Below are 52,936 nucleotides of genomic sequence, written 5' to 3' on the forward strand. Positions count from 1 at the left end.
CCCCTGTCCTTAGACATAGAAATCTGGAGAGGATTGGAAGAACATGTGACCAGCAGTGACACAGGAGAAGTGAAAGTGGTTTTAGAATCACGAGGACGCTGGGACATAAATCAAAGGACACGGGACGCTGGGACATGTGTCTAAGGACAGAGGACGCTGGATCATATGTGTAAGGACAGAGGACCCTGGGACATGTGTCTAAGGACAGAGGATGCTGGGACATGTGTGTTAGGACAGAGGACGCTGGGACATGTGTTAGAGGACAGAGGACGCTGGGACATATGTGTAAGGACAGAGGACGCTGGGACATGTGTCAAAGGACAGAGGACGCTGGGACATATGTCAAAGGACAGAGGACGCCGGGACATGTGTCTAAGGACAGAGGACTCTGGGACATGTGTCTAAGGACAGAGGACGCTGGGACATGTGTCTAAGGACAGAGGAACGCTGGGACATGTGTCTAAGGACAGAGGACTCTGGGACATGTGTCTAAGGACAGAGGACGCTGGGACATGTGTCTAAGGACAGAGGACGCTGGGACATGTGTCTAAGGACAGAGGACTCTGGGACATGTGTCTAAGGACAGAGGACTCTGGGACATGTGTCTAAGGACAGAGGACGCTGGGACATGTGTCTAAGGACAGAGGACGCTGGGACATGTGTCTAAGGACAGAGGACGCTGGGACATGTGTCTAAGGACAGAGGACTCTGGGACATGTGTCTAAGGACAGAGGACTCTGGGACATGTGTCTAAGGACAGAGGACGCTGGGACATGTGTCTAAGGACAGAGGACGCTGGGACATGTGTCTAAGGACAGAGGACTCTGGGACATGTGTCTAAGGACAGAGGACTCTGGGACATGTGTCTAAGGACAGAGGACGCTGGGACATGTGTCTAAGGACAGAGGACTCTGGGACATGTGTCTAAGGACAGAGGACGCTGGGACATGTGTCTAAGGACAGAGGACTCTGGGACATGTGTCTAAGGACAGAGGACGCTGGGACATGTGTCTAAGGACAGAGGACTCTGGGACATGTGTCTAAGGACAGAGGACTCTGGGACATGTGTCTAAGGACAGAGGACGCTGGGACATGTGTCTAAGGACAGAGGACGCTGGGACATGTGTCTAAGGACAGAGGACTCTGGGACATGTGTCTAAGGACAGAGGACTCTGGGACATGTGTCTAAGGACAGAGGACTCTGGGACATGTGTCTAAGGACAGAGGACGCCGGGACATGTGTCTAAGGACAGAGGACTCTGGGACATGTGTCTAAGGACAGAGGACGCTGGGACATGTGTCTAAGGACAGAGGACTCTGGGACATGTGTCTAAGGACAGAGGACTCTGGGACATGTGTCTAAGGACAGAGGACGCTGGGACATGTGTCTAAGGACAGAGGACGCTGGGACATGTGTCTAAGGACAGAGGACTCTGGGACATGTGTCTAAGGACAGAGGACTCTGGGACATGTGTCTAAGGACAGAGGACTCTGGGACATGTGTCTAAGGACAGAGGACTCTGGGACATGTGTCTAAGGACAGAGGACGCTGGTGTTTAAAAAAGTCACTTCTTTGAGTGGTTTTCTAAAAGGTTTTACTAGAATCATCTTGTCTAAGTGCAGATGATGGGAGGGCATCTGACACACACAGGATCCGGACCAGGTCTAGGTCCCGGGACCCTGGTGGGACTGGTTTAGACCGGTCCACATCTCCACACGCTCCTGGAACACTGGGACTGTTCTGGGATCAGCGCCAGAGACTCCGGATCAGCAGAACTCACACTGAGACTGAGACTGTGTAAGACAATAATGTAACACTGACACGTGTGTTACATTACACACATGAGTGAGCGAATTATGACATGAATACAATGAATGTGATTCGTGTAAGTAATTAATCTAATTAATTTGATTAATTAATGGGTGTACAGGTGTATGACGGGTGTATTATGAGTGTTTTTTTTTTATTTTTTGAAACTTCCTATGATCTGTCCTTTCCTCCTGTATCTATTGCGTTGTAACAACGACATTTCCTCTTGAGTGGACATTAAAGGATTATCTTATCTTATTACAGGTGTATTACGAGTGTATTACAGGTGTATTACGAGTGTATTACAGGTGTATTAAGAGTGTATTACAGGTGTATTACGAGTGTATTACAGGTGTATTACGAGTGTATTACAGGTGTATTAAGAGTGTATTACGGGTAAGAGTGTATTACAGGTGTATTACGAGTGTATTATGAGTGTTTTTTTTTCTTTTTTGAAACTTCCTATAATCTGTCCTTTCCTCCTGTATCTATTGCGTTGTAACAACGACATTTCCTCTTGAGTGGACATTAAAGGATTATCTTATCTTATTACAGGTGTATTACGAGTGTATTACAGGTGTATTACGAGTGTATTACGGGTGTATTAAGAGTGTATTACAGGTGTATTAAGAGTGTATTACAGGTGTATTACGAGTGTATTACGGGTAAGAGTGTATTACAGGTGTATTACGAGTGTATTACGAGTGTATTGCGGGTGTATTACGGGTGTATTCCGGGTGTATTACGGGTGTATTACGGCTGTATTACGGGTGTATTGCGGGTGTATTACGGGTATATTGCAGTTGTATTACGGGTGTATTACGGGTGTATTGCGGGTGTATTACGGGTGTATTGCGGGTGTATTACGGGTGTATTGCAGGTGTATTACGGGTGTATTGCGGGTGTATTACGGGTATATTGCAGGTGTATTACGGGTGTATTGCGGGTGTATTACGGGTGTATTACAGGTATATTGCAGTTGTATTACGGGTGTATTACGGGTGTATTGCGGGTGTATTACGGGTGTATTGCGGGTGTATTACGGGTGTATTGCAGGTGTATTACGGGTGTATTGCGGGTATATTACGGGTATATTGCAGGTGTATTACGGGTGTATTACAGGTATATTGCAGTTGTATTACGGGTGTATTACGGGTGTATTGCGGGTGTATTACAAGTATATTGCAGTTGTATTACGGGTGTATTACAGGTGTATTGCGGGTGTATTACGGGTGTATTGCAGGTGTATTACGGGTGTATTGCGGGTGTATTGCGGGTGTATTACGGGTGTATTGCAGGTGTATTACGGGTGTATTGCGGGTGTATTACGGGTGTATTGCGGGTGTATTGCGGGTGTATTACGGGTGTATTACGGGTGTATTGCGGGTGTATTGCGGGTGTATTACGGGTGTATTGCAGGTGTATTACGGGTGTATTGCGGGTGTATTACGGGTGTATTGCAGGTGTATTACGGGTGTATTGCAGGTGTATTACGGGTGTATTGAGGGTGTATTACGGGTGTATTGCGGGTGTATTGCGGGTGTATTACGGGTATATTGCAGGTGTATTACGGGTGTATTGCGGGTGTATTGCGGGTGTATTACGGGTGTATTGCAGGTGTATTACGGGTGTATTGCGGGTGTATTACGGGTGTATTGCAGGTGTATTACGGGTGTATTGCAGGTGTATTACGGGTGTATTGAGGGTGTATTACGGGTGTATTGCGGGTGTATTGCGGGTGTATTACGGGTATATTGCAGGTGTATTACGGGTGTATTGCAGGTGTATTACGGGTGTATTGCGGGTGTATTGCGGGTGTATTACGGGTGTATTACGGGTGTATTGCAGTTGTATTACGGGTGTATTGCGGGTGTATTACGGGTATATTGCAGTTGTATTACGGGTGTATTGCTGGTGTATTGCGGGTGTATTGCGGGTGTATTGCGGGTGTATTGCGGGTGTATTGCGGGTGTATTACGGGTATATTGCAGTTGTATTACGGGTGTATTGCTGGTGTATTGCGGGTGTATTACAGGTATATTGCAGTTGTATTACGGGTGTATTACAGGTGTATTACGGGTGTATTGCGGGTGTATTGCGGGTATATTAAGGGTGTATTATGGGTGTATTGCGGGTGTATTACGGGTGTATTGCAGGTGTATTACGGGTTTATTAAGGGTGTATTACGGGTATATTAAGGGTGTATTATGGGTGTATTGCGGGTGTATTACGGGTGTATTGCAGGTGTATTACGGGTGTATTGCAGGTGTATTACGGGTGTATTGCGGGTGTATTGCGGGTGTATTACGGGTGTATTACGGGTGTATTGCGGGTGTATTACGGGTGTATTACGGGTGTATTGCGGGTGTATTGCAGGTGTATTACGGGTGTATTACGGGTGTATTACGGGTGTATTGCGGGTGTATTACGGGTGTATTACGGGTGTATTGCGGGTGTATTACGGGTATATTGCAGGTGTATTACGGGTGTATTACGGGTGTATTACGGGTGTATTGCGGGTGTATTGCAGGTGTATTACGGGTGTATTACGGGTGTATTACGGGTGTATTGCGGGTGTATTACGGGTGTATTACGGGTGTATTGCGGGTGTATTACGGGTATATTGCAGGTGTATTACGGGTGTATTAAGGGTGTATTACGGGTATATTAAGGGTGTATTAAGGGTGTATTACGGGTATATTGCAGGTGTATTACGGGTGTATTAAGGGTGTATTACGGGTATATTAAGGGTGTATTAAGGGTGTATTACGGGTATATTGCAGGTGTATTACGGGTGTATTAAGGGTGTATTAAGGGTGGTCCGGTGGAAGCGTTTGACAGGCGATAAATCAAACAAAGGAGGAGCTAAGGGAACGCCCAGAGGCAGTCTTTGTCCTGCAGTTTGCCCCTGGCAGCTGTGGCGAGCGATGAACATGAACATCTCCATGTCTGTTTGTATCATCTCAGTTTGAATGATGCTTTTCGTGAGTTTTACCGTCGCCGTGGAGGAAACTGCTCCTGTTGTTGTTGTGACATCATCGACAAAGGCCATGACCTCGAGGAGTTGGACCAGATCCGACCAGGTTTAATATGAGACGTTTGACCTCAAATGGACTCAAACCAAACGAAGGTTTACAACATTCAAACAAACACGCTCGTGTTCGTGGCTCCGCCCACATCCGGACAAAACCAATGGAATCGCCTCAAACGTCATGTCCAGCGGCGTTTGAGGAAGAAGCAGAGAATCAAACCTAATTCCTTCTGGTTGGGTCCGGTTTTGCGGCTGTTTTTTGACACAAATCCCAGCGTAGTCTGACTTCCCTGTGAGGGTGGGGCTCGCGTTTGGGCGTCGGCCGTCACAGTTTGTCAGATTCTCCACGATTCAAGCCTCTTACACTAAGCCTCCCTCGACTTATGGGTGAGAAATGCAGCGCGTTTAGCTTCTTTTACCAGCGAAAAGAGGGAGGAGAGAGGGGGAGAGGAGAGGGGGGAGGAGAGAGGAGAGGGGGGAGGAGAGGGGGGAGGAGAGAGGAGAGGGGGGAGGAGAGAGGAGAGGGGGGAGGAGAGGGGGGAGGAGAGAGGAGAGGGGGGAGGAGAGGGGGGAGGAAAGGGGGGAGGGGGAGGGGGGTGATTGTCGTTAAAAATGCAGAGCTTTCACGTTCTCCCTGTGTGAGTTTAGGGAGACACGAGAAGAGGAGGGAAAAGACAAGAAGAGCGGGGGAGGAAGATGAGAGAGAGAGAGAGAGAGAGAGAGAGAGAGAGAGAGAGAGAGAGAGAGAGAGAGAGAGAGAGAGAGAGAGAGAGAGAGAGAGAGGGAGAGGAAATGAGATAAAAGGGTGAGGAAAGAGAGAAGGAGAGGGAGAGGAGGGAGAGGCAGTGATAAAAGGGGGAGAAAGATGGGGAGGAATAAAAAGAGGAAGAGAGATGGAGAAAAGGGAGATGAACGTGTCAGCGGCGCTTTTTATAGAAATAATCCTGAGTTTGTGGGATTATGAGGAAAAGTGAAGCTGCGAAAGTCAGAACCTGAAGAAGAAGAAGAAGAAGAAGAAGAAGAAGAAGAAGAAGAAGAAGAAGAAGAAGAAGAAGAATCACACGATAATGAGGAGGTTCCTCTGACTTTTGTATTTCAGATGTTTCACAGACAGAAAACCAATGTGAGGTGAAATGTGGCTCGGAGCAGATGAAATGTGGCTCGGAGCAGGTGAAATGTGGCTCGGAGCAGGTGAAATGTGGCTCGGAGCAGGTGAAATGTGGCTCGGAGCAGGTGAAATGTGGCTCGGAGCAGGTGAAATGTGGCTCGGAGCAGGTGAAATGTGGCTCGGAGCAGTTATATCTTTGGTTTCACACTCACACGTCCGTCATCACAGGGAGAACCTCAGGGCTGCATTTTAGGCCCATTGTTCATCACAGAAGAGGAGCTGATTAACACTGAATGACCAGGGTTGAACCTTAGACCTGCTGTAGACCTGCTGTAGTCCTACTGTAGCCCTGCTGTAGTCCTACTGTAGCCCTGCTGTAGACCTGCTGTAGTCCTGCTGTAGTCCTACTGTAGCCCTGCTGTAGTCCTACTGTAGCCCTGCTGTAGCCCTGCTGTAGTCCTGCTGTAGTCCTACTGTAGTCCTGCTGTAGTCCTACTGTAGTCCTGCTGTAGTCCTACTGTAGCCCTGCTGTAGCCCTGCTGTAGTCCTGCTGTAGTCCTACTGTAGCCCTGCTGTAGTCCTGCTGTAGTCCTACTGTAGTCCTACTGTAGTCCTGCTGTAGTCCTGCTGTAGCCCTGCTGTAGTCCTGCTGTAGTCCTGCTGTAGTCCTACTGTAGCCCTGTTGTAGCCCTGCTGTAGTCCTACTGTAGCCCTGCTGTAGCCCTACTGTAGTCCTGCTGTAGTCCTACTGTAGCCCTGCTGTAGTTCTACTGTAGTCCTACTGTAGTCCTACTGTAGGCCTGCTGTAGTCCTGGAGCCTGGTCTGGAGCACGTGACACGAGGAGCCGAGCACAGATGGACTCACAGTCAGAGACTTTCACCATCTGCTCCTGCTCCAACACAAACGTCCCGCTCAAACGTCCCGCTCTAACGTCCCGCTCAAACGTCCCGCTCAAACGTCCTGCTCTAACGTCCCGCTCTAACGTCCCGCTCAAACGTCCCGCTCAAACGTCCCGCTCTAACGTCCCGCTCAAACGTCCCGCTCAAACGTCCTGCTCTAACGTCCCGCTCTAACGTCCCGCTCTAACGTCCCGCTCTAACGTCCCACACAAACGTCCCGCTCAAACGTCCCGCTCTAATGTCCCGCTCAAACGTCCTGCTCTAACGTCCCGCTCTAACGTCCCGCTCTAACGTCCCGCTCTAACGTCCCACACAAACGTCCCGCTCAAACGTCCCGCTCTAATGTCCCGCTCAAACGTCCTGCTCTAACGTCCCGCTCAAACGTCCCGCTCAAACGTCCTGCTCTAACGTCCCGCTCTAACGTCCCGCTCTAACGTCCCGCTCTAACGTCCCACACAAACGTCCCGCTCAAACGTCCCGCTCTAATGTCCCGCTCAAACGTCCTGCTCTAACGTCCCGCTCTAACGTCCCGCTCTAACGTCCCGCTCTAACGTCCCGCTCAAACGTCCCGCTCGAACGTCCCCACACAAACGTCCCGCTCTAAGGTCCCGCTCAAACGTCCCGCTCAAACGTCCCGCTCTAACGTCCCGCTCAAACGTCCCGCTCAAACGTCCCGCTCTAACGTCCCGCTCTAACGTCCCGCTCAAACGTCCCGCTCTAACGTCCCGCTCTAACGTCCCGCACAAACGTCCCACACAAACGTCCCGCTCTAACGTCCCGCTCTAACGTCCCGCTCAAACTTCCCACACAAACGTCCCGCTCAAACGTCCCACACAAACGTCCCGCTCAAACGTTCCGCACAAATGTCCCACACAAACGTCCCGCTCTAACGTCCCGCTCTAACGTCCCGCTCAAACGTCCCACACAAACGTCCCGCTCTAACGTGAACCTGGAATTCATAAGCTCCGAACGCTCCGGATGGTGTCATGTCCTGGTCTTTGTGGTCCTGGTCTTCGTGGTCCTGGTCTTCGTGGTCCTGGTCTTCGTGGTCCTGGTCTTTGTGGTCCTGGTCTTCGTGGTCCTGGTCTTTGTGGTCCTGGTCTTCGTGGTCCTGGTCTTCGTGGTCCTGGTCTTCGTGGTCCGGCTCGGCTCTGACCAGGTTCCTGGCTCGGATCTTGGACACGGGGCCCGAGGACAGTCCTTCAGAACAGGATCAGGAGTGAAAGGAATGCTGGAGCTTCTGTTTGTCTCCTGACGTCTCACACACGGACAAACTTCACCTGACGCTTCACCTGACGCTTCACCTGACGCTTTACCTGACGCTTCTTTCCTGGACTCTTCACCTGACGCTTCACCTGACGCTTCACCTGACGCTTCTTTCCTGGACTCTTCACCTGACGCTTCACCTGACTCTTCACCTGACGCTTCACCTGACGCTTCACCTGACTCTTCACCTGACGCTTCACCTGATGCTTCACCTGACTCTTCACCTGACGCTTCACCTGACGCTTCACCTGACGCTTCCTTCCTGGACTCTTCACCTGACGCTTCACCTGACGCTTCACCTGACGCTTCACCTGACGCTTCACCTGACGCTTCCTTCCTGGACTCTTCACCTGACTCTTCACCTGACGCTTCTTTCCTGGACTCTTCACCTGACGCTTCACCTGACTCTTCACCTGACGCTTCACCTGACGCTTCACCTGACGCTTCCTTCCTGGACTCTTCACCTGACGCTTCACCTGACGCTTCACCTGACTCTTCACCTGACTCTTCACCTGACTCTTCACCTGACTCTTCACCTGACGCTTCACCTGACTCTTCACCTGACGCTTCACCTGACGCTTCACCTGACGCTTCCTTCCTGGACTCTTCACCTGACTCTTCACCTGACGCTTCACCTGACGCTTCACCTGACGCTTCACCTGACGCTTCACCTGACGCTTCCTTCCTGGACTCTTCACCTGACTCTTCACCTGACGCTTCTTTCCTGGACTCTTCACCTGACGCTTCACCTGACTCTTCACCTGACGCTTCACCTGACGCTTCACCTGACGCTTCCTTCCTGGACTCTTCACCTGACTCTTCACCTGACGCTTCACCTGACGCTTCACCTGACGCTTCACCTGTCAGAGTCTGAGCGTCTCTTTCATCTCAGACTCTTTCCTCAGGTGAAATAGAAAAACCTTTGAAGTGGGATCTGCATTTTAATCATGTTAAACGTCTCTTCGCTGCACGGCTTTATTACGACACACACTTCAGCTCTTACTGGACACACACTGGACACACACTGGACACACACTGGACACACACTGGACACACACTGGACACACACTTTGACTCTCTGAAGGCAGCAGAGGACAGCAGAGGACAGCAGGGGACAGCTGAGGACAGCAGGGGGCAGCAGAGGACAGCAGGGGGCAGCAGAGGACAGCAGAGGACAGCAGGGGGCAGCTGAGGACAGCAGGGGGCAGCAGAGGACAGCAGGGGGCAGCAGAGGACAGCAGAGGACAGCAGAGGACAGCAGGGGGCAGCAGAGGACAGCAGAGGACAGCAGGGGGCAGCAGAGGACAGCAGAGGACAGCAGAGGACAGCAGGGGGCAGCTGAGGACAGCAGAGGACAGCAGAGGACAGCAGGGGACAGCAGGGGACAGCAGGGGGCAGCAGAGGACAGCAGGGGACAGCAGAGGGTAAAAGAGCTCTTGTCACCAGGACCGTGTACTGCTGCTGCTACTCAGAGTAACGAAGTACGACAGTAAAAGTAAATATATAACTTATGTAACTAAATTGAGACCTTTTAATCTGAAAATCTGGTTTGAAATACATTTACTTTTTACCTCTATAAGTAAAAGTACATTTGTTTGTACTTTTACTTCAACATGTTGTGTTTCTGCCGCCGCCGCTGCTACTGGGCCACTAGAGGGCGCTGTTACTGCAGGTTTAAAGCACCGACTCTGGATCCAGGAAGATTCAACATCTGTCATGTGGAATATTTTAGACCTGGTTTAGAACCTGGTTTAGTCCTGGTTTAGTCCTGGTTTAGTCCTGGTTTAGTCCTGGTTTAGAACTTGGTTTAGTCCTGGTTTAGTCCTGGTTTATTCCTGGTTTAGTCCTGGTTTAGTCCTGGTTTAGACCTGGTTTAGAACTTGGTTTAGTCCTGGTTTAGTCCTGGTTTAGACCTGGTTTAGACCTGTTTTAGTCCTGGTTTAGTCCTGGTTTAGACCTGGTTTAGTCCTGGTTTAGTCCTGGTTTAGACCTGGTTTAGTCCTGGTTTAGAACTTGGTTTAGTCCTGGTTTAGTCCTGGTTTAGACCTGGTTTAGTCCTGGTTTAGTCCTGGTTTGGACCTGGTTTAGTCCTGGTTTAGTCCTGGTTTAGACCTGGTTTAGTCCTGGTTGAGACCTGGTTTAGTCCTGGTTTAGACCTGGTTTAGTCCTGGTTTAGTCCTGGTTTAGACCTGGTTTAGTCCTGGTTTAGAACTTGGTTTAGTCCTGGTTTAGTCCTGGTTTAGAACTTGGTTTAGTCCTGGTTTAGTCCTGGTTTAGACCTGGTTTAGACCTGGTTTAGTCCTGGTTTAGTCCTGGTTTGGACCTGGTTTAGTCCTGGTTTAGTCCTGGTTTAGACCTGGTTTAGTCCTGGTTTAGACCTGGTTTAGTCCTGGTTTAGTCCTGGTTTAGACCTGGTTTAGTCCTGGTTGAGACCTGGTTTAGTCCTGGTTTAGTCCTGGTTTAGACCTGGTTTAGTCCTGGTTTGGACCTGGTTTAGTCCTGGTTTGGACCTGGTGTAGTCCTGGTTTGGACCTGGTTTAGTCCTGGTTTCGACCTGGTTTCGACCTGGTTTAGTCCTGGTTTAGTCCTGGTTTAGACCTGGTTTAGTCCTGGTTTGGACCTGGTTTAGTCCTGGTTTGGACCTGGTGTAGTCCTGGTTTGGACCTGGTTTAGTCCTGGTTTCGACCTGGTTTAGTCCTGGTTTAGACCTGGTTTAGTCCTGGTTTAGTCCTGGTTTAGACCTGGTTTAGTCCTGGTTTTGACCTGGTTTAGTCCTGGTTTAGACCTGGTTTAGTCCTGGTTTCGACCTGGTTTAGTCCTGGTTTAGACCTGGTTTAGTCCTGGTTTAGTCCTGGTTCAGACCTGGTTTAGACCTGGTTTAGACCTGGTTTAGTCCTGGTTTAGACCTGGTTTAGACCTGGTTTAGTCCTGGTTTAGACCTGGTTTAGTCCTGGTTTAGTCCTGGTTTAGACCTGGTTTAGACCTGGTTTAGACCTGGTTTAGACCTGGTTTAGTCCTGGTTTAGACCTGGTTTAGACCTGGTTTAGTCCTGGTTTAGTCCTGGTTTAGACCTGGTTTAGACCTGGTTTAGACCTGGTTTAGTCCTGGTTTCGACCTGGTTTAGTCCTGGTTTAGACCTGGTTTAGTCCTGGTTTGGACCTGGTTCAGTCCTGGTTTAGTCCTGGTTTAGACCTGGTTTAGTCCTGGTTTAGTCCTGGTTTAGTCCTGGTTTAGACCTGGTTTAGACCTGGTTTAGTCCTGGTTTAGACCTGGTTTAGACCTGGTTTAGTCCTGGTTTAGACCTGGTTTAGTCCTGGTTTAGTCCTGGTTTAGACCTGGTTTAGTCCTGGTTTAGACCTGGTTTAGTCCTGGTTTAGTCCTGGTTTAGACCTGGTTTAGACCTGGTTTAGACCTGGTTTAGACCTGGTTTAGTCCTGGTTTAGACCTGGTTTAGACCTGGTTTAGTCCTGGTTTAGTCCTGGTTTAGACCTGGTTTAGACCTGGTTTAGACCTGGTTTAGTCCTGGTTTCGACCTGGTTTAGTCCTGGTTTAGACCTGGTTTAGTCCTGGTTTGGACCTGGTTCAGTCCTGGTTTAGTCCTGGTTTAGACCTGGTTTAGTCCTGGTTTAGTCCTGGTTTAGTCCTGGTTTAGACCTGGTTTAGACCTGGTTTAGTCCTGGTTTAGACCTGGTTTAGACCTGGTTTAGTCCTGGTTTAGTCCTGGTTTAGTCCTGGTTTAGATCTGGTTTAGACCTGGTTTAGACCTGGTTTAGACCTGGTTTAGTCCTGGTTTAGTCCTGGTTTAGTCCTGGTTTAGTCCTGGTTTAGTCCTGGTTTAGATCTGGTTTAGACCTGGTTTAGACCTGGTTTAGACCTGGTTTAGTCCTGGTTTAGACCTGGTTTAGACCTGGTTTAGTCCTGGTTTAGTCCTGGTTTAGACCTGGTTTAGTCCTGGTTTAGACCTGGTTTAGTCCTGGTTTAGACCTGGTTTAGTCCTGGTTTAGTCCTGGTTTAGACCTGGTTTAGTCCTGGTTTAGTGACTGAGCAGGTGCAGAATGATAAACGCTATGGACGAGTTTCTGAAGATGAAACGAGAGAAGTTGATTTCATAAAGGTTCAGACGCCTCCGACCCACGATGTCCCACGATGTCCCACGATGTCCCACGATGTCTCCAGCCTCCGTCCAAATGTCCCATGATGTCTCCAGCCTCTGTCCAAACGTCTCACGATGTCTCCAGCCTCTGTCCAAATGTCCCACGATGTCTCCAGCCTCTGTCCAAATGTCCCACGATGTCTCCAGCCTTTGTCCAAACGTCACACGATGTGTCCAGCCTCTGTCCAAACGTCTCAAGATGTCTCCAGCCTCTTTCCAAACGTCCCACGATGTCTCCAGCCTCTGTCCAAACGTCACACGATGTCTCCAGCCTCTGTCCAAACGTCTCACAATGTCTCCAGCCTCTGTCCAAACGTCCCACGATGTCTCCAACTTCTGTCCCAACGTCCCACAATGTCTCCAGCCTCTGTCAAAATGTCCCACGATGTCTCCAGCCTTTGTTCAAACGTCACACGATGTCTCCAGCCTCTGTCCAAACGTCTCACGATGTCTCCAGCCTCTGTCCAAATGTCTCACGATGTCTCCAACTGCTGTCCAAACGTCCCACGATGTCTCCAGCTTCTGTCCAAACGTCTCACGATGTCTCCAGCCGACATGTTTTCTTCTGTTCTTCTAAACAACTGTGTGCTTTTCTGCAGGTGATCAGCTCCGCCCCCAAGATCTGATCCAAGCTCCGCCCCCAAGATCTGATCCAAGCTCCGCCCCCAAGATCTGATCCAAGCTCCGCCCCCAAGATCTGATCCAAGCTCCGCCCCCAAGATCTGATCCAAGCTCCTCCCCCGGATCTACTCCAGGCTCCTCCCCAGGCTCCTCCCCGGGATCTTCTCCAGGATCTGGTCTGGATGGATCAGACCAAAGGTCAGGCGGAGGCGGGTCTGAACGTGACCCTAACGCTCCGCCTCCTCATGCACGGGAAGGTGAACCTCAAATATGTGAATATTTGTGCATTATTTTCATTTTGTCAAAATCTTAGCTCCACATTTTTGCAACAGATTATAATTCCTGCATGGACCAATCAGAAGGAGCTGAGTTTAAAGACAAAGCTCTGGATTTACGGGTCACTCTGGGTTCTGACCTCACCTATGGTCATGAGCTTTAATGACCCAAATGACAAGATCCTCCCCCGGGTGGCTGGGCACTCCCTTAGAGACAGGGGGAGGAGCTCAGTCACAGGGCGGGAGCTCGGAGTAGAGCCGCTGCTCCTCCAGCCTCCTGGGCTCCGGAACAGATGTCGGGGCCTCGAAAGACCCAGGACACGCTGGAGGGACTATGGTTCTCGGCCTGGGAACGCCTAGGAGGAAGTTGTGGGGAGGGGGAGGTCTGGGAGTCCCTGCTTAGACTGCTGCCCCCGCGACCCGGCCCCCGCGAACCCGCGACCCCGTGAACCCGCGACATGGCCCCCGCAACCCCGCGACCTGGCCCCCGCAACCCGGCCCCCGCAACCCGGCCCCCGCGCGACCCGGCCCCCGCGACCCGGCCCCCGCGACCCGGCGACCTGGCCCCCATGACCCGGCGAACTCGCGACCCCGCGACATGGCCCCCGCGACCCCGCGACCTGGCCACCGCAACCCGGCCCCCGCGCGACCCGGCCCCCGCGACCCGGCGACCCCGCGACATGGCCCCCGCGACCCTGCGACCTGGCCCCCGCAACCTGGCCCCCGCACGACCCGGCGACCTGGCCCCCGCGACCTGGCCCCGCAACCCGGCCCCCGCGCGACCCGGCCCCCGCGACATGGCCCCCGCGACATGGCCCCCGCGACCTGGCCCCCGCAACCTGGCCCCCGCGCGACCCGGCCCCTGCGCGACCCGGCGACCTGGCCCCCCGCGCGACCCGCGACATGGCCCCCGCAACCCCCCGACCTGGCCCCCGCAACCCGGCCCCCGCGCGACCCGGCGACCTGGCCCCCACGACCCGGTGAACCCGCAACCCCGCGACCCGTCCCCCGCAACCTGGCCCCCGCGACCCCGCGACCCGGAGAAGTGAAAGAAGATTAATCAGAACAATTAAAAGAAAGTTGTTGGATAGGATGTTCACATGTTCATAGGATGTTCACATGTTCATAGGATGTTCACATGTTCATAGGATGTTCACATGTTCATAGGATGTACACATGTTCATAGGATGTTCACATGTTCATAGGATGCTCACATGTTCATAGGATGCACACATGTTCATAGGATGTTCACATGTTCATAGGATGTTCACATGTTCATAGGATGCACATATGTTCATAGGATGCACACATGTTCATAGGATGCACACATATTCATAGGATGCACACATGTTCATAGGATGTTCACATGTTCATAGGATGCACACATGTTCATAGGATGCACACATGTTCATAGGATGCACACATGTTCATAGGATGTTCACATGTTCATAGGATGTTCACATGTTCATAGGATGTTCACATGTTCATAGGATGCACACATGTTCATAGGATGCACACATGTTCATATTATGCACACATGTTCATAGGATGCACACATGTTCATAGGATGCACACATGTTCATAGGATGTTCACATGTTCATAGGATGTTCACATGTTCATAGGATGCACACATGTTCATAGGATGCACACATGTTCATAGGATGTTCACATGTTCATAGGATGTTCACATGTTCATAGGATGCACACATGTTCATAGGATGTTCACATGTTCATAGGATGCACACATGTTCATAGGATGCACACATGTTCATATTATGCACACATGTTCATAGGATGTTCACATGTTCATAGGATGCACACATGTTCATAGGATGTTCACATGTTCATAGGATGTTCACATGTTCATAGGATGTTCACATGTTCATAGGATGTTCACATGTTCATAGGATGTTCATAGGATGCACACATGTTCATAGGATGTTCATATTATGCACACATGTTCATAGGATGCACACATGTTCATAGGATGCACACATGTTCATAGGATGTTCACATGTTCATAGGATGTTCACATGTTCATAGGATGTTCACATGTTCATAGGATGTTCACATGTTCATAGGATGTTCATAGGATGCACACATGTTCATAGGATGTTCATAGGATGCACACATGTTCATAGGATGTTCATAGGATGCACACATGTTCATAGGATGCACACATGTTCATAGGATGCACACATGTTCATAGGATGTTCACATGTTCATAGGATGCACACATGTTCATAGGATGTTCACATGTTCATAGGATGCTCACATGTTCATAGGATGTTCACATGTTCATAGGATGCACACATGTTCATAGGATGCACACATGTTCATAGGATGCACACATGTTCGTAGGATGCACACATGTTCATATGATGTTCACATGTTCATAGGATGCACACATGTTCATAGGATGCACACATGTTCATAGGATGCACACATGTTCATAGGATGCACACATGTTCATATTATGCACACATGGTCATAGGATGCACACATGTTCATATTATGCACACATGTTCATAGGATGTACACATGTTCATAGGATGCACACATGTTCATAGGATGCACACATGTTCATAGGATGTGCACATGTTCATAGGATGCACACATGTTCATAGGATGTTCACATGTTCATAGGATGTTCACATGTTCATAGGATGTTCACATGTTCATAGGATGTTCACATGTTCATAGGATGTACATATGTTCATAGGATGTTCACATGTTCATAGGATGTACACATGTTCATAGGATGCACACATGTTCATAGGATGTTCACATGTTCATAGGATGCACACATGTTCATAGGATGTACATATGTTCATAGGATGTTCACATGTTCATAGGATGTACACATGTTTATAGGATGCACACATGTTCATAGGATGTTCACATGTTCATAGGATGTTCACATGTTCATAGGATGTTCACATGTTCATAGGATGCACACATGTTCATAGGATGCACACATGTTCATAGGATGTTCACATGTTCATAGGATGCACACATGTTCATAGGATGTACACATGTTCATAGGATGTTCACATGTTCATAGGGTGATCACATGTTCATAGGATGTTCATAGGATGCACACATGTTCATAGGATGCACACATGTTCATAGGATGCACACATGTTCATAGGATGCACACATGTTCATATTATGCACACATGTTCATAGGATGCACACATGTTCATAGGATGCACACATGTTCATAGGATGTTCACATGTTCATAGGATGTTCACATGTTCATAGGATGCACACATGTTCATAGGATGCACACATGTTCATAGGATGCACACATGTTCATATTATGCACACATGTTCATAGGATGTTCACATGTTCATAGGATGCACACATGTTCATAAGATGCACACATGTTCATATTATGCACACATGTTCATAGGATGTTCACATGTTCATAGGATGCACACATGTTCATAGGATGTTCACATGTTCATAGGATGCACACATGTTCATAGGATGTTCACATGTTAATAGGATGTTCACATGTTCATAGGATATTCACATGTTCATAGGATGTTCACATGTTCATAGGATGTTCATAGGATGCACACATGTTCATAGGATGCACACATGTTCATAGGATGCACACATGTTCATAGGATGTTCACATGTTCATAGGATGCACACATGTTCATAGGATGTTCACATGTTCATAGGATGTTCACATGTTCATAGGATGTTCACATGTTCATAGGATGCACACATGTTCATAGGATGCACACATGTTCATAGGATGCACACATGTTCATAGGATGCACACATGTTCATATGATGTTCACATGTTCATAGGATGCACACATGTTCATAGGATGCACACATGTTCATAGGATGCACACATGTTCATATTATGCACACATGTTCATAGGATGCACACATGTTCATAGGATGCACACATGTTCATAGGATGTTCACATGTTCATAGGATGTTCACATGTTCATAGGATGCACACATGTTCATATTATGCACACATGTTCATAGGATGTTCACATGTTCATAGGATGTTCACATGTTCATAGGATGCACACATGTTCATAGGATGCACACATGTTCATAGGATGCACACATGTTCATAGGATGCACACATGTTCATATTATGCACACATGTTCATAGGATGTTCACATGTTCATAGGATGTTCACATGTTCATAGGATGCACACATGTTCATAGGATGCACACATGTTCATAGGATGTTCACATGTTCATAGGATGTATACATGTTCATAGGATGCACACATGTTCATAGGATGTTCACATGTTCATAGGATGCACACATGTTCATAGGATGCACACATGTTCATAGGATGTTCACATGTTCATAGGATGTATACATGTTCATAGGATGCACACATGTTCATAGGATGTTCACATGTTCATAGGATGTATAGATGTTCATAGGATGCACACATGTTCATAGGATGTTCACATGTTCATAGGATGCACACATGTTCATAGGATGCACACATGTTCATAGGATGTTCACATGTTCATAGGATGTATACATGTTCATAGGATGCACACATGTTCATAGGATGTTCACATGTTCATAGGATGCACACATGTTCATAGGATGCACACATGTTCATAGGATGTTCACATGTTCATAGGATGTTCACATGTTCATAGGATGCACACATGTTCATAGGATGCACACATGTTCATAGGATGCACACATGTTCATAGGATGTTCACATGTTCATAGGATGTTCACATGTTCATAGGATGCACACATGTTCATAGGATGCACACATGTTCATAGGATGCACACATGTTCATAGGATGTTCACATGTTCATAGGATGTTCACATGTTCATAGGATGCACACATGTTCATAGGATGCACACATGTTCATAGGATGCACACATGTTCATAGGATGTTCACATGTTCATAGGATGCACACATGTTCATAGGATGTTCACATGTTCATAGGATGTTCACATGTTCATAGGATGCACACATGTTCACAGGATGCACACATGTTCATAGGATGCACACATGTTCGTAGGATGCACACATGTTCATAGGATGCACACATGTTCATATGATGGTCACATGTTCATATTATGCACACATGTTCATAGGATGCACACATGTTCATAGGATGCACACATGTTCATAGGATGCACACATGTTCATAGGATGCACACATGTTCATATTATGCACACATGTTCATAGGATGCACACATGTTCATAGGATGCACACATGTTCATAGGATGTTCACATGTTCATAGGATGTTCACATGTTCATAGGATGCACACATGTTCATAGGATGCACACATGTTCATAGGATGCACACATGTTCATAGGATGTTCACATGTTCATAGGATGCACACATGTTCATTGGATGTTCACATGTTCATAGGATGTTCACATGTTCATAGGATGCACACATGTTCACAGGATGCACACATGTTCATAGGATGCACACATGTTCGTAGGATGCACACATGTTCATATGATGGTCACATGTTCATAGGATGCACACATGTTCATAGGATGCACACATGTTCATAGGATGCACACATGTTCATAGGATGCACACATGTTCATAGGATGCACACATGTTCATATTATGCACACATGTTCATAGGATGCACACATGTTCATAGGATGCACACATGTTCATAGGATGTACACATGTTCATAGGATGCACACATGTTCATAGGATGCACACATGTTCATAGGATGCACACATGTTCATAGGATGTACACATGTTCATAGGATGCACACATGTTCATAGGATGTTCACATGTTCATAGGATGTACACATGTTCATAGGATGCACACATGTTCATAGGATGTGCACATGTTCATAGGATGCACACATGTTCATAGGATGTTCACATGTTCATAGGATGTTCACATGTTCATAGGATGTTCACATGTTCATAGGATGTACACATGTTCATAGGATGCACACATGTTCATAGGATGTTCACATGTTCATAGGATGCACACATGTTCATAGGATGTACATATGTTCATAGGATGTTCACATGTTCATAGGATGTACACATGTTTATAGGATGCACACATGTTCATAGGATGTTCACATGTTCATAGGATGTTCACATGTTCATAGGATGTTCACATGTTCATAGGATGCACACATGTTCATAGGATGCACACATGTTCATAGGATGTTCACATGTTCATAGGATGCACACATGTTCATAGGATGTACACATGTTCATAGGATGTTCACATGTTCATAGGGTGATCACATGTTCATAGGATGTTCATAGGATGCACACATGTTCATAGGATGCACACATGTTCATAGGATGCACACATGTTCATAGGATGCACACATGTTCATATTATGCACACATGTTCATAGGATGCACACATGTTCATAGGATGTACACATGTTCATAGGATGCACACATGTTCATAGGATGTGCACATGTTCATAGGATGCACACATGTTCATAGGATGCACACATGTTCATAGGATGTTCACATGTTCATAGGATGCACACATGTTCATAGGATGCACACATGTTCATAGGATGTTCACATGTTCATAGGATGTATACATGTTCATAGGATGTTCACATGTTCATAGGATGTACACATGTTCATAGGATGCACACATGTTCATAGGATGTGCACATGTTCATAGGATGCACACATGTTCATAGGATGCACACATGTTCATAGGATGCACACATGTTCATAGGATGCACACATGTTCATAGGATGCACACATGTTCATATTATGCACACATGTTCATAGGATGCACACATGTTCATAGGATGCACACATGTTCATAGGATGTTCACATGTTCATAGGATGTTCACATGTTCATAGGATGCACACATGTTCACAGGATGCACACATGTTCATAGGATGCACACATGTTCGTAGGATGCACACATGTTCATAGGATGCACACATGTTCATATGATGGTCACATGTTCATATTATGCACACATGTTCATAGGATGCACACATGTTCATAGGATGCACACATGTTCATAGGATGCACACATGTTCATAGGATGCACACATGTTCATATTATGCACACATGTTCATAGGATGCACACATGTTCATAGGATGCACACATGTTCATAGGATGTTCACATGTTCATAGGATGTTCACATGTTCATAGGATGCACACATGTTCATAGGATGCACACATGTTCATAGGATGCACACATGTTCATAGGATGTTCACATGTTCATAGGATGCACACATGTTCATTGGATGTTCACATGTTCATAGGGTGATCACATGTTCATAGGATGTTCATAGGATGTTCACATGTTCATAGGATGTTCACATGTTCATAGGATGCACACATGTTCACAGGATGCACACATGTTCATAGGATGCACACATGTTCGTAGGATGCACACATGTTCATATGATGGTCACATGTTCATAGGATGCACACATGTTCATAGGATGCACACATGTTCATAGGATGCACACATGTTCATAGGATGCACACATGTTCATAGGATGCACACATGTTCATATTATGCACACATGTTCATAGGATGCACACATGTTCATAGGATGCACACATGTTCATAGGATGTACACATGTTCATAGGATGCACACATGTTCATAGGATGCACACATGTTCATAGGATGCACACATGTTCATAGGATGTACACATGTTCATAGGATGCACACATGTTCATAGGATGTTCACATGTTCATAGGATGTACACATGTTCATAGGATGCACACATGTTCATAGGATGTGCACATGTTCATAGGATGCACACATGTTCATAGGATGTTCACATGTTCATAGGATGTTCACATGTTCATAGGATGTTCACATGTTCATAGGATGCACACATGTTCATAGGATGCACACATGTTCATATTATGCACACATGTTCATAGGATGTTCACATGTTCATAGGATGCACACATGTTCATAGGATGTTCACATGTTCATAGGATGCACACATGTTCATAGGATGCACACATGTTCATAGGATGTTCACATGTTAATAGGATGTTCACATGTTCATAGGATGTTCACATGTTCATAGGATGTTCACATGTTCATAGGATGTTCATAGGATGCACACATGTTCCTAGGATGCACACATGTTCATAGGATGCACACATGTTCATAGGATGTTCACATGTTCATAGGATGCACACATGTTCATAGGATGTTCACATGTTCATAGGATGTTCACATGTTCATAGGATGTTCACATGTTCATAGGATGCACACATGTTCATAGGATGCACACATGTTCATAGGATGCACACATGTTCATAGGATGCACACATGTTCATATGATGTTCACATGTTCATAGGATGCACACATGTTCATAGGATGCACACATGTTCATAGGATGCACACATGTTCATATTATGCACACATGTTCATAGGATGCACACATGTTCATAGGATGCACACATGTTCATAGGATGTTCACATGTTCATAGGATGTTCACATGTTCATAGGATGCACACATGTTCATAGGATGCACACATGTTCATAGGATGCACACATGTTCATAGGATGCACACATGTTCATAGGATGCACACATGTTCATAGGATGCACACATGTTCATATTATGCACACATGTTCATAGGATGCACACATGTTCATAGGATGTTCACATGTTCATAGGATGCACACATGTTCATAGGATGTTCACATGTTCATAGGATGTATACATGTTCATAGGATGCACACATGTTCATAGGATGTTCACATGTTCATAGGATGTATACTTGTTCATAGGATGCACACATGTTCATAGGATGTTCACATGTTCATAGGATGCACACATGTTCATAGGATGCACACATGTTCATAGGATGTTCACATGTTCATAGGATGTATACATGTTCATAGGATGTTCACATGTTCATAGGATGTTCACATGTTCATAGGATGCACACATGTTCATAGGATGTTCACATGTTCATAGGATGCACACATGTTCATAGGATGCACACATGTTCATAGGATGTTCACATGTTCATAGGATGTTCACATGTTCATAGGATGTTCACATGTTCATAGGATGTAGGATGTTGTCCACAGGGGGCGACAGAGAGCAGATGAACACATTAAAGTACTCGTAAAATAACTTCAACGTAATAATGAATTAATAATACATAAGCCACTCCCACCTGTCTACAAGCCCCGCCTACTTTTGCATAAGCCCCGCCTGTCTGTGAAAAAGCCCCGCCCACTCTTGCTTCAGCTTTGGTGCTGTTCGTCCCCATGACCCAGGACACGCCCACTGGTCAGTTTCACTCTTTTTCTGCTTCATCCACAGGAAGTGGGCAGCATCATCGGAAAGGTAAAGATATTATATTATATTATATTATATTATATTATACTACATTATATTATATTATATTATACTATATTATATTATATTATATTATATTGTATTATATTATACTATATTATATTATATTATTTATATACATTATATAGTGTAGTGTATTATATTATATTATATTATATTATATTATATTATATTATATTGCATGCTGGGATAGCACTGCAGGTGCATGCTGGGATAGCACTGCAGGTGCATGCTGGGATAGCACCGCAGGTGCATGCTGGGATAGCACGAGCACGAGCTCGACACAAACGCTCTTTTGTCATTTCAGAAGGGGGAAAGTGTGAAGAAGATGCGCGAGGAGGTGAGTGCGACAGGCAGAGCGTGACCTTTGACCCTCTGTGGAGTCTAGCGTGTGGTTTGTGTCAGAGCGTGACCTTTGACCCTCTGTGGAGTCTAACGTGACGTTTGTGTCAGAGCGTGACCTTTGACCCTCTGTGGAATCTAACGTGGTGTTTGTGTCAGAGCGTGACCTTTGACCCTCTGTGGAGTCTAACGTGTGGTTTGTGTCAGAATGTGACCTTTGACCCTCTGTGGAATCTAACGTATGGTTTGTGTCAGAGCGTGACCTTTGGCCCTCTGTGGAGTCTAACGTGACGTTTGTGTCAGAGCGTGACCTTTGACCCTCTGTGGAATCTAACGTGGTGTTTGTGTCAGAGCGTGACCTTTGACCCTCTGTGGAGTCTAACGTATGGTTTGTGTCAGAATGTGACCTTTGACCCTCTGTGGAGTCTAACGTATGGTTTGTGTCAGAGCGTGACCTTTGGCCCTCTGTGGAGTCTAACGTGACGTTTGTGTCAGAATGTGACCTTTGGCCCTCTGTGGAGTCTAACGTGACGTTTGTGTCAGAGCGTGACCTTTGACCCTCTGTGGAGTCTAACGTATGGTTTGTGTCAGAGCGTGACCTTTGACCCTCTGTGGAGTCTAACGTGACGTTTGTGTCAGAATGTGACCTTTGGCCCTCTGTGGAGTCTAACGTGACGTTTGTGTCAGAGCGTGACCTTTGACCCTCTGTGGAGTCTAACGTATGGTTTGTGTCAGAGCGTGACCTTTGGCCCTCTGTGGAGTCTAACGTGACGTTTGTGTCAGAATGTGACCTTTGACCCTCTGTGGAGTCTAACGTGTCAGAGCGTGACCTTTGACCCTCTGTGGAGTCTAACGTGACGTTTGTGTCAGAGCGTGACCTTTGACCCTCTGTGGAGTCTAACGTGTGGTTTGTGTCAGAATGTGACCTTTGACCCTCTGTGGAATCTAACGTGTGGTTTGTGTCAGAGCGTGACCTTTTGCCCTCTGTGGAGTCTAACGTGACGTTTGTGTCAGAGCGTGACCTTTGACCCTCTGTGGAGTCTATCGTGACGTTTGTGTCAGAGCGTGACCTTTGACCCTCTGTGGAGTCTAGCGTGTGGTTTGTGTCAGAGTGTGACCTTTGACCCTCTGTGGAGTCTAGCGTGTGGTTTGTGTCGGAGCGTGACCTTTGACCCTCTGTGGAGTCTAGCGTGTGGTTTGTGTCAGAGCGTGACCTTTGACCCTCTGTTTGTGTCAGAGCGGAGCTCGGATAAACATCTCAGAGGGAAACTGTCCCGAGAGAATCGTCACCATCACCGGCCCCACGGACACAATCTTCAAGGCCTTCGCCATGATCGCCCACAAGTTTGAGGAGGTACGAGTCTGACCAACACTGACACCTGCACGAGTGTGACACCTGCGCGAGTGTGACACCTGCGCGAGTGTGACACCTGCGCGAGTGTGACACCTGCGCGAGTCTGACACCTGCGCGAGTCTGACACCTGCGCGAGTGTGACACCTGCGCGAGTGTGACACCTGCACGAGTGTGACACCTGCGCGAGTGTGACACCTGCGCGAGTGTGACACCTGCGCGAGTCTGACACCTGCGCGAGTCTGACACCTGCACGAGTCTGACACCTGCGCGAGTGTGACACCTGCGCGAGTGTGACACCTGCACGAGTGTGACACCTGCGCGAGTGTGACACCTGCGCGAGTGTGACACCTGCGCGAGTCTGACACCTGCGCGAGTCTGACACCTGCGCGAGTGTGACACCTGCGCGAGTGTGACACCTGCGCGAGTGTGACACCTGCGCGAGTGTGACACCTGCGCGAGTCTGACACCTGCGCGAGTCTGACACCTGCGCGAGTCTGACACCTGCGCGAGTCTGACACCTGCGCGAGTGTGACACCTGCGCGAGTGTGACACCTGCACGAGTCTGACACCTGCACGAGTCTGACACCTGCACGAGTCTGACACCTGCACGAGTCTGACACCTGCGGGAGGCGACACCTGCGGGAGGTGACACCTGCGGGAGGTGACACCTGCGCGAGTGTGACACCTGCGCGAGTGTGACACCTGCGCAAGTGTGACACCTGCGCGAGTCTGACACCTGCACGAGTGTGACACCTGCGGAAGGTGACACCTGCGGGAGTGTGACACCTGCGCGAGTGTGACACCTGCGGGAGGTGACACCTGCGGGAGGTGACACCTGCGGGAGGTGACACCTGCGGGAGGTGACACCTGCGGGAGGTGACACCTGCGCGAGTCTGACACCTGCGCGAGTGTGACACCTGCGCGAGTGTGACACCTGCGGGAGGTGACACCTGCGGGAGGTGACACCTGCGGGAGGTGACACCTGCGGGAGGTGACACCTGCGGGAGGTGACACCTGCGCGAGTCTGACACCTGCGCGAGTCTGACACCTGCGCGAGTGTGACACCTGCGCGAGTGTGACACCTGCGCGAGTGTGACACCTGCGCGAGCGTGACACCTGCGCGAGCGTGACACCTGCGCGAGCGTGACACCTGCGCGAGTGTGACACCTGCGCGAGTGTGACACCTGCGCGAGTCTGACACCTGCGCGAGTGTGACACCTGCGGGAGGTGACACCTGCGCGAGTGTGACACCTGCGCGAGTGTGACACCTGCGCAAGTGTGACACCTGCGCGAGTCTGACACCTGCACGAGTGTGACACCTGCGGAAGGTGACACCTGCGGGAGTGTGACACCTGCGCGAGTGTGACACCTGCGGGAGGTGACACCTGCGGGAGGTGACACCTGCGGGAGGTGACACCTGCGGGAGGTGACACCTGCGGGAGGCGACACCTGCGGGAGTCTGACACCTGCGGGAGTCTGACACCTGCGGGAGGTGACACCTGCGGGAGGTGACACCTGCGCGAGTGTGACACCTGCGCGAGTGTGACACCTGCGCGAGTGTGACACCTGCGCGAGTGTGACACCTGCGCGAGTCTGACACCTGCACGAGTGTGACACCTGCGGAAGGTGACACCTGCGGGAGTGTGACACCTGCGCGAGTGTGACACCTGCGGGAGGTGACACCTGCGGGAGGTGACACCTGCGGGAGGTGACACCTGCGGGAGGTGACACCTGCGGGAGGTGACACCTGCGCGAGTCTGACACCTGCGCGAGTCTGACACCTGCGCGAGTGTGACACCTGCGCGAGTGTGACACCTGCGCGAGTGTGACACCTGCGCGAGTGTGACACCTGCGGGAGGTGACACCTGCGGGAGGTGACACCTGCGCGAGTGTGACACCTGCACGAGTGTGACACCTGCGCGAGTCTGACACCTGCGCGAGTCTGACACCTGCACGAGTGTGACACCTGCGGAAGGTGACACCTGCGGGAGTGTGACACCTGCGCGAGTGTGACACCTGCGGGACGTGACACCTGCGGGAGGCGACACCTGCGGGAAGTGACACCTGCGGGAGGCGACACCTGCGGGAGGCGACACCTGCGGGAGGCGACACCTGCGGGAGGCGACACCTGCGGGAGGTGACACCTGCGGGAGGTGACACCTGCGGGAGGTGACACCTGCGGGAGGCGACACCTGCGGGAGGCGACATCTGCGGGAGGTGACACTCTCCTTTCACAAACCCAAAGCAGACGTTTCACACACTTCTCTCTGTTGTTCTGCTTGTGTTCCAGGACATCCTGAACTCGATGAGTAACAGCCCCGCCCCCAGTAAACCCCCCGTGACCCTGAGGCTGGTGGTCCCGGCCAGTCAGTGCGGCTCTCTGATCGGGAAAGGAGGCTCCAAGATCAAGGACATGAGAGAGGTAGAGAGGGGGAGAGGGAGGAGAGGGGGGAGAGGGGAGAGGGAGGAGAGGAGAGAAAGAGGGGGAGAGAGGGGAGAGGGGGGAGAGAGAGGAGAGGGGAGAGGGGAGAGAGAGAGGAGAGGGGGGAGAGAGAGGAAAGGGGAGAGAGAGGGGGAGAGAGGGGGGAGAGAGAGGAGAGAGGGGAGAGAGAGAGGAGAGGGGGGAGAGAGAGGAAAGGGGAGAGAGAGGGGAGATAGGGGAGAGAGGTAAAGAGGGGGGAGGGAGAAGAGGGGGGAGACATAAATAGGGGGAGAGGGGGGAGAAAGAGACTAAAATGATGCTGTCAGAAAAGTAATTGAAACATGGCAGAAACGTGCGTCTGGTGCAGCTCCAGGAAACACCTCCATGTGACTCGTTCTGAAGCTCAAAGCCTCGTTTATCTCCGTCACAGACTTTATGAAAACATGAAACGCTTTACGAGAGCAAACATCAGACGGAGAGAGAGAAGGAGACGTCTGGATCCCACAGGAGAAACGAGAACAACTCAAACTCAGAGACATGATTTTAAGCTGACATATTATTTATATATCACAATTGTACATATTCAAGATGGACCTATGTTATTACAGGTCGTAGTAGAAGTATTTATACATGTGTGTAGTGAAGTCCAAAGGTGCAGTAGTAGTAGTAGTATTTATATATGTGTGTAGTGAAGTCCACAGGTGCAGTAGTAGTAGTAGTATTTATATATATGTGTAGTCCACAGGTGCAGTAGTAGTAGAAGTATTTATAAATGTGTGTAGTCCACAGGTGCAGTAGTAGTAGTAGTATTTATATATATGTGTAGTCCACAGGTGCAGTAGTAGTAGAAGTATTTATATATGTGTGTAGTCCACAGGTGCAGTAGTAGTAGAAGTATTTATATATGTGTGTAGTCCACAGGTGCAGTAGTAGTAGTAGTATTTATATATGTGTGTAGTCCACAGGTGCAGTAGTAGTAGTAGTATTTATATATGTGTGTAGTCCACAGGTGCAGTAGTAGTAGTAGTATTTATATATGTGTGTAGTCCACAGGTGCAGAAGTAGTAGTAGTATTTATATATGTGTGTAGTCCACAGGTGCAGTAGTAGTAGTAGTATTTATATATGTGTGTAGTCCACAGGTGCAGTAGTAGTAGAAGTATTTATATATGTGTGTAGTCCACAGGTGCAGTAGTAGTAGAAGTATTTATATATGTGTGTAGTCCACAGGTGCAGTAGTAGTAGTAGTATTTATATATGTGTGTAGTCCACAGGTGCAGTAGTAGTAGTAGTATTTATATATGTGTGTAGTCCACAGGTGCAGTAGTAGTAGTAGTATTTATATATGTGTGTAGTCCACAGGTGCAGTAGTAGTAGAAGTATTTATATATGTGTGTAGTCCACAGGTGCAGTAGTAGTAGTAGTATTTATATATATGTGTAGTCCACAGGTGCAGTAGTAGTAGTAGTATTTATATATATGTGTAGTCCACAGGTGCAGTAGTAGTAGTAGTATTTATATATATGTGTAGTCCACAGGTGCAGTAGTAGTAGTAGTATTTATATATGTGTGTAGTCCACAGGTGCAGTAGTAGTAGAAGTATTTATATATGTGTGTAGTCCACAGGTGCAGTAGTAGTAGAAGTATTTATATATATGTGTAGTCCACAGGTGCAGTAGTAGTAGTAGTATTTATATATATGTGTAGTCCACAGGTGCAGTAGTAGTAGTAGTATTTATATATATGTGTAGTCCACAGGTGCAGTAGTAGTAGTAGTATTTATATATGTGTGTAGTCCACAGGTGCAATAGTAGAAGTATTTATATATGTGTGTAGTCCACAGGTGCAGTAGTAGTAGAAGTATTTATATATGTGTGTAGTCCACAGGTGCAGTAGTAGTAGAAGTATTTATATATGTGTGTAGTCCACAGGTGCAGTAGTAGTAGTAGTATTTATATATGTGTGTAGTCCACAGGTGCAGTAGTAGTAGAAGTATTTATATATGTGTGTAGTCCACAGGTGCAGTAGTAGTAGAAGTATTTATATATGTGTGTAGTCCACAGGTGCAGTAGTAGTAGAAGTATTTATATATGTGTGTAGTCCACAGGTGCAGTAGTAGTAGTAGTATTTATATATGTGTGTAGTCCACAGGTGCAGTAGTAGTAGAAGTATTTATATATGTGTGTAGTCCACAGGTGCAGTAGTAGTAGAAGTATTTATATATGTGTGTAGTCCACAGGTGCAGTAGTAGTAGAAGTATTTATATATGTGTGTAGGCCACAGGTGCAGTAGTAGTAGACGTATTTATATATGTGTGTAGTCCACAGGTGCAGTAGTAGTAGAAGTATTTATAAATGTGTGTAGTCCACAGGTGCAGTAGTAGTAGAAGTATTTATATATGTGTGTAGTCCACAGGTGCAGTAGTAGTAGTAGTATTTATAAATGTGTGTAGTCCACAGGTGCAGTAGGAGTAGAAGTATTTATATATGTGTGTAGTCCACAGGTGCAGTGGTAGTAGTAGTAGTAGTATTTATATATATGTGTAGTCCACAGGTGCAGTAGTAGTAGTAGTATTTATATATATGTGTAGTCCACAGGTGCAGTAGTAGTAGAAGTATTTATATATGTGTGTAGTCCACAGGTGCAGTAGTAGTAGTAGTATTTATATATGTGTGTAGTCCACAGGTGCAGTAGTAGTAGAAGTATTTATATATGTGTGTAGTCCACAGGTGCAGTAGTAGTAGAAGTATTTATATATGTGTGTAGTCCACAGGTGCAGTAGTAGTAGAAGTATTTATATATGTGTGTAGGCCACAGGTGCAGTAGTAGTAGACGTATTTATATATGTGTGTAGTCCACAGGTGCAGTAGTAGTAGAAGTATTTATAAATGTGTGTAGTCCACAGGTGCAGTAGTAGTAGAAGTATTTATATATGTGTGTAGTCCACAGGTGCAGTAGTAGTAGTAGTATTTATAAATGTGTGTAGTCCACAGGTGCAGTAGGAGTAGAAGTATTTATATATGTGTGTAGTCCACAGGTGCAGTGGTAGTAGTAGTAGTAGTATTTATATATATGTGTAGTCCACAGGTGCAGTAGTAGTAGTAGTATTTATATATATGTGTAGTCCACAGGTGCAGTAGTAGTAGTAGTATTTATATATGTGTGTAGTCCACAGGTGCAGTAGAAGTAGTAGTATTTATATATGTGTGTAGTCCACAGGTGCAGTAGTAGTAGTAGTATTTATATATGTGTGTAGTCCACAGGTGCAGTAGTAGTAGAAGTATTTATATATGTGTGTAGTCCACAGGTGCAGTAGTAGTAGTAGTATTTATATATGTGTGTAGTCCACAGGTGCAGTAGTAGTAGTAGTATTTATATATATGTGTAGTCCACAGGTGCAGTAGTAGTAGTAGTATTTATATATATGTGTAGTCCACAGGTGCAGTAGTAGTAGTAGTATTTATATATATGTGTAGTCCACAGGTGCAGTAGTAGTAGTAGTATTTATATATGTGTGTAGTCCACAGGTGCAGTAGTAGAAGTATTTATATATGTGTGTAGTCCACAGGTGCAGTAGTAGTAGAAGTATTTATATATGTGTGTAGTCCACAGGTGCAGTAGTAGTAGAAGTATTTATATATGTGTGTAGTCCACAGGTGCAGTAGTAGTAGAAGTATTTATATATGTGTGTAGGCCACAGGTGCAGTAGTAGTAGAAGTATTTATATATGTGTGTAGTCCACAGGTGCAGTAGTAGTAGAAGTATTTATAAATGTGTGTAGTCCACAGGTGCAGTAGTAGTAGAAGTATTTATATATGTGTGTAGTCCACAGGTGCAGTAGTAGTAGTAGTATTTATAAATGTGTGTAGTCCACAGGTGCAGTAGTAGTAGAAGTATTTATATATGTGTGTAGTCCACAGGTGCAGTGGTAGTAGTAGTAGTAGTATTTATATATATGTGTAGTCCACAGGTGCAGTAGTAGTAGTAGTATTTATATATATGTGTAGTCCACAGGTGCAGTAGTAGTAGTAGTATTTATATATATGTGTAGTCCACAGGTGCAGTAGTAGTAGTAGTATTTATATATATGTGTAGTCCACAGGTGCAGTAGTAGGAGAAGTATTTATATATATGTGTGTAGTCCACAGGTGCAGTAGTAGTAGTAGTATTTATATATGTGTGTAGTCCACAGGTGCAGTAGTAGTAGTAGTATTTATATATGTGTGTAGTCCACAGGTGCAGTAGTAGTAGTAGTATTTATATATGTGTGTAGTCCACAGGTGCAGTAGTAGTAGTAGTATTTATATATATGTGTAGTCCACAGGTGCAGTAGTAGTAGTAGTATTTATATATATGTGTAGTCCACAGGTGCAGTAGTAGTAGTAGTATTTATATATATGTGTAGTCCACAGGTGCAGTAGTAGTAGTAGTATTTATATATGTGTGTAGTCCACAGGTGCAGTAGTAGTAGAAGTATTTATATATGTGTGTAGTCCACAGGTGCAGTAGTAGTAGAAGTATTTATATATGTGTGTAGTCCACAGGTGCAGTAGTAGTAGAAGTATTTATATATGTGTGTAGTCCACAGGTGCAGTAGTATTAGTAGTATTTATATATATGTGTAGTCCACAGGTGCAGTAGTAGTAGTAGTATTTATATATGTGTGTAGTCCACAGGTGCAGTAGTAGTAGAAGTATTTATATATGTGTGTAGTCCACAGGTGCAGTAGTAGTAGAAGTATTTATATATGTGTGTAGTCCACAGGTGCAGTAGTAGTAGTAGTATTTATATATGTGTGTAGTCCACAGGTGCAGTAGTAGTAGTAGTATTTATATATGTGTGTAGTCCACAGGTGCAGTAGTAGAAGTAGTATTTATATATGTGTGTAGTCCACAGGTGCAGTAGTAGTAGTAGTATTTATATATGTGTGTAGTCCACAGGTGCAGTAGTAGTAGTAGTATTTATATATATGTGTAGTCCACAGGTGCAGTAGTAGTAGTAGTATTTATATATGTGTGTAGTCCACAGGTGCAGTAGTAGTAGAAGTATTTATATATGTGTGTAGTCCACAGGTGCAGTAGTAGTAGAAGTATTTATATATGTGTGTAGTCCACAGGTGCAGTAGTAGTAGAAGTATTTATATATGTGTGTAGTCCACAGGTGCAGTAGTAGTAGTAGTATTTATATATATGTGTAGTCCACAGGTGCAGTAGTAGTAGTAGTATTTATATATGTGTGTAGTCCACAGGTGCAGTAGTAGTAGAAGTATTTATATATGTGTGTAGTCCACAGGTGCAGTAGTAGTAGAAGTATTTATATATGTGTGTAGTCCACAGGTGCAGTAGTAGTAGTAGTATTTATATATGTGTGTAGTCCACAGGTGCAGTAGTAGTAGTAGTATTTATATATGTGTGTAGTCCACAGGTGCAGTAGTAGAAGTAGTATTTATATATGTGTGTAGTCCACAGGTGCAGTAGTAGTAGAAGTATTTATATATGTGTGTAGTCCACAGGTGCAGTAGTAGTAGTAGTATTTATATATGTGTGTAGTCCACAGGTGCAGTAGTAGTAGTAGTATTTATATATGTGTGTAGTCCACAGGTGCAGTAGTAGAAGTAGTATTTATATATGTGTGTAGTCCACAGGTGCGCAGGTGCAGGTCGCCGGGGACATGTTACCAAACTCCACAGAACGCGCCGTGACCATCTCTGGGACTCCTGAGGCCTGTATCCAGTGTGTGCGCCAGATCTGCGTCGTCATGCTCGAGGTAATGACTCCTGGGCTCCAGGAGGAGGCGCTCGTCATGGTCGAGGTAATGACTCCGGGGCTCCAGGAGGAGGCGCTCGTCATGCTCGAGGTAATGACTCCTGGGCTCCAGGAGGAGGCGCTCGTCATGCTCGAGGTAATGACTCCGGGGCTCCAGGAGGAGGCGCTCGTCATGCTCGAGGTAATGACTCCTGGGCTCCAGGAGGAGGCGCTCGTCATGCTCGAGGTAATGACTCCTGGGCTCCAGGAGGAGGCGCTCCAGAGCCAGATGATTGGACGAGAGGAAGAACACAGACTCAGGCCAAAACAAGACGCAGAAAGAAACACAAAAGAATCATTTGTCACCAAACAATCAAATCCACAAAAACGCACTTGAAAACACCAAAATGCTTATATGTGAAGCCTTAGCAACACAAAGCTAGCGTAGCAAGTTAGCAACACAAAGCTAGCAAAGCGCTTTAGCAACAGCTGTTTCCTGTTTATGGCCGTACCGCACTCGCTTTGTCAAGAGCCACAATCTGATATTTCCAGGTCATTAAGCATCTAACGTTAGCATTAGCATTAGCATGACATAAAGAGAGGTTCAAATGCGGCGTAGAGGCTTTAGCCACGCCCCTCACATGCAGAGAAGTCAAAGAAATTAGGTAAAACTGTTCCTGTGCATGTTAGATTTAGCCCTCACACACGCTAGCTTTGGCCACGCCCCTCACACAAACTAGCTTTACCCACGCCCCTCACACACACTAGCTTTAGCCACGCCCCTCACACACACTAGCTTTACCCACGCCCCTCACACACACTAGCTTTAGCAGCGCCCCTCACACACACTAGCTTTAGCCATGCCCCTCACACACGCTAGCTTTAGCCACGCCCCTCACACACACTAGCTCTAGCCACGCCCCTCACACACACACTAGCTCTAGCCACGCCCCTCACACACACTAGCTCTAGCCACGCCCCTCACACACACACTAGCTCTAGCCACGCCCCTCACACACACTAGCTTTAGCCACGCCCCTCACACACACTAGCTCTAGCCACGCCCCTCACACACACACTAGCTCTAGCCACGCCCCTCACACACACTAGCTTTAGCAGCGCCCCTCACAGAGACTAGCTTTAGCAGCGCCCCTCACAAACACTAGCTTTAGCAGCGCCCCTCACACACACTAGCTTTAGCCACGCCCCTCACACACACTAGCTTTAGCCACGCCCCTCACACACACTAGCTTTAGCAGCGCCCCTCACACACACTAGCTTTAGCAGCGCCCCTCACACACACTAGCTTTAGCAGCGCCCCTCACACACACTAGCTCTAGCCACGCCCCTCACACACACACTAGCTCTAGCCACGCCCCTCACACACACTAGCTTTAGCAGCCCCCCTCACACACACTAGCTTTGGCCACGCCCCTCACACATACTAGCTTTAGCCACGTCCCTCACACACACTAGCTTTAGCAGCGCCCCTCACACACACTAGCTCTAGCCACGCCCCTCACACAGACTAGCTTTAGCAGCGCCCCTCACACACACTAGCTTTAGCAGCGCCCCTCACACACACTAGCTTTAGCAGCGCCCCTCACACACACTAGCTTTAGCCACGCCCCTCACACACACTAGCTTTAGCAGCGCCCCTCACACACACTAGCTTTAGCAGCGCCCCTCACACACACTAGCTTTAGCTACGCCCCTCACACACACTAGCTTTAGCAGCGCCCCTCACACACACTAGCTCTAGCCACGCCCCTCACACACACACTAGCTCTAGCCACGCCCCTCACACACACTAGCTTTAGCAGCGCCCCTCACACACACTAGCTTTAGCAGCGCCCCTCACACAAATTAGCTTTAGCCACGCCCCTCACACACACTAGCTTTAGCCACGCCCCTCACACACACTAGCTTTAGCAGCGCCCCTCACACACACTAGCTTTAGCAGCGCCCCTCACACACACTAGCTCTAGCTACGCCCCTCACACACACTAGCTTTAGCAGCGCCCCTCACACACACTAGCTCTAGCCACGCCCCTCACACACACACTAGCTCTAGCCACGCCCCTCACACACACTAGCTTTAGCAGCGCCCCTCACACACACTAGCTTTAGCCACGCCCCTCACACATACTAGCTTTAGCCACGTCCCTCACACACACTAGCTTTAGCAGCGCCCCTCACACACACTAGCTCTAGCCACGCCCCTCACACACACTAGCTTTAGCCACGCCCCTCACACACACTAGCTTTAGCAGCGCCCCTCACACACACTAGCTTTAGCAGCGCCCCTCACACACACTAGCTTTAGCCACGCCCCTCACACACACTAGCTTTAGCCACGCCCCTCACACACGCTAGCTTTAGCCACGCCCCTCACACACGCTAGCTTTAGCCACGCCCCTCACACACACTGGCTTTAGCCACGCCCCTCACACACACTAGCTTTAGCCACGCCCCTCACACACACTAGCTTTAGCCACGCCCCTCACACACACTAGCTTTAGCCACGCCCCTCACACACACTAGCTCTAGCCACGCCCTTCACACACACTAGCTTTAGCAGCGCCCCTCACACACACTAGCTCTAGCCACGCCCCTCACACACACTAGCTCTAGCCACGCCCCTCACACACACTAGCTTTAGCCACGCCCCTCACACACACTAGCTCTAGCCACGCCCCTCACACACACTAGCTTTAGCCACGCCCCTCACACACACTAGCTCTAGCCACGCCCCTCACACACACTAGCTCTAGCCACGCCCCTCACACACACACACATAGAAGTGCTAAACGTCTTTTTGTGACTTGCTCAGATCGACCTCGGGAGTAAAACGTACAAATACAAAACAATTCTGATTTTCTCTAAACGTTCTGAACCTAAACCAGCCCAAGAGCTCCGGTCGAAACGTGGTTAAACCAGAACGTGGGAGCGTCCACGGGAAATGAGTCCTTTTCTTCTTCTTATAATTTCCTGGAGTCTAATTGAACCGCCCTCCCACCGTCACACGTCCAGTTCTGACTATTTTCATTTCTATGTTATTCTTTTTACTCCGTGGTGCTAATGATAGAAACACTGGAGGATTATGAAGGAAGAAAGAAAAGCAACGTGGTTCAGTTTGAAGCACGCTGAGCCTTTTAGCACCAATGTTTATTCCATTTTAGTTTAATTTAGTAACATCACATGATCTCTCTGGGTGGAGTCTGCATGTTCTCCCCGTGTTACCGTGGGTTCTCTCCGGGTTCTCCGGCTCCTCCCACCATCCAATCACATGATGTGTTTGGTAAAAATTGGTAAATTGGTGACTCTAAATTGGCCGTAGTGAATGACTGTGAGAGTGAACTGTCTGTAATGTCTATGTCTCTGTGTTGGACTGCGACAAGTTGGCCACTGTCCAGGATGTACCCCGCCTAAGGCCCGAAGTCACTGGGATAGGCTCCAGTCACCCGCGACCCCGAAAGGGAACAAGCAGTAGAAAATGGATGCATATTTGGTACAGAGGAAGATCTAATAGGACCTTTATTTTTGATCACACAATCGCTCTGACATAGTTTCAGTAAGATTCTGCAACAGTAAGGGATCATCTCAAAATGGGTTGAAGCTGAAAAGACTTAATATTTTCGCTGCCGCGAGCGCTGTGCTCAAGGCGAGCGCTGCGCCGTGGCGCGCCGTGGCGCGCCGTGGCCCGCGAGGGGCAGCGGGGCGGGCGTCGCCGTCGCCATCGCGGCTGGTGCAGAAAAGTTGGAAAAGCTTTTTTGCGGCAAGACGCGGCGCAGCAAATGATCAAGAGATTATGCTCTAGTCACGTGCTGCGCACTGACCAGAAGAAGGAAACAAAACAAACCCGCATGAGGTTTTGGCCAATCACAGAAGACGTGAGATTCTCACTGAGACAAAAGGGCGTGTCCTGCTCCTGTCACTCTGACATGTCTAAGGTCTAAACTCAGGCAATTGACAATTACAGGTTTTGACAAGAAACATGAGTTTCTCACTCTCTCATCCTCTTGAGACCATCTCAATGTGGTCATCTCACAGTTTGGGTTGAATGGGACGTGTCGTAGGGCCCCTAGGGCCCCTAGGGCCCGTGGACCATGTGGATTGAGTAAACAAACATACGCGACAGGTGACATTATTTGCAGAGTTCATAACTTCTAAATATAAACTTACCAAAGGATGTTCAGGGATGTTCACTAGAGGTGAGCAGGTCTATCAAGCTACTATTGTTTTATCAACGCGTAACATTTGATGTGAAGCCAAACATGAGGGGGGGAGGGGCCAGAACATGAGGGGGGGAGGGGCCAGAACATGAGGGGGGAGGGGCCAGAACATGAGGGGGGAGGGGCCAGAACATGAGGGGGGGAGGGGCCAGAACATGAGGGGGGGAGGGGCCAGAGAGAGACGAAAAAAATTACGTCTTTTCAGCTTCAACCCATTTTGAGATGATCCCTAACATCCCTACAGAGTGTCATTGTTCATCACACAGATCGTCAGTGTGTCATTGTTCTTCACACAGATCGTCAGTGTGTCATTGTTCCTCACACAGATCGTCAGTGTGTCATTGTTCTTCACACAGATCGTCAGTGTGTCATTGTTCCTCACACAGATCTTCAGAGTGTCATTGTTCATCACACAGATCGTCAGTGTGTCATTGTTCTTCACACAGATCGTCAGTGTGTCATTGTTCCTCACACAGATCGTCAGTGTGTCATTGTTCTTCACACAGATCGTCAGTGTGTCATTGTTCCTCACACAGATCTTCAGAGTGTCATTGTTCCTCACACAGATCTTCAGAGTGTCATTGTTCTTCACACATATCTTCAGAGTGTCATTGTTTCTCACACAGATCTTCAGCGTGTCATTGTTCCTCACACAGATCTTCAGAGTGTCATTGTTCCTCACACAGATCTTCAGAGTGTCATTGTTCCTCACACAGATCTTCAGAGTGTCATTGTTCCTCACACAGATCTTCAGAGTGTCATTGTTCCTCACACAGATCTTCAGCGTGTCATTGTTCCTCACACAGATCTTCAGCGTGTCATTGTTCCTCACACAGATCATCAGCGTGTCATTGTTCCTCACACAGATCTTCAGAGTGTCATTGTTCCTCACACAGATCTTCAGCGTGTCATTGTTCCTCACACAGATCTTCAGAGTGTCATTGTTCCTCACACAGATCTTCAGTGTGTCATTGTTCTTCACACAGATCGTCAGTGTGTCATTGTTCTTCACACAGATCGTCAGTGTGTCATTGTTCCTCACACAGATCTTCAGAGTGTCATTGTTCATCACACAGATCGTCAGTGTGTCATTGTTCTTCACACAGATCGTCAGTGTGTCATTGTTCCTCACACAGATCGTCAGTGTGTCATTGTTCTTCACACAGATCGTCAGTGTGTCATTGTTCCTCACACAGATCTTCAGAGTGTCATTGTTCCTCACACAGATCTTCAGAGTGTCATTGTTCTTCACACATATCTTCAGAGTGTCATTGTTCCTCACACAGATCTTTAGAGTGTCATTGTTCCTCACACAGATCTTCAGCGTGTCATTGTTCCTCACACAGATCTTCAGAGTGTCATTGTTCCTCACACAGATCTTCAGAGTGTCAATGTTCCTCACACAGATCTTCAGAGTGTCATTGTTCCTCACATAGATCTTCAGTGTGTCATTGTTCCTCACACAGATCTTCAGAGTGTCATTGTTCCTCACACAGATCTTCAGCGTGTCATTGTTCCTCACACAGATCTTCAGCGTGTCATTGTTCCTCACACAGATCATCAGCGTGTCATTGTTCCTCACACAGATCTTCAGAGTGTCATTGTTCCTCACACAGATCTTCAGCGTGTCATTGTTCCTCACACAGATCTTCAGAGTGTCATTGTTCCTCACACAGATCTTCAGCGTGTCATTGTTCCTCACACAGATCTTCAGTGCGTCATTGTTCCTCACACAGATCTTCAGTACGTCATTGTTCCTCACACAGATCTTCAGCGTGTCATTGTTCCTCACACAGATCTTCAGTGTCATTGTTCTTCACTGTCTCCTTCACAGTCTCCTCCTAAAGGTGCCACGATCCCGTATCGGCCCAAACCCGCCTCGACCCCGGTCATCTTCTCTGGAGGACAGGTCAGCCATTCTCCACCTTTTCACCATCTCGTCAGGTGCTTGCATTAGCGCTCCATCTACTGGCGGCAGGGGGTTTTACCGCGGGGAAATAAACAAAAGCTAGCTCCGACGTGCTAATGCGAGCGCGCGGTCGTGGTGGAGGCGATTTATGGAGCTCCGCCTTTGAAAGCGAGTGTTTTTGTGAGACTCGGCGAGGCGGCGGAGGAGAGGAGCTGGAGAAAGGAACAAAGGGACAGAATAAAATGAGAAAAGAAGGACAGAACGGCGTCAAAAGAGATAAAAAAGTACAGTTTGTGTCTTTTAAAGCAGCGTGACTCGTTCTGCTTTTCCGTTGCCAGGCCTACACCATCCAGGGACAGTTCGCCGTGCCACACCCGGACGTGAGTTTCATCTCTTTTCTCGTGAAACGTTGGGAATACGATGAATACTTGTAATAAATAAATGGATTTTTAATATTTGAATGTATTTGTTGTATATGTAACGTGTAAAAAGTCTTTGAACATAACTGTGTGAATCTGTGGTAGAATCAGACGCTTCTCGTGTGATTGAGGCTGGAACATCACAGAGTTGAAGTGGAGTTCACTCGTTTATGAAAAATAACCTTAGATGAACTTATTTTCTCACAAAAACCTTCAACGATTCTTGTGTTTGAGGGTTTGTTTCTGTTGAGGACGGAGCAGAGAGAACAATGACAACAGCAATCCATTTCACCAACTGCAGCAGCGTTTTATTTTGAAAGGTTTGACTCACTTTTATCTTTTAATGTCATAAAGATTCTCCAAGTCCAAGTCCAAGTCCAAGTCCAAGTCCAGTCCAAGTCCAGTCCAAGTCCAGTCCAAGTCCAAGTCCAAGTCCAGTCCAAGTCCAGTCCAAGTCCAGTCCAAGTCCAAGTCCAAGTCCAGTCCAAGTCCAGTCCAAGGGCAAGTCCAGTCCAGTCCAGTCCAAGTCCAAGTCCAGTCCAAGTCCAGTCCAAGTCCAAGTCCAAGTCCAGTCCAAGTCCAGTCATGTCCAAGTCCAGTCCAAGTCCAGTCATGTCCAAGTCCAGTCCAAGTCCAAGTCCAAGTCCAGTCCAAGTCCAAGTTCAAGTCCAAGTCCAAGTCCAGTCCAAGTCCAGTCCAAGTCCAGTCCAAGTCCAAGTCCAAGTCCAGTCCAATTCCAGTCCAAGTCCAAGTCCAGTCCTGTCCAAGTCCAAGTCCAGTCCAAGTCCAAGTCCAAGTCCAAGTCCAGTCCAGTCCAAGTCCAGTCCAAGTCCAAGTCCAGTCCAGTCCAAGTCCAAGTCCAAGTCCAGTCCAAGTCCAGTCCAAGTCCAGTCCAAGTCCAAGTCCAATTCCAGTCCAAGTCCAAGTCCAGTCCTGTCCAAGTCCAAGTCCAGTCCAAGTCCAGTCCAAGTCCAGTCCAAGTCCAAGTCCAGTCCAAGTCCAGTCCAGTCCTGTCCAAGTCCAAGTCCAAGTCCAAGTCCAGTCCAAGTCCAGTCCAAGTCCAGTCCAAGTCCAAGTCCAAGTCCAAGTCCAGTCCAAGTCCAGTCCAAGTTTCTCCTTTGTCGTTACAGTTTCTCAAGGTTGAGTTCAGAGTCAGTAATTCTTTGATAACGTCCGATAAAAACACGTGTGATAAAAACACGTGTGATAAAAACACGTGTGATAAAAACACGTGTGATAAAAACACGTACGTGAAAAGCTCGTTACACTTTTGAACAGGAAGTTTATTACTTTGTTATTACAATGAACAAAATGTAATATACAGAACGTTCCGAGCAGCTTTAGGTTTGATTTATTCTCATAATAACGTGTGTTTATGCAGCTGCCCTCAGGGTCGTGTCATTGGTCCTGTCGTCTTTTCATGGATCGCCCGCTTCACTTTGCTGACGCCCAGGGACGACCGTCTCTGCTGCATGTATTTATGTCCCAGGCAAATGTATGTGAATAATGTATGCTAATAAGAGTTAGCGCTGACGGATGTTAGCGACGTTAGCAAGCGCGAGGCCGACTCTGCTTCAAGAAAATGACTCAAAAAGTGTGTCACGGCTCAAATATGGGCCGTTCAGTCCAGGTCCAGTCCAAGTCCAGTCCAGGTCCAGTCCAGAGTCCATTTTATCAAGTCTCTAGTAGCGATGAGACCATAAACAGTCATATCTTTTATTTAAATAAAAGGGTAGAAAATAATGGTTCGCGGCACATTTGACATGTTCTCTTCTTTAGCCACATTTATACTTCTAGTGTTGTTTTCACTTACAACAAAGTGACGACCGTAATAATCATGATTCAACAGTTTGAAATCGTCCCATTCTTCATCTCAAATCATCCAAAACGTCCCACAATCCAGAGCCTGAATGGGCCTGAAGTGGACGGATTGCAGATTTTTGCCCGGTTCAAATGTGTTTGCAAATTTCAAAGGCCTCTTGTTTCCTGGACGCTCCTGATCGCAGCGGGTCGGAGACGCTTCGGCAAATCAAATATAAAAAAAAACACAATCTAGCCGTGTGCGGATTATTGTGAGACATACGACGGTCTTTGATGCTCGCGAGACACATTTGAAGATGATATTTTGTGATTGAAAGTCATTTGAATATAAAACGTTTCTATTTCGGTCAAACGTTCCAATTTAACACTCGATCAACACAATTACCGACCGCTTCTCCGTTCCACTTCAAATGTTTATCGGTTGGATTTCAAATGGGGGGCGGTGAAGACAAACGTACAGGTTTGTCGGGCCGGTTTATGGTTAGCATATATGTCGTTAGCATCTGCGACCACATGAAACAACGTCCTCTCTCTCAGCACAAGTAAAGCTAAACTATATGTATTTCTCTGTAGAATATATCAGGTCTTTAAACTTGTTGTGTGTTAGCCTGGCCAATCGATAAACGCGTTTCTAATCACGGACAAACATGGCCCAACAACTGTTCACACGTAAAAAAAAAGAACAGAAAGGTGCTGGGAAACATCACCGGTTGAAGCTCCAAACGGGGATTTAGTTGTTTCTCACTGAGCTTGTGATGCCTCCTTAAATAACATGTTTCTGAGTCTGTTTGTTTGGGGAATTCATCGTCGTGGCTTGAGAGAAAGTGTCCTTTATCACCCCCCGCTGTGTGCAAATACGATGGCTCCGCCCTGAAGACGCAATGGAGAATCTACCATGTAAAAAAAAGGAGTTAAAAAGAGCAAAGAAACACGTTTGACCAGTGTGGAACGTCTGTAAGTTTAAACTCGTCTCAGATTCACAGATCCAACTCCGTCCAACTCTGTCCAACACGAGTGTACGTTTTGCTAGCATAAGGCTAAACATCACCAGGTATGACGGTTTTTCAGGCTCCAAACTGTTCCCTTTTTTCCTGCTCTTTCCGTCCCTCCTTTTTCCTCACTCCTTTGTTTCCTGTGCGTTTGGTTTCTTTGCGTTTGCTTTGTTTGTGTGCAGTGTGTGAGTGTTTGACCTGTTAGCTCCTCTCTCCCTGCCCCTCAGCACCTGACTAAACTGCACCAGCTGGCCCTGCAGACTCCTCCCTTTACCCCCGTGGGACAGAGCACCCCCGCCTTCCCCGGTACGTAACCTCTGAACCGAAACACCTCTGATCCTTAAACCTCTGAACCGAACACCTCTGATCCTATAACCTCTGATCCTTAAACCTCTGATCCTAAAACCTCTGATCCTTAAACCTCTGATCCTAAAACCTCTGATCCTTAAACCTCTGATCCTTAAACCTCTGATCCTAAAACCTCTGATCCTTAAACCTCTGATCCTAAAACCTCTGATCCTAAAACCTCTGATCCTAAAACCTTTGATCCTTAAACCTCTGATCCTTAAACCTCTGATCCTAATCCCTCTGAACCCAACTCTCTGAACCCAACACCTCTGAACTCAACCCCTCTGAACCCAACACCTCTGAACCCAACCCTCTGAACCCAAACCCTCTGACCCAAACCCTCTGAACCCAACACCTCTGAACCCAACACCTCTGAACTCAACCCCTCTGAACCCAACACCTCAGAACTCAACCCCTCTGAACCCAACCCTCTGAACCCAACCCTCTGAACCCAACCCTCTGAACCCAACACCTCTGAACCCAACACCTCTGAACTCAACCCCTCTGAACCCAACACCTCAGAACTCAACCCCTCTGAACCCAAACCCTCTGACCCAAACCCTCTGAACCCAACACCTCAGAACTCAACCCCTCTGAACCCAACACCTCTGAACTCAACCCCTCTGAACCCAACACCTCAGAACTCAACCCCTCTGAACCCAACCCTCTGAACCCAACCCTCTGAACCCAACCCCTCTGAGCCCAACCCCTCTGAACCCAACCCTCTGAACCCAACCCCTCTGGAACCCAACCCCTCTGAACCCAACCCTCTGAACCCAACCCTCTGAACCCAACCCTCTGAACCCAACCCCTCTGAACCCAACACCTCAGAACTCAACCCCTCTGAACCCAACCCCTCTGAACCCAACCCCTCTGAACTCAACCCCTCTGAACTCAACCCCTCTGAACCCGACACCTCTGAACCCAACCCCTCTGAACCCAACCCCTCTGAACCCAACCCCTCTGAACTCAACCCCTCTGAACTCAACCCCTCTGAACCCGACACCTCTGAACCCAACCCCTCTGAACCCGACACCTCTGAACCCAACCCCTCTGAACTCAACCCCTCTGAACTCAACCCCTCAGAACTCAACCCCTCTGAACCCAACCCCTCTGAACCCAACCCCTCTGAACCCAACCCCTCTGAACTCAACCCCTCTGAACTCAACCCCTCTGAACCCGACACCTCTGAACCCAACCCCTCTGAACCCGACACCTCTGAACCCAACCCCTCTGAACTCAACCCCTCTGAACTCAACCCCTCAGAACTCAACCCCTCTGAACCCAACCCCTCTGAACCCAACCCCTCTGAACCCAACCCCTCTGAACTCAACCCCTCTGAACTCAACCCCTCTGAACCCGACACCTCTGAACCCAACCCCTCTGAACCCAACCCCTCTGAACCCAACCCCTCTGAACTCAACCCCTCTGAACTCAACCCCTCAGAACTCAACACTAAACTAACTTAACGACATTCTAAAACCACTTCTTACAAAAACCCTTTGTTAAGGTCCAAACATTTTCCGTTTTCTGATTCGTCTCTTTTCCCTTTAGAATTCTGACATTTGGATTTTTGCATCTCGATATAAAAGAGTCATAACAGAGTTCACGTCCCGGAGCCTTTTATTACTCTGAAGTAACCGTATTCTTCCTCGTACTTGCAAAGCCTGATTAATGCGACCCAGAGGACGCGTTCTACACATGTACGAGTCGGCTCTGCGGGCGCTCAGACCCTGGACGCTCTGCAGACAATAACAAATATCCAGCTTCTGTCACATTCGCGTCCGCAGCCCCAGAAGAGCTCTCGCCCTCGCGCAGACCGTTTCCCCGGCGACGTCTGGAACGCTGCACGAAACGCTTTTGGGTCGTTTACGATTCTTCTCGTTTGTCGCACAGGTTTGGAAAGTCCAGCCAGCGCTCACGAGCTCACCATCCCCAACGACGTGAGTCAAAACGGACGTCTTAGGGCCGTGGGAGGGTCCATATCGCAATAACTGTGGTATTATCAGGGCTGCACGATGTCTTACACGAGTTTGAGATACGGCTGTGCTGCGTTAGCGATACTATTGATATATCTAAGGTTTCGACGCAATCGTATCAGCTGCGTCAAAACAACGTTGAAACCGTCAAAAGGGAAAAAAACGGGGCGTGATTTGGCGTCGTGACAGAGGAGCAATCCGCCCACAGTGAACGTGCGGCGTTTGTCCTGCAGATGGCAGCAGAGTGCGCGGCGTCGCTTCAGACACGCGGACAAACCCGGTGTCATTGGGATATCGATTCGTGCGGCGGACTCTTGTGCGACGCATCGTGCAGCCCTGACGATCATGCTCCGTTGGTTGGTTTGGTCATCTGCCTGTCTCCATGGTAACACTTTTGCTTGGCCTGGAGGTTCCTCACTGTGGCATTAAACTTCTCGACGCCAGCGGAGCTCGGAAATGTGTTTTTAATGGAAAATGAAGAATAATTCGGTCTTTTTGTCGTGGCAGCAGCACGTCTGGTCCTCATGGTCAGTCTGAGCCTTCATCCAGTTTCATTTCACGTCAAACATGATATGATTCTGACGGTTTTAAATCTGCAGGACATTTGTGGCTTTGCCTGGAATGTTCCGCAGCGCAGCATTAAATGGAGGCTCGATCATAACTGGTGCTTCCCCGATTGAAAAATGAATTCTCTTTCTATTCTATTGGTACGTTTCCGAGAGTCCATCTGGTCCGACTCCGATTGACCAGCGGCGGTGCTGGGACTGAACCAATCACAGTGCAGCATTGTGGTTAGGGCGGAGCCAAAGGTGATGCCGCCTGTCAGTGCGTCTACAGTTTAAACACGGATTAAACGTGGAAACACCAGGTCGCACACAAAGCGAAGTGAAGTCGTCACTATTTCTGTATCTTTACTGTTGGTTTAAAATAAAGATATAAAACTTTACGTTTGGAGCTTTTTGATGATAAAATCTTCAGTAAATATACAGAATATTCACTGTCTCTATATTCACATCATCATGTGGTGGTCGGACCCTCCTCAGTGGCATTCTGATGGATCACTTCATTCTATGGAACGTGCCACGCCCTCTCTGCTCGCTGTCTCCCCCTGCAGTTGATCGGCTGCATCATCGGGCGTCAGGGCTCGAAGATAAACGAGATCCGTCAGATGTCGGGAGCTCAGATCAAGATCGCCAACGCTCTGGAAGGTTCCAGCGAGAGGCAGATCACCATCACAGGAAGTCCAGCCAACATCAGCCTGGCCCAGTATCTGATCAACGCAAGGTAACGTGGGACAGAGGAGGAGGTGCAGAGGGGGAGAGGGGGAGGAGGAGAGGAGGGGGTGCAGAGGGGGAGGTGCAGAGGAGGGGGTGCAGAGGGGGAGGGGCAGAGGAGGGGGTGCAGAGGGGGAGGGGCAGAGGAGGGGGTGCAGAGGGGGAGGGGCAGAGGAGGGGGTGCAGAGGGGGAGGAGGAGAGGGGGAGAGGGGGAGGTGCAGAGGAGGGGGTGCAGAGGGGGAGAGGGGGAGGTGCAGAGGGGGAGGAGCAGAGGAGGGGGTGCAGAGGGGGAGGGGCAGAGGAGGGGGTGCAGCAGAGGGGGAGAGGGGGAGGTGCAGAGGAGGGGGTGCAGAGGGGGAGAGGGGGAGGTGCAGAGGAGGGGGTGCAGAGGGGGAGGAGCAGAGGAGGGGGTGCAGAGGGGGAGGGGCAGAGGAGGGGGTGCAGAGGGGGAGAGGGGGAGGTGCAGAGGAGGGAGTGCAGAGGGGGAGGGGCAGAGGAGGAGAGGGGGAGGTGCAGAGGAGGGGGTGCAGAGGGGGAGGGGCAGAGGAGGGGGTGCAGCAGAGGGGGAGAGGGGGAGGTGCAGAGGAGGGGGTGCAGAGGGGGAGAGGGGGAGGTGCAGAGGAGGGGGTGCAGAGGGGGAGGAGCAGAGGAGGGGGTGCAGAGGGGGAGGAGGAGAGGGGGAGGTGCAGAGGAGGGGGTGCAGAGGGGGAGAGGGGGAGGTGCAGAGGGGGAGGAGGAGAGGAGGGGGTGCAGAGGGGGAGGTGCAGAGGAGGGGGTGCAGAGGGGGAGGGGCAGAGGAGGGGGTGCAGAGGGGGAGGGGCAGAGGAGGGGGTGCAGAGGGGGAGGGGCAGAGGAGGGGGTGCAGAGGGGGAGGAGGAGAGGGGGAGAGGGGGAGGTGCAGAGGAGGGGGTGCAGAGGGGGAGAGGGGGAGGTGCAGAGGGGGAGGAGCAGAGGAGGGGGTGCAGAGGGGGAGGGGCAGAGGAGGGGGTGCAGCAGAGGGGGAGAGGGGGAGGTGCAGAGGAGGGGGTGCAGAGGGGGAGAGGGGGAGGTGCAGAGGAGGGGGTGCAGAGGGGGAGGAGCAGAGGAGGGGGTGCAGAGGGGGAGGGGCAGAGGAGGGGGTGCAGAGGGGGAGGGGCAGAGGAGGGGGTGCAGCAGAGGGGGAGAGGGGGAGGTGCAGAGGAGGGGGTGCAGAGGGGGAGAGGGGGAGGTGCAGAGGAGGGGGTGCAGAGGGGGAGGAGCAGAGGAGGGGGTGCAGAGGGGGAGGGGCAGAGGAGGGGGTGCAGAGGGGGAGAGGGGGAGGTGCAGAGGAGGGAGTGCAGAGGGGGAGGGGCAGAGGAGGAGAGGGGGAGGTGCAGAGGAGGGGGTGCAGAGGGGGAGGGGCAGAGGAGGGGGTGCAGCAGAGGGGGAGAGGGGGAGGTGCAGAGGAGGGGGTGCAGAGGGGGAGAGGGGGAGGTGCAGAGGAGGGGGTGCAGAGGGGGAGGAGCAGAGGGGGAGGTGCAGAGGGGGAGGAGCTACCGCAGTACTTTTATATATTTGTCACTTTTGAATAACTGGTTCTGAATGAAATGGCATCAGACGAACACATGTGAGAGTTTTTCATGTCATTTATATATTTGACATTTCTAAGCGAGTTTTCATCCAAACGGAACATTAATGTTGAAAATCTCCTTCTTTTTTCCTCCTTTACAGTTGAAAACGCTCCACACTTTGGTTGTGTTTTGTGATGACGTGAAAAACAGGTCCATTTTACACTGGCTCTTTGGACGTTTTGATTGATTTGATTCTTCCGGGTTGAAAAGTGCAGATCGAGGCGTTGACCTGGTGTTTTCCTCTTGAGGCCGACGCGCTAAAGCTGTCGACACAAACGAGTCGTGTGAAAAACGCTCAGTACAATTTGTCACTTCGTCCATAAATGTGCTCTTTGTGTCTCCTCCGTCTGCTACTATCGCTGCATCGCTATTTTACTTATTATTTTAAGATTTTCCAGATTATTCCACAAATGTGTCCTTATTTTTCCAACTTTTCCGGTAATTTTCCACTCCAATTTATTTCCTCCAGTTTTCCACCGCTTTTCACAAAATTTCCTCAAATTATCTGAGTTTTTCTTTATTTTTCTATACATTTCTCCCTAATTTCCCTCCAATTCTTTTTCAGTTTCACCACCAATTTCCCTCCATTTGATCAACACATTTCCACACATTTCAACCAAATTTTCCTCTCTTTAAAAAAAAAAAATTCCCACCAATTTTTTTTACTTTTCCACCATTTTCCTCCATTTGGACCACACTTTTTTCACACTTTTTGCTCCAGTTTTTCACACATTTCACACACATTTTCCACTCGTTTTTTTTTTTTTTAACTTTTCCACCAATTTTTCACCATTAAGGTCCGCACATTTCACACACACTTTCCACACATTTTCCTCTCTTTTTTATTCTTTCTAATTTTTCCACCAATTTTCTTCCATTTGGCCCACACATTTCACACACATTTCACACACTTTTCACACACATTTCACACACATTTCACACATATTTCACACACATTTCACACACATTTCACACACATTTCACACACATTTCACACACATTTCACACACATTTCACACACATTTCACACACATTTCACACACATTTCACACACATTTCACACACATTTCACACACATTTCACACATATTTCACACACATTTCACACACATTTTCCTCACCGAACATTTTCCACACATTTGGCTGCAGTTTCCATGATGCTGCAGTTTTCCTCCCTTGAACACTGCTCTTCTCTTTGTTGACATGTTAGGATTAGGCCTTTCTTCTTCTCTGAAACAAACTCCGCAGTGACATTCTCTTCTCGTGGTGTGTTCTCTCTTCCAGGTTGACGTCTGAAGTCACAGGAATGGGCTCGCTCTAACTCCACACATCGCACCAACTCCAATATTTGTTTAAATGGATTATAACTATGTCACTGTAACGTTTATTCTTGTAATAGAACAATGCTTTTCTGCACGGTTGTCCGGGAACAATGTGAAACATGTTGTAATTGAACCTGATCCTGTATTTGGAGCTTTACTCTGGAGCCTGTGACGCCATGACGACCACCATCACAACATCCTTTACAAAATCTAAATGATCGAACTGAAGATGTGCAAAAATGGAAAGATCGGGCCAGAAGAGTGAATGCATTAGTCCTGGTTTAGTCCTGGTTTAGTCCTGCTTTTAGACCTGGTTTAGACCCAGTTTAGTCCTGGTATGGACCTGGTTTAGACCTGCTTTAGTCCTGGTTTAGTCCTGCTTTTAGACCTGGTTTAGACCCAGTTTAGTCCTGGTATGGACCTGGTTTAGACCTGCTTTAGTCCTGGTTTAGTCCTGGTTTAGTCCTGCTTTTAGACCTGGTTTAGACCCAGTTTAGTCCTGGTTTAGACCTGGTTTAGACCTGGTTTAGACCTGGTTTGAACCCGGTTTAGACCCGGTTTAGACCCGGTTTAGACCCGGTTTAGACCCGGTTTAGTCCTGGTTTAGTCCTGGTTTAGTCCTGGTTTAGTCCTGGTTTAGACCCGGTTTAGTCCTGGTTTAGACCTGGTTTAGTCCTGGTTTAGTCCTGGTTTAGACCTGGATTAGACCTGGTTTAGACCTGGTTTAGACCTGGTTTAGTCCTGGTTTAGTCCTGGTTTAGACCTGGATTAGACCTGGTTTAGACCTGGTTTGGACCCGGTTTAGTCCTGGTTTAGTCCTGGTTTAGTCCTGGTTTAGACCTGGTTTAGTCCTGGTTTAGACCTGGTTTAGTCCTGGTTTAGTCCTGGTTTAGACCTGGATTAGACCTGGTTTAGACCTGGTTTAGTCCTTGTTTGGACCTGGTTTTGATCGCACGGTTTTACACAATTGTCTCTTTCTTTTTCTTTCATTGGTTTGACATAATTCCAGACACATTTCATGGACACATTTGTTTAAGTTCAATCAAAACAGAACCAGCTTTTGCCTCTGACGCAAAAACTCAAAAATAAATATGCAACTTTTGAATGAAATAGCCATAGTTTTTAGCATTTTGAAACGTGCATTGAAATCGCAAATTGTAAAACATTATTGTCGGACGTTTTAACCAAATGTAGCATCAAACTTTGACTTTGTGGAATCTCGTTTCTGATTTGAACGTTTGGAGAGAAACAATTCAATCTTTTCTATTTGATGGTGTTTGTTTTTGAGGTTTTGTAAAATTAGAATAAAGATGTGCTCTTCCTGGATCTGTGTGGTCTGACTTTGTCCTGGTGTGGTTTAGTCCTGGTTTAGTCCTGGTTTAGTCCTGGTTTAGTCCTGGTTTAGTCCTGGTTTAGACCTGGTTTAGTCCTGGTTTAGACCTGGTTTAGTCCTGGTTTAGTCCTGGTTTAGACCTGGTTTAGACCTGGTTTAGTCCTGGTTTAGTCCTGGTTTAGTCCTGGTTTAGTCCTGGTTTAGTCCTGGTTTAGTCCTGGTTTAGACCTGGTTTAGTCCTGGTTTAGTCCTGGTTTAGTCCTGGTTTAGACCTGGTTTAGTCCTGGTTTAGTCCTGGTTTAGTCCTGGTTTAGTCCTGGTTTAGACCTGGTTTAGTCCTGGTTTAGACCTGGTTTAGTCCTGGTTTAGTCCTGGTTTAGACCTGGTTTAGACCTGGTTTAGTCCTGGTTTAGTCCTGGTTTAGTCCTGGTTTAGTCCTGGTTTAGACCTGGTTTAGTCCTGGTTTAGTCCTGGTTTAGTCCTGGTTTAGACCTGGTTTAGTCCTGGTTTAGTCCTGGTTTAGTCCTGGTTTAGACCTGGTTTAGTCCTGGTTTAGTCCTGGTTTAGTCCTGGTTTAGTCCTGGTTTAGACCTGGTTTAGTCCTGGTTTGGACCTGGTTTAGACCTGGTTTAGTCCTGGTTTAGACCTGGTTTAGTCCTGGTTTAGACCCGGTTTAGACCTGGTTTAGTCCTGGTTTAGTCCTGGTTTAGACCTGGTTTAGTCCTGGTTTAGACCTGGTTTAGTCCTGGTTTAGACCCGGTTTAGTCCTGGTTTAGTCCTGGTTTAGTCCTGGTTTAGTCCTGGTTTAGTCCTGGTTTGGACCTGGTTTAGACCTGGTTTAGTCCTGGTTTAGACCTGGTTTAGTCCTGGTTTAGTCCTGGTTTAGACCTGGTTTAGTCCTGGTTTAGTCCTGGTTTAGTCCTGGTTTAGACCTGGTTTAGTCCTGGTTTAGTCCTGGTTTAGACCTGGTTTAGACCTGGTTTAGTCCTGGTTTAGACCTGGTTTAGTCCTGGTTTAGTCCTGGTTTAGACCTGGTTTAGTCCTGGTTTAGTCCTGGTTTAGTCCTGGTTTAGTCCTGGTTTAGTCCTGGTTTAGTCCTGGTTTAGACCTGGTTTAGTCCTGGTTTAGTCCTGGTTTAGTCCTGGTTTAGACCTGGTTTAGTCCTGGTTTAGTCCTGGTTTAGTCCTGGTTTAGTCCTGGTTTAGTCCTGGTTTAGTCCTGGTTTAGACCTGGTTTAGTCCTGGTTTGGACCTGGTTTAGACCTGGTTTAGTCCTGGTTTAGACCTGGTTTAGTCCTGGTTTAGACCCGGTTTAGACCTGGTTTAGTCCTGGTTTAGTCCTGGTTTAGACCTGGTTTAGTCCTGGTTTAGACCTGGTTTAGTCCTGGTTTAGACCCGGTTTAGTCCTGGTTTAGTCCTGGTTTAGTCCTGGTTTAGTCCTGGTTTAGTCCTGGTTTGGACCTGGTTTAGACCTGGTTTGGTCCTGGTTTAGACCTGGTTTAGTCCTGGTTTAGACCTGGTTTAGTCCTGGTTTAGTCCTGGTTTAGTCCTGGTTTAGACCTGGTTTAGTCCTGGTTTAGTCCTGGTTTAGTCCTGGTTTAGTCCTGGTTTAGACCTGGTTTAGTCCTGGTTTAGTCCTGGTTTAGTCCTGGTTTAGACCTGGTTTAGTCCTGGTTTAGTCCTGGTTTAGACCTGGTTTAGTCCTGGTTTAGTCCTGGTTTAGACCTGGTTTAGTCCTGGTTTAGTCCTGGTTTAGTCCTGGTTTAGACCTGGTTTAGTCCTGGTTTAGTCCTGGTTTAGTCCTGGTTTAGTCCTGGTTTAGACCTGGTTTGGACCTGGTTTAGACCTGGTTTAGTCCTGGTTTAGACCTGGTTTAGTCCTGGTTTAGACCTGGTTTAGTCCTGGTTTAGACCCGGTTTAGTCCTGGTTTAGACCTGGTTTAGTCCTGGTTTAGTCCTGGTTTAGTCCTGGTTTAGACCTGGTTTAGTCCTGGTTTAGACCTGGTTTAGTCCTGGTTTAGTCCTGGTTTAGACCTGGTTTAGTCCTGGTTTAGTCCTGGTTTAGTCCTGGTTTATTCCTGGTTTAGTCCTGGTTTAGACCTGGTTTAGTCCTGGTTTAGACCTGGTTTAGTCCTGGTTTAGTCCTGGTTTAGACCTGGTTTAGACCTGGTTTAGTCCTGGTTTAGTCCTGGTTTAGACCTGGTTTAGTCCTGGTTTAGTCCTGGTTTAGTCCTGGTTTAGTCCTGGTTTAGTCCTGGTTTAGTCCTGGTTTAGACCTGGTTTAGTCCTGGTTTAGTCCTGGTTTAGTCCTGGTTTAGTCCTGGTTTAGTCCTGGTTTAGACCTGGTTTAGTCCTGGTTTAGTCCTGGTTTAGTCCTGGTTTAGTCCTGGTTTAGACCTGGTTTAGTCCTGGTTTGGACCTGGTTTAGACCTGGTTTAGTCCTGGTTTAGACCTGGTTTAGTCCTGGTTTAGACCCGGTTTAGACCTGGTTTAGTCCTGGTTTAGTCCTGGTTTAGACCTGGTTTAGTCCTGGTTTAGACCTGGTTTAGTCCTGGTTTAGACCCGGTTTAGTCCTGGTTTAGTCCTGGTTTAGTCCTGGTTTAGTCCTGGTTTAGTCCTGGTTTGGACCTGGTTTAGACCTGGTTTAGTCCTGGTTTAGACCTGGTTTAGTCCTGGTTTAGACCTGGTTTAGTCCTGGTTTAGTCCTGGTTTAGTCCTGGTTTAGACCTGGTTTAGTCCTGGTTTAGTCCTGGTTTAGTCCTGGTTTAGTCCTGGTTTAGTCCTGGTTTAGACCTGGTTTAGTCCTGGTTTAGTCCTGGTTTAGTCCTGGTTTAGACCTGGTTTAGTCCTGGTTTAGTCCTGGTTTAGTCCTGGTTTAGACCTGGTTTAGTCCTGGTTTAGTCCTGGTTTAGACCTGGTTTAGACCTGGTTTAGTCCTGGTTTAGTCCTGGTTTAGACCTGGTTTAGTCCTGGTTTAGTCCTGGTTTAGTCCTGGTTTAGTCCTGGTTTAGACCTGGTTTAGTCCTGGTTTAGTCCTGGTTTAGTCCTGGTTTAGACCTGGTTTAGTCCTGGTTTAGTCCTGGTTTAGTCCTGGTTTAGACCTGGTTTAGTCCTGGTTTAGTCCTGGTTTAGTCCTGGTTTAGTCCTGGTTTAGACCTGGTTTAGTCCTGGTTTGGACCTGGTTTAGACCTGGTTTAGTCCTGGTTTAGACCTGGTTTAGTCCTGGTTTAGACCCGGTTTAGACCTGGTTTAGTCCTGGTTTAGTCCTGGTTTAGACCTGGTTTAGTCCTGGTTTAGACCTGGTTTAGTCCTGGTTTAGTCCTGGTTTAG

The 52,936-nt window shown here is 47.8% G+C and overlaps 1 protein-coding gene across 2 annotated transcripts; it reads left to right on the forward strand.

Annotated features, from left to right (window-relative positions):
- The first annotated feature begins 13,001 nt into the window (after positions 1-13,001).
- Positions 13,002-48,354, forward strand: LOC140357558 (poly(rC)-binding protein 3). 2 transcript variants are annotated; one of them, XM_072442083.1, is made up of 13 exons: positions 13,002-13,146; positions 22,491-22,514; positions 22,834-22,866; positions 24,106-24,222; positions 26,513-26,644; positions 32,281-32,409; positions 38,457-38,531; positions 38,870-38,911; positions 40,576-40,580; positions 41,969-42,069; positions 44,008-44,054; positions 45,205-45,374; positions 48,238-48,354. In XM_072442083.1, exons 1-13 carry the CDS (start codon positions 13,072-13,074, stop codon positions 48,272-48,274), a joined length of 987 nt encoding a protein of 328 aa, XP_072298184.1. In that variant the 5' UTR covers positions 13,002-13,071; the 3' UTR covers positions 48,275-48,354. The 2 variants fall into 2 exon arrangements, with proteins under 2 accessions (XP_072298184.1, XP_072298183.1); XM_072442082.1 differs by lacking the exon at positions 40,576-40,580 and having other exon boundaries at positions 41,991-42,069.
- The last annotated feature ends 4,582 nt before the right edge of the window (positions 48,355-52,936 follow it).

This window comes from Eucyclogobius newberryi, unplaced genomic scaffold (genome assembly GCF_026437365.1).
Source record: "Eucyclogobius newberryi isolate DKJ021-1_F unplaced genomic scaffold, fEucNew1.0.hap1 SCAF_129, whole genome shotgun sequence".
Taxonomy (NCBI): domain Eukaryota; kingdom Metazoa; phylum Chordata; class Actinopteri; order Gobiiformes; family Gobiidae; genus Eucyclogobius; species Eucyclogobius newberryi.

What these genes read in the sequence shown, in the direction of transcription:
- LOC140357558 (XM_072442083.1), top strand. Translation starts at nt 13,072, where the DNA reads ATGGATCAGACCAAAGGTCAGGCGGAGGCGGGTCTGAACGTGACCCTA. An exon ending in TCGCCCACAAGTTTGAGGAG is followed by an intron (nt 24,223 to 26,512) that starts GTACGAGTCTGA and finishes CTTGTGTTCCAG; the next exon opens with GACATCCTGAACTCGATGAG. An exon ending in GAGCACCCCCGCCTTCCCCG is followed by an intron (nt 42,070 to 44,007) that starts GTACGTAACCTC and finishes TTTGTCGCACAG; the next exon opens with GTTTGGAAAGTCCAGCCAGC.